Genomic DNA, 63537 nt, shown 5'->3' with positions numbered 1-63537 from the left:
CACAAACAAGATTATCGATTATTGACCCGACAATGAGTTGAAAAGGGAACACACTTGAAATTTTATTTATTTATAGTCTATTGTGGCCATTTAAATGGGTTTGAATGCTGTCCAGCAGTCTTCCTTATCGAGCCAAGTTGGCTACACCCACCTCATGTTCTTGGTCCCCATAAGAATCCAAATGGGGCACACTCTCATCTGTGAGACTTGACATCCCTTCCTTTAACACCACAGAATCACCATCTCCCTCTTCTGTAAACATCTGTTCCACTTTATCATTTATCAGAGGAATTCAAATCTCTCTGAACCCTTTGCATTTCTAACCGTCACTGCACAACATCATATCCAGCAAAAGCAGCAAACTGCCAGGTCAGACTTGTTACACAAACAAACGAACACAAAACTTTCGGCTGTTCTCTTAATTACAAAGGTTTGCCACAACGAATTCCACATATTTATCAGAGTTTTACGCCAAATGCCGTTCCTGTAGACACTCCAAAGGAATTCATGTCCAACCCCGGGGCCCATTAGTTAAAAAAAAACACGGAATAATTTATATGTTTTAATAAGTATTTTAAAAATGCATTTGAAAATATGGCTTTAATTTGTAAACATTGCACTCTAAAATTGTTGAAATAATAACATTTTTTTTTAAAGCCCCCAAACAATCTTAAATAATCAGGCCTCATATCATCTCAAAGACCTCATAGTACCATATCACCCCAGCAGAGCACTTCGCTCTCAGAGTGCTGGTTTACTCGTAATTCCTACACTATTTAAAAGTAGAATGGTAGGTAAAGTGTTCGCTTTCAGGCCCCTCTTCTGTGGAACCAGCTCCTAGTCTGGAGACAGACACCCTCTCTGCTTTCAAGATCAGTCTTGAAATTTCCTGGTGACCCTGAATCCTCCCTTAGTTACACTGCAATAGGTGTAGCCTTCTGGGGCTTCCCATGATGCATTGTTTCTTCTTCATTAACCCTTTTTCACTCATTATGTGTTTATAAACCAATTTCTCAATTTAATCGTTAGTTATTATTCATCTCTGGCTTCACAGCGTGTCCTTGTCCATTCTCCCTCCTTTCACCCCCAACCAGTCAGGCAGAGAGCTGCACCTATCTCAGCCTGGTTCTTCCAGAGGTGTCTTCCTGTTAAAAGGGAGTTTTTCCTTCCCCCTGTCAGGAGGTGCTTGCTGATAACGGCTCATCTGATTGTTGGGGTTTTCTCTGTATTATTGTAGGGTCTCTACCTTACAATGTAAAGCACCTTGAAGCAACTGATGTTGTGATTTGGGACTGTATAAATAAAGTTGAATTGAAAAAAATATCATTTGTCACTCTTGCTCAGTGGTGTGATGGTGTCTAAAAAATAAAATAAAATTTCAGAAATGTTTCTAAAATGGCTGCATTGAAACAAGCTGTATTTTATCTTCTTGATGCACGCTCAATTATCCAGGTAAGTAAATCCCCAAAAGGTTGATTCTGTTCATCTGGATGTAAAGTTTTTTGTGGGAGAAATGTTTCCTCACTCATCCAAGTGACTTCTTCAGTCTCAGCTGACTGCAGGTTTCCCCAATCTTATAAACAGTACATTTGCATAATGACTGAAACCAGCCCACTGAAGGAACAATGGGCTGACCTCCGAGCCTATTGCCCAAGGATCGGGCCCCCGACACAAACAGAGTAATATAGTATTAAGTGCCAAGAGGATTGCCATGATTTATTTATCTGGGAAACCAAACAACCTCTAGCGAAGCCAATATCACAACACAGAAGAGCTACCTTGTCAGGCCAGGACTCTGCAGTCTATTTACACCTACCAGGCCAGTGGACACTCTTTCAATGATGAGGATGCACACATCCTGGACAGGGAGGAACGCTGGTTTGAGTGGGGAATCAAGGAGAGCATTTATGTGAAAATGGAAAGCCATCTCTGAATCGATGAGGCGGGCATCTTTCACCATCTTCCAATGCTGTGATTGCAGCCATTCCCCAAATCTGTGAATGGTACTCATGGCCATTGATCAGTGGTCTTTGATCAGTAGTTGTTGATCAATGGTCATGAGAATCTGCATATTAATGATCAAGGAACTGACCTCCAAGCCCACTGTTCCTTCAGTGGTGCTAGTTTCAGTAATTGTGCAAATGCACTGTTTATAAAATTGGGGAAACCTGCAGTCAGCTGAGACTGAAGAAGTCACTTGGATGAGTGAGGAAACATTTCTCCCACTGAAAACGCTACGTCCAGATGAACAGAATCTATCTTTTGGTGAAGCCGTACTTTAGTAGAATTAGAGATTGCATTTAACAGATCTTGTCATTATTTGCAAATAAAGTACAGAGATTTTTATTTGTGTTTGTCAAAGTAAATTTGGTTAAAATCCAGTGGCTTCTCATTGTCACCAGAAATTGTGGTGGTTTTTGAGGGTTATTCAGGTTAATGCAGCATTGTAGCGCCATCCAGTGTTTGATATACCATATTGACGCACAGAGATCATTTTCTTTTTAAAAATCCCAGGTGTTTCCCTAGGTTCCCCACATGCAGAGAAGGCATAAAAATCTAAAAACATGATAAAATATGAAAAAAGAAAGCCCTCTCTAAAACGATAGGGTGAAAATGAACGTTTATTGCTTGGTATTGTCTGAAAGGATGTTTCAATTCTGAAGTAAGGGCTCAGTTTCACATTATTTATACACAATGTACGCTATATTACAATATTCACAACCCCAGAAATCACAATCTAAAACCTTTGACAATATCACCCCCGAGTTCGACCTATTTACACTATAAATACCATAGTGTTCAACATGTGCAACAGGTGGCTCCGTGGCGCAATGGATAGCGCATTGGACTTCTAGGCATAGATGCAGACATTCAAAGGTTGTGGGTTCGAGTCCCACCGGAGTCGCATTTTTGTACTTCTTCTGGAAAACTTCGGCCATGTTTATAGTCACCTGTATTACATACCACTACATGTCACGAGTGTCAAGCGATTACAAAACAGTGATTGTAATTATTAAAAAATCGCAATGTTTTATTGCCTCACGGGTAAATGTCTATTTTTTTCCTCTCAGTTGCGTTACACTAACATGTAAAGTCATTGTTGGTGGAATAAAGTATTAACCGTAGTTACCTTAACTGTGAACAGTGTAGCGACTGTTGCTTTATAAATGAATTAAATGTGTCAAGATGTGTAGTTTGGCTTAATGCTAAACGTAGTTAGCCATAGCTGCGTGTTTCCACACGGAGACCCAGCACTGCTGCACCGGGTGTAACCAGCGAGCTAACATTAGGCTAGTTAGATGTAGCTAGCTAGCTATAGATATTTGTGGGTGTACGCAGCTGTAGAATGAACCTTATACACGCAAATATTGAGGGGCAGCAATAAAACGTGTTGCTGTCACTTCGTTTTAAAGTCGCACTGTTGTTGCCGTCGACGTCTTCGGTCTGTTTGTTTGCCCCATTAGCTGCCTTGTGTTGGTTTGTTAGCCTCCTCAGCTAGCCAGTGTCGTATGGGTATCAGAGTTAGCAGTGACTTCACCCGGCTGCTGGTTGCCTGATCTTTCATTTTGGACACGTCAAGGTAAACATTTAGCCATCGGCGAGTTTGAAAGCTAGCTAGTGATGAAGCCAATGTTTAGCATTTGCTCTTCTTCGCAATGCTTTTTAAATATGCAGACACTAGCTAAATAACTTGGAACAATCGTGTCAGATTGAGTTTATTCACTTTAAGCTCCTATCAGCGATGAATTGTTGTTACCGACACTGTCATTTATCTTAACTGGGGCTAATGTAGGCTAACCTCTGTTGTCAAGTTCGTCAGTATGTTCAGATTTATCTGATTTATTTATCCAGTTACTGTTGTTAAAACCTGTTGTTGTTGTTGTTCTGTTTGCCCCTTAAATTACAGTAATTTTCCCTAAAAGAGAATTGGACTGAATTAGACTCAAATCTGACTCAAAACTGTTAATATTTGGACTATTTATCAGTAAGAAGACAAAATAACACTAAAAGTTTTTATTAATCTCTTCATCAGGCGAAAATAATAATTAATTTTGGTAAAACGTGTCACGAGTAGTCGGTATGTATTGATCTCTCGGCCGACCTTTGACCTGTCATTGCACACTCAAAGATCAGTGTTGACACTCATTAATAATCAATATTAAAGACTTTCAGCTTGGAAATAGGGTTGTAGTCAATGAAAAGAAGTGAAATTGTTTGTGTTTAAGAATGTCAGAAAATGTGAATTTGACTTCACACAGTTCAAACTAACATTAAATTTGGACCATTGGTTTAAAATCCAGAGATATTCAGGTGTTTTATATATTCAGGTTATATAACAACTGTTAAAATTTACTTTGTAAGAGCTCAGTGAATTACATTTGTGGAACTTTTTATAAAAAAAAAAAAAACGTGTTCTGTCCATTGTTGTGCTGATGAAACAAGTCACAATACTAAGACTGTATTTATATAGCACCTTTGAAAGCAGAGGTTGACAAATGACATCGAGAGCTAGGGGGGGGGGGGGGGAAGGTAATCAGAAGGTGAATGAAATGCAAACATCTTAACCAGAAGGCTTCACATGGGGGCCTAAAAAAACAGGATGAAAGCATGTGATTTAAAGCAAGATGCTGTTTTTGCAACCTTAGTCCTTAACCAGATTGTTCCAAACCCAGTGCACCCACATTGCAAAAGCAATTTCAGTTAAATTAAAGCCTCGCCTGGGGAACGCCGAGAATGGTCACACCTGAGAATTCAAGGAACTGGCTCCTAATTGATTCACCGAATCACTGTATCAGCCAGTCTTGTTATGTAAATGATACAACTTTCCATCTTCCCCCTCAAGGTCCCTCCAGTCTGTAGCTTAAGTTTAGGGGGTGTGATGTCAGAAGCCAAGACCCCCACTCCCACCCCTCCTGGAGACACATACAAAGGATGGGTGTTCAAGTGGACAAATTACATCAAAGGTTATCAGCGGAGGTGGTTTGTGCTGAGCAATGGGCTGCTGTCATACTACAGGTACACCTTTCTGTAGAACACTGGTATAGTTTAAGGATATTTCTCTTTTCTTTTTAGTTACTTTTTATTCCCAAAGTCAAATGAGGCTCTTCTGATTATTAGGACCCAGGCAGAGATGGGTCACACGTGTCGGGGCACCATCAACTTGGCTACAGCTACTATCACTGTGGATGATGCCTGCAACTTTGTCATCTCCAATGGAGGGGCACAAACATATCACCTCAAGGCCAGCTGTGAGGTGGAACGTCAGCGATGGATCACTGCCCTGGAGCTGGCCAAAGCCAAGGCTGTCCGCATGCAGGCAGAGTCAGGTAAAACAGACTTCAGGGGAATTATTTAGTGCTTCTGTACATATTTACACGCATGTCCACTTTGTTAGGTACACCTTGTGTCTACTGGGCTGGACGCCCTTTTCCTTTCAACAAGATTCAACAAGGTGCTGCAAACATTCCTCAGAAAATTTAGTCTGTATTTTCATTATAGCATCACACAGTTGCTGCAGATTTGTTGGCTGCACATTCATGATGTTTAACCACACCCTAAAGGTGCTCTATTGGCTTGAGATCTGGTGATTGGAGTTCATTTGAACACAGCGAACTCATTGTCGTGTTCAAGAAAACAGTTTGAGATGTTTTGAGCTTTGTGACATGCTGTGTTATCCTGCCGGGCAGTGTACTAGATGGGTACACTGTGGTCATAAAGAGCTGGACATAGCCAGCAGCAATACTCAAGTAGACTGTGGTGTTTGAATGATGCTCAGTTGGTACTATGGAGTGGACACACTCTGGGACCTTTAGTAAAAACACCAGCAGCGGCCTGAAACATTGAATGTTGCAGCAGAAATTAAGTCTCATCAGGTCAATGTTTGTCCCAATCTTTGATTAGCCAGTGTGAATTGGAGCCTCAGTTTCCTGCTCTTAGCTGACAGAAGTTGCACCCGGCCTGATCTTGTGCTGCTGGAGTCCATTTGTATGTGATGTTGGACGTGTTGTTCCTTCAGAAAAGCTCTTCTGCACACCTTGGCTTGTAAAGAGTAGTTATTTCAGTTACTGTTGCTTTCCTGTCAGATGAAGCAGTCTGACTGTCCTCTGTCCTCTGACCTCTGACATCAGAAAGGCATTTTTTGTCCAGAGAACAGCTGCTCACTGAATATCTTCTCAACAGCCATGACACTTTAAGAGTCTCTTAAATCACACTTCTTCCCCTTTCTGATGCACAGTTTGAACTTCAGCAGGTCGCATTGACCAATCCTAAATGCACTCAGTTGCTGCCATGTGATTGGCTGATTAGATATTTGATATTAACAAGCAGTTCAACAGTGTACCTTAGAAAGTGGCTAGCAAGTGTATTTATTTATTTATTTATTTATTTATTTAATTTTCCTTTCCTTTTGTTTGATTTCCTAACAGATGACTCGGGCGATGACTTCCCTTCATCGTCACCACGCATCACACAAGGTGGTGGGTCACAAAATTCAGAAGTCCAGTCTGCTCTCAGAACCCTGAGCAACAAAGTGGAGGATCTGAGCACCTGCAACGATCTGATCTCAAAGCATGGCTCTGCCCTCCAGAGGTCAGACTTAAACCCATTTTGCCTTGCTCTTTGCTTTAATCTTCAGGCAACAGTCTCATTTATGCCTCATGTCTCTACTAGTCTACTATGTGAGCTCTAAATTTGAAGTTATAATTCTGTAGGTTTGGTAATTCAGTGCCATATTCAGATGTTTTGTACCATTTGCAGAAGAGTCCTGTTATAAAATCATTGATGTGTAAATTGACTACATATTGTCCAAACATCCAAAGTTCATATTTTTTTCAGGTCATTAGCAGAACTGGATGGTTTACGTCTGACTGGAGAGGCTGGGGATAAGATTCGCCAAGTCACAGAAAGAGCCACTCTGTTCCGCATCACCTCTAACGCCATGATCAATGTAAGTCTGACATCCTTGTGTGTTGATCTCTGAGTTTTTAATATATAATGTATATATACCAGAGAAGACCTTGTCTATGTATTACTGCGCAGCTTTTCAATGAAACACATTGAAAAGTGTTTCAATGTTATGCTTCTCAGGCGTGCCGAGACTTCTTGACGCTGGCACAAACTCACAGCAAGCGATGGCAAAAGGCCCTGCAGGCTGAGCGGGAGCAGAGAGTGCGGCTGGAGGAGACTTTAGAGCAACTGGCCAAACAGCACAATCACCTCGAGCGAGCATTCAGAGGAGCCGCACAGGCTAATGCTAGTCCAGACAATAAAGGTAAGTTGTGATTCTGACAAGATAACAATGAAGGATGATGCACATGTCTATTGACATTCTACAAGAGTGTGAGTTAATGTTTTCAGAAAGTTTTTATTGTAATACCAGCACTTATTTTGTAAATCTTACTTCTGACCTCCATACAATAAGTAAAAAGAGTAAACTAACCCTGAAAATAATAAAAACTAAACTAAAACTAATTTTTCAAACAACAAAAACTAAACTGAAATATGAAAATCGATTCTGAAAACTAAATGAAATTAAACTGAATTCAAAACCAAAAGTCAAAGTGAAATGAAAATAAAATACTAAACTATTATAACTCTTATCAGGTACATGTGGCGTACAACTCTTTCGAAATCAAAGATGTGGGGCCACCAACTGTTTGCATTCGACTTCGATTTCTGAACAAAACTCATTAAACCTCATTTCCCACAGAGATATTTTTCAGTGGTAATCCAAGAGCCTGCGAAAAATTTCATTGGCTTTTTATCAGGGGAACCAGGGAGATGCTAACTCCTGGGTGACCAAGATTTTCTGTGGCTGACATACGAGAGTCCTTGTGATCAAGCACTTAGCAAGAAAAATAGAATCAAGATGTGAAACTAAAAGAACATTATCAGTTTCAGTCTCATCAAACTTTTTAATTACTCCGTTATTGACTAAACCCCCATTTGAAATCCCCTTGGCAATTATCAGGTAAATGTGAAGTCAAGTTTTACAAGTAGCAGTACCCGTGATTACCTGATTCTGATTCCATGTAACCAGATGTGAGGAATTGCAACTTCCTGTTTTGTTTGTTTGTTTTAAATTTTTGTTTTAACACTTTAAATGCTCTGAATCAGAGGTGTCAAACTCCAGGCCTTGAGGGCCGGCGTCCTGTAGGTTTTAGATCTCACCCTGGGTGAGATCTAAAACTTCAATCAAATGATCAGTTCATTACCAGACTTCTGGAGAACTTCAAGACATGTTGAGGAGGTAATTTAGTCATTAAAATCAGCTGTGTTGGATCAAGGACACATCTAAAACCTGCAGGACACAGACCCCCGGGGCCTGGAGTTCGACACACCTGCTCTATATTACATGTTGTTTTATTGTTTTTGTGATACCTGGAGAATCATCTTTAAGCTTCTGTATAGGGAAAACTTAGATGTTTGTTTGTGTTAAGGTGCTGCTGGGCCTGGAAAAGGTGAGGCCAGTGATGAGGATGATGACAATGAGTTCTTTGATGCCATGGAAGAAGCCCCCGAGTTTATCACTGTACCTGCGGACCCCCAGTTTCACAAGTCGGTATCTTTCCCTTTACCCGTCGGTACAGATTGACAGATGGAGTTAATTGGGGGTTTTCCCCAAGACTTTGTGTGTGGCTTGTCTTTGTTTTTATATATTTAGACCACTTCCTTGTATCACATTCCAGTATGTATTTATCTTAAGTCAATCAAATTGTGTAATGACAGATTGGTGTGTGTGTGTGTGTGTGTGTGTGTGTGTGTGTGTGTGTGTGTGTGTGTGTGTGTGTGTGTGTGTGTGTGTGTGTGTGTGTGTGTGTGTGTGTGTGTGTATCAGGTCTTTTTTTTTTAAGCCTCTCTTTTCTCATATGTGAAAATACCTGATTAACTAGTAACGTTCACGTCACTAACAGAATCTATTTGCTTTTTTTTGATCTCTTACAGAAGGTCAAGCAGTAATATCAGCGGCCTCAATAGTGAATTGTGTGCAGATGATCAGTCGGTAGGCCTCATTCTGTCCGAATCATTGAAATCTTATTATAATGCTGTATCCCATCTTTTAAAATAACACAGTCTGAATGAAAAGCTGCAGTAGGACGGGTGTTGTATGGATATTCTTTAAACATGATTTTGTTGCTATGGTAATAAATCAAAAACATTTCCGTTTTATATTGATAAACGTTTCTGCTTCTTAGCTTAACGAGGAGCCTCTTGCAATGAACCAGGAGTCCCCCTCCCAGGAGCTGGTACCCTTAAAGAAGAGGCGGACACGCATCCCAGACAAACCAAACTACTCCCTCAACCTTTGGAGCATCATGAAAAACTGCATCGGCAAAGAGCTGTCTAAGATCCCGATGCCTGTAAGGATTTCTTACTGAACGTCCAGTCAGAGTTACTGAAAGCTTGTTGTTCTTCCATGTGTGCTTCGTTGTTCACCTGTTGAAAAAGACGTCTGATCAGCTTCATTTTGGACAGTCAGACTCAAAGAGTTTGAGTGTTAAAATATTTGTGTCTTACTCATAATATTCAATTAATGAAAGATTTGGGTGCCTTTTAACACCCCTCCTACCCCAAGTTAAAACCACATTGGAAATATGGTTTGTGTGCGTTTACAGTAAAAATACAAAATCTATGATAAGCTCATCATTAAATGCCACCGCAGTGCCTTCAGAATGTGGCAGCAGTCAGTTCAGTGTGACGAAATTGGAGCGTAGATACTGATCCCTGTCCTTTTTCCGCTGTAAGGGTTGTCAGCATTCTGCGAGAGCTTTTGAAGATGTTTATCGGCAAATCTGCCCAGATTTTGTTTATTTGTGAAATCGACTGTAGGTCACTTGTAGGATGTGGGTCAGCAGAGTTGTCTAAAATGAGCTACCATCACGGCTTTTTATAGGAGTCCAGACAAACTGATTTGTCAGACTGATCACTGCTGAGATAAATGGTCACGTGTTTGATTTGGCTTTGTTCTGTCAACTTATCACTGCCATTGTGTCGCCCTGCCCCCACTCTAACAATAAAGAGTTTTGTCTCTGCCACATTACAGAGATACTTTGACATTGACACATGTCGACTTCCTGTAGCTTAGCAACACTACCCGCCAGGTCACTGCTGACCCATCTATGGTTGTGGTTTAGAAAATGGCTTGGGCTTTGCTTAAGCAAAAGGCTAAATTAGCAGATTTTCAGAAACTGGCAATACAGGTTTTCTGTTAAAAGCTTTTCTATTTGGTCTTTCCAAACAGAAGACGTTACCCAAACCATACCTGTACCTATCTAACAATCTACACATATATACTTTTACTGAAGTGACACTACATAGCAAGTGTCAGTGTGTGTGTGATGGGCCTCGCTCACATTGAGTGTAGCAGAGTGGAGACAGATGCATATGCTGACAACAACTCTTAAGGTCACCGAAAGCGTAATAAAAACTTTCCAAGAAGTGAAGAGGGAACACAAACCTGACCACAGTTTGTGGTTAAGTCACAAACTACTGCAGCAAGTGTGAAATTGCTCAAAAACTGCTGACTCTTTGCTATTAGCTTCCTCTGTGCTAACAAAGCTCTCCCAGAAGGAAGCAGTGCACTGCTGCAGATGCACACAGGACAGTATAGAACCGAATTGAACAGATCAGCCTGTGGTCACTTCTACCCAGTCTAGCTTTTTGAATCAGGTTCAGATCCACGTCTTAGCCATGTGTGAGATTTGTTGCTGGAATTAATACATAACACAAATATAAAAGTAAATTTCAAACATTTTGCTTTCTAGGTTAATTTCAATGAGCCCATCTCCATGCTGCAGCGGTTGTCTGAGGACCTCGAGTACCACGAGTTGCTGGATAAGGCCGCAAAGTGTCAGAACTCTTTGGAGCAGATGTGCTACGTGGCCGCCTTCGCAGTGTCTGCCTACTCCACCACAGTCTACCGCACGGGAAAGCCTTTCAACCCTCTGCTGGGAGAAACGTATGAGCTGGACCGCAAGAGAGAAAGTGGCTACCGCTCCCTATGTGAGCAGGTGAGGGAGGAAAAAAACCAAGAGAATGGAAGTTTTCCAACCGAGAACTGTAACCCAAGAGAGAGATTGAATGTCAGAAAGGAGGAATTAAAAAAAATCCCACTGACTTGGCATTAAGAGAGAATCTTGCTTCCTTTTTCTGCGCAGTTGGGGTTGAACATGCTGGCAGGGAACCAGAATTATTATTATTATTATTATTATTATTATTTTTTTAATATGGAGACATGAAGTGGCGACTTTTTAAAAAAAAAAAAAATCAAAAAGTGTCATATTTCTGCCCCTTCTTGTCATAAAATACACCAACCTAAAACAATCTAAAGTCACTGGTTGATCCTGAATAGATTATTTGTAGAGGAGGAAATCAAATGGAGGTTTTGTGTGTGTGTGTGTGTGTGTGTGTGTGTGTGTGTGTGTGTGTGTGTGTGTGTGTGTGTGTGTGTGTGTGTGTGTGTGTGTGTGTGTGTGTGTGTGTGTGTGTGTGTGTGTGTGTGTGTGTGTGTGTGTGTGTGTGTGTGTGTGTAAAAGCTGTCATGTCACATGTCAGATTTATGAGACTAAATGTGAGTCACATCTATTGGGGATGACTCAGACTCACGAAGAATAGGACTTGATGTTTTGTTGCATCAGAAAAACATTTTCTCTTTCCAGGTGAGTCACCACCCACCTGCTGCTGCACATCATGCTATCTCTGATCGTGGCTGGACGTTGAGACAAGAAATCACAGTTGCGAGCAAGTTCAGGGGGAAGTACCTCTCCATTATGCCTTTGGGTAAGAGGCAAGCTAGGTTAGAAAACAAAGCATACCATTCTTCCATAGTGTCAAGGACAAAAGATGTACACACAACTATCATCAGAATTTATAAGTGACTAAAGAGTGTACCAGCCCACACCTTTCTTTAGTTGAACCATAAAACGGTAATTACTAATGAACAAAGGTTTTGCTTTGCTTTTTGTTTTGTTTTTTAGTTTGTTTCATATTTCTTTTCTTCGTCACAGGCACAATTCATGCAGTCTTTGAGAAGAGCAATAATCACTACACATGGAAGAAAGTTAACACCACGGTGCACAACATCATTGTCGGAAAACTTTGGATCGATCAGGTGAGACGCTCGGACACGTCGTTGCAGGGCCACAGGGCCTGATCTGCAGAGGAGGCAGGAATGAAGAGCAAGAAAGGATCTGTTATGACGCTCCTAACAAGGAAAAATAAACATGGGTTTATCTTTTACAACCAGCTTTGCCACGATATGATTGACATGATGTCTTTTCTGGAGAGACAATAACAAGTTCTCATGCTAGTAACATTAACAAAGAAGTGACATTTGAATAGAGTTACTGATGCCTTTAATCACTTCAGTGATTCACAATGACATTAATATGCAGGGTGGATACCAAAAAGAAAACGCACAAAGAAAACTTTTGAAAGGGTGTACTTCAGCACATCCGTACACTTATCTGATCTCCTGCACGTACACGTGTACATGTTAGTCATCAGAGATCTGCATAACTCATTCTGTGCAGATTTTTACGCAGGGTGCCCTTCCCACTACTGCCCTCCCATTTATTTGGCAGTTTGTTTAACAGCTTTAACTCACTTTAACAGGTCAGGTTCTCGATTGGTTCTCATATCTAAAATTTAGAAGTTTTCAAGTTTCACTTGGTAGCATCTGGGGTTCCTCAGGGCTCTGTCCTTGGTCCATTACTCTTTAACCTTTACGTATTCCTGCTTGGTCCCATCTTAAAGAATCGAAATATCATTCTTATGCAGATTAAACATAGTTGTACTTATCATTTCCCTCTGATGTAACCTCACACACTAATGATTGATTAGACTGGATGTCTAAAAACTTTTGTAATTTAACAGAGAGGTGTTGAAGATATTTGTTGTCAGAGACTAGTTTTCTAAAACACAACAAGCAACCCAGGAATCTGTACTGCGGTCACTTAGTTCACTTACAGTTCAGTACAGAATTACCTTTTAGTCCTTCTTTTTGTTAATATAGCTTTCTGTCTTTAGGCCTCCCGGTACACCTCTGACTTAGTGTCTATAACAAGGTCAAACCTCTCAGGTCATCAGGGGCAGCTCTTCTCACTCCTCTCAGATTTAGATTCGAGTGTGCTAAGGGAGCTTTCTGTTAGTGCTCGCCTGTTCTTTGAAACAAGCTGCCTGCTGACCTAAAGGTCAGTTGCAACTATGCCTGCCTTCACAGACAGACTCGGGATTTTACTCTGTGTGTTTGTATGTGTTACAGTGTATTTTATTCCTTTGCAAAGTCTGATTTGTTTTTTTATTGGTTAATCGCAAAGAGTTCACATGTAATGAAATGTGCTATATAAATGAATTTGCCATGGCTGGTTGCCATCACATAGCATTAAAATACCCCATTTCTTTGCTTCCAGTTCTAATTTTTACTCTACAGATAAAAAGTAGAGTAAGAGCATTGCGTTGCAGCATTTTAACTTGAGTGTGAAGTAAAATTTTTATCTAGTCGATATCATCCCCACTTGTGATTTTTTTTTTTTTTTTTTTTTTTTTCCCCTCCTCACTGTGTATCCCTGTGTTTCCCTTCCAGTCTGGTGAGATAGACGTAGTAAACCACACCACCGGAGACCGCTGCCACTTAAAGTTTGCTCCTTACAGCTACTTCTCCAGAGATGTAGCCAGAAAGGTGAGAAAGATGCAGAAGACCTGAATAGATGTAGTCTGTTTTTCTCTGACTTGCTTTGAAAGAAAACTCACACACAGTAGGTGCATCAAGTTTGAACCAACAGACAAATTTTAATATACAGGCGGTATATTGTGGTATTGTGGTAACCTCCCCTCTCTTCTGTTTTTAGGTTACAGGTGTGGTAATGGATAAAGATGGAAAGGCACACTACGTGCTGTCGGGCACATGGGACGAGAAGATGGAGTTCTCCAAGGTGATGCAGAGCAGCCGAGGAGGCGAGAACGGCACTGAGGGCAAACAGAAGACAGTCTATCAGACCCTTAAAGCCAGAGAGTTGTGGAGAAGAAACCCTTTACCGTAAGTGCTGTTCTAAAAAGTAAAACCGGGCTGTGCTGCATTAGTTACGATTTAGAGGTGCGCACATAGCTTTCTGAAGCAGAAATAAACATTAGACCTAAACATGGATGGCATCAATGCCAGTATCAGGGTGTAGTTTTGTGTGACTGAAAGCGCTGCTGTGCTGTGCTCCGTCATCCTCCTCAGCGATGGAGCAGAAACCATGTACTACTTTACTTCCTTGGCCTTGACCCTGAACGAGCCTGAAGAGGGCGTGGCTCCCACAGACAGCCGACGGCGGCCTGACCAGCGCTTAATGGAGGAAGGTCGCTGGGACGAGGCCAATGCTGAGAAGCAGCGGCTGGAGGAGAAGCAGCGCACCGCCCGCCGTGAGAGAGAGAGGGAGGCCGCAAGCCAACGCACCTCGAGTCAATCAGAAGAAGGTTAGAATCGAACTTGTTTGTGCTTCACTTTTTCTTTACCGTACTCCTCTCCTCTCTGCATGGGGAAAATCATGGAACAAAGGGGTAAAACGATTCTCTGTGATCCCCTTTTGTCTTCCAAAGCTGTCGATGAGGACTCTGTTACCGATCCCTCCTTGAAAGGCAAGTATTCCTTTTTTTTTTTTTTCTTTCTTTCTTTTCTTTTCTTTTTTAGATAAAAATCGATTAAACTGTCTCCATTTCATGTTTAAATTCATGTTGCTCTAGTGAGCAGCTCATTAACTTTCTGGGGATCTTTTTTTTTTTTTTTTTTTCTTTCCCCCCCTCTGTCCTTCCCTCTCTTTCAGGTGCACCTCATGACAGCTATCTTGCACTTTGGTTCGAGCGCTGCGAGGACCCAATCACAGGTGAGGAGATTCACATCTATAAGGGAGGCTACTGGGAAGCTAAGGAGCGCGGGAGCTGGGAGAGCTGTCCCAACATCTTTTGATCTTGGCATTGACTGCAAAGTGCCGTGAAGAGACACCATCAAAGGCCTGCTGTTCCCCTTCTCTGACGGCTGCTCCCCTCCAGTTGCTCTCTGTTCTAAGAGATCTCCAGGACGGTCACTGCTGTCTGATCCACAGGGAGAGCAGGGTTTTCTCTCCCTCGTCCCATATTTGGTTTCCCCCTCGTTGCTGTCACATATCTGAGAGGACTGGAATGAAAATTTCTTTGCTGTTTGGGTGCTTTTGTGTTTTGTTTTGTTTTTTAGTTTTTTTTTTTTGTTTGTTTTTTCTTTTGTCCCGCTGAGCATGAGTGGGAGGATGTGAAACGAGCAGTGCTTCCAAATCAAGTTTGCTCAGTCTTTTCAGATCAAGAGTGTTTGATTGAGGTGATTCGGGTTTTATTTTTTGTTTCTTGTTTTTCCTGTTGTCACCCATAGCATTATCTGCTTTGGTAATAACTCTAGAAAAAAAATAAAGGGGGGGGGGGGGGGGGGGGGGGGGGATAAAACCTGATTAATATATACATTTATATACAGGTATGATTAAAAGTAATTTTCATTAAACTGTCAACTGGTGGCCTTCAAGACATTAGCAAGTTTTCTTTTGTTAATCTCTGATTTAGTGTCTTAACGTAATGAAGTGAAAGTTGTAGCGTGCTCGTATGTATGACTGCTTATCTGCTCTTCCATCACTTTACAACAGGGCCACTGTGCAGTGTGCTTTAAAAAAAGATGACCTTTCACACTATCACGTTTATAATTAGGTTATTTTTCTTTACCAAGGCCTAGTGGGAAGTATGACAGTGAAAATTGTAGTGTGGCAAGGCCTAAAAAAAAACAAAACCTTTCTTTGCCTTAGAAATGAAGAACCTGCACTTGTTGTTGCAAATTGTCTCATATAACTGTTTACCTTAATAATAAATAATAAAACTACCCCCTTTTTTTTTTTTTCACAATGCTGGAATAATATTTTGACATTTTTGTTAATCAAGTGAACGGTAACCAAATTTACTGTAAAAAAAACAAAACAAAAAACAAAACAAAAAAATGGTTTTAAATAGTGCAGGATACTTGCTGTGCTCTTGTATTGACTGTAAAACAGACAAATGAGTGAAGAAAACATTAAAAAAAAAAATACATGTTCATACATATGCAACTACATGTTGACACCAAAAACACAGGATATATGTATGTGTGTGTGCGTGCATTTCATAATTTTGATTGTAAGTGTACTTAAAAAGTGAAGAATAAAGAATTGAAAATCATTGCAAATAACTGATTTTATAAATGTATAGAAATTCATATTGTAGTAGTAAGGTAGACTTTTTTTTCCCTTGTATTTTTGGTTCCTCATAATATTGGTAGGCTTCATTTTCCAAAAAAAGGGAGTTTCAGTACTTGACTCAGATGGGCGAGGGACGTGGCATTGTTCAGTATTTTGTATTAACAAAGAGAAAAACTGAAATAAATGCTCTAATGTCAAACAGCACCTTTATACTGTTTTTCTTTAATCTGCATTTCCAGGTTTTCATTCTTAAGGTTCACTAAATTAGTTTTTAAAACACATTGATACATAGTTTAATTTTTTTTTGGTAATTTTTAAATGTACATTATCACAGTGGGTTTTAAATGAAAGGGGAAGTGACTGAAGTGCACAGTGTAAGCTTTGGCTGATCCTGAAGGTGTTTTTGTTTATTCGGGTTTTTCAGTCCAATGACGCTTCTTCCACTTGCATCTCTTTGAACTTTCTACACTGAACAAAAATATAAACGCAACACCTTTGTTACTGCTCCCATTCCCCATGGGATGGACGTAGAGACCTAAAATTCATTCCAGATACACAATATAACCATCCCTCCCAAACAGTGGTCACAAATCAGTCCAAATGTGTGGTAGTGGGCACATCTGCTATATTGAGACAATCCATCCCACCTCACAGGTGTGCCACATCAGGATGCTGATCTGACATCATGAGTAGTGCACAGGTGTACCTCAGACTGCCCACAACAAAAGGCCACCCTGGAATGTGCAGTTTTTTGCACTATTGGGGGTCTGGGGACCCAGAACCGGTCAGTATCTGGTGTGACCACCATTTGCCTCATGCAGTGCAACACATCGTCGCATGGAGTCTATCAGATTGTCAGTTGTGGCCTGTGGAATGTTGGTCCACTCCACTTCAATGGCTGTGCGAGGTTGTTGGATATTCGTGGGAACTGGTACACGCTGTCGTATACGCTGGTCAAGCACATCCCGAACATACTCAATGGGTGACATGTCCGGTGAGTATGCTGGCCATGCAAGAACTGGGACATTCTCAGCTGCCATCTGCCCTGAACAATGTGAACCATGATTCATCCGTGAAGCGCACACCTCTCCAACGTGCCAGACGCCATCGAATGTGAGCATTTGCCCACACAAGTCTGTTACGGCGACAAGCTGGAGTCAGGTCAAGACCCCGATGAGGACGACGGGCATGCAGTTGAGCGTCCCTGAGACGGTTTCTGACAGTTTGTGCAGAAATTGTTTGGTTGTGCAAACCAATTGTTCCAGCAGCTGTCTGGGTGGCTGGTCTCAGACGATCTTGGAGGTGAACCTGCTGGATGTGGAGGTCCTGGGCTGGTGTGGTTACACGAGGTCTGCGGTTGTGAGGCCGGTTGGATGTGCTGCCATATTCTCTGAAACGCCTGTGGAGACGGCTTATAGTTGAGAAATGAACATTCAATGCACGGGCGACAGATCTGGTTGACATTCCTGCTGTCAGCATGCCAATTGCACGCTCCCTCATTGCTTGTGGCATCTGTGGCATTTTGCTGTGAGACAAAACTGCACATTCCAGGGTGGCCTTTTGTTGTGGGCAGTCTGAGGTACACCTGTGCACTACTCATGATGTCAGATCAGCATCCTGATGTGGCACACCTGTGAGGTGGGATGGATTATCTCAATATAGCAGATGTGCCCACTACCACACATTTGGACTGATTTGTGACCACTGTTTGGGAGGGATGGTTATATTGTGTATCTGGAATGAATTTTAGGTCTCTACGTCCATCCCATGGGGAATGGGAGCAAAAACAAAAGTGTTGCGTTTATATTTTTGTTCAGTGTATTTAAAGTTCCAGTGAACAGCTACCCAGCACTAGTTCAATACTTGGACTTAGCTCCAAATCTTTTATGTGTTTAATTTGTAAAGAAATAATACAGGAATAGACTTCATTGGGCCATGAAATCGCTGGCCAGTCAGTTGACCAGGTTACTATATAACGTTTTGTGTTTTATATGTAAGGCTGTAATTCCTAAACAAGAAAACTTTGCTAAACCCCTTGAATTAAAGCTCAAAGTCTGGATTTCAGTCACAATGTATACTACACAATGGCAACGCAAATTACACGTAAAGGTTCAAAATTAAAGTCATAGGAGCAGATTAGTGTATTTCACAGGTCAACACTGAGTATATTATCTGATAAATATCATGTTTGAATGGAAAAATTGTGCTTTGTACAGGCATGCTGTTATATAGTTTGTCCACTAGAGGGTGCTACTCACCACAAAATGAGCCACAGGATGGCGTTTCCTGCCTCAGAATGGATGTGTGTTACTGGACTTTAAATGCCCTCTGAGAAAATAAACTAAATGAACCACTTAACAAAACTGGTATATTTTCATAGTAGCGCTGGTGAGAGGGGGTAAAAACAAGCCTCCTGTGGGGCTTTTCCTGCTTTTGGAGTTTTCATGTACACTTCTTACACTTTTCATCACCTTTCACCAACAAAAGGTCTTTTCTTTAAATTTATCCATTACATTTATAGCGTGACAATTATCTGTCCCTTCCCATTTGATTGATCGAAACACTTTGAAGCGCAGTTCTGATTGAGCTACTTTTACAATTAGTAAAAACTATTACAAAATAGAAAGAAATACAGAAAATATGTATTTGAAAAGTCACCTGACGATAATAGAAAATCTATTTGACTTCTTATATGTACTTGTCTATAAATAGTCCGCCTCCCTGTGTGTTCCCTTTAAATCTCCTGCTTGCTTCCAAAGGAGTTGCTTCTTCTATTGTACACATCACAGGCACCTCTCTTTGCTGTGTCATGCCAGCAGATTTATTTTTAGCCAGTTTTTTTTTTTTTTGAAAGGCAGACTGGAACCTACCATCCTATACACGGGGCAAAGAGAAACAGGGAATACGGGGAAAGCTGGGGAGGGGCTTTTCAGCTCATCTAACCTGACTGATGCTGTGACTACAGGAAGCGACCGACACACTCCATCACACTCGGGACACACCCTTTCCTACCACACAGTGTGGTACAGTGCAGTGCAGTGGACAGGAGGTGGTTGAGAAACGGTGAGAGTTTGTATAACAGGCAGCAACTGCCTGAACAGAGGGAGGGATGGGAATGCTGAATCAGTGAAAATGCATGAAAGCCTGGGAGAGGGTGGAAGAGGGTAAACGGCAGGGGGAGAGGGAAGAGAAAGGTAACAGCGAGGGGTAGACTGGGTAAAATGTACAGTGTTATTCCTTGTCGTTCATTCATCTATAATTTGTGAATATTGAGCTGGCAGTTCACCCTGATTTACATCAAGCTTCTCCATAAGAGTCTTGCATCTCAGTGCTGATTTACAGTACAGTGCCTTTAAGCTGGAATTGTCCCTTTACAGTGTTCAATAAGTCAGGAAAGTCTCTCAGCTCTCAGTCAGATGGAGGTAGACCAGATGGTGCCTTTGCCAAGGTTGCCCCGGGTCGCCGTGTGTGGAGGTACCCATGGCAATGAGCTGTCCGGTGTGTATTTGGTGCGAGAGCTGCTGAAACTGCAGAGAGAAGTTATGAAGAAAGAGCAAGAGGAGGACTCGAAGCCTGCGTTGGTGCTGCTGGTGCTGTCAAACCCGCGGGCAATGCAGCATTGTCGCCGATACGTAGACACTGATCTGAACCGCTGCTTTACCCACGCCACCCTCAAGTAAGGCAACAATCAGAGATAACACTCATGGTGTCAGTTGTAAAATCAAAGAGCGTGCTGCTATTTTGTATTTTTCTTTATCCCGCAGTGGTCCCTTCTCAGACATGGCCCCCTATGAGATCATCAGGTCCCGAGAGCTGAACGCCCTGCTAGGACCCAAGGGCAGTCCGGAGGCAGTGGATCTGGTCTGCGACCTCCACAACACCACTGCCAACATGGGCCTGTGCTTCATCGGATACTCTGACTGTGACTGGATCTGCCTGCACATATTTAGACACCTGCAAGTGAGTAAACCAGCTTCTTAGTTTAGTGAAATCTTTGCGCCCTGCATGTTTGTGAGCTAAAATTTGAGTTTTTTTAGAGGGAGATGCCAGATACACCAATGAGATTCCTACATTTTGATGTGTCCAACAAAGAGTCCTATTCCCTTGATTCACTGGGAAAACATGGCTTTGGTAAGTTTTTACAGCTTTTATAAATCTAGTCTAGTCAAAAGTGGCATTAGTGCGTGATAACTCTCAATTTAAATCCTTGATCTGCAGCCATGGAGATCGGCCCTCAGCCTCACGGCGTGGTGAGGTCAAACATCTATACAGCAATGAAAGTGGGTGTCCAGCACATGCTTGACTGGGTCCGCCTCTTTAACTCAGGTACATTTTTATAGACATATTACGGGCTGAGCTGAAACAATGCATCTTTGAGGCTCTCAGTTGGTTTCAACCACCTTCTCTGTTTATTACCAGGTAATGTGTTTGAGGGAGGATTTGTGGACGTGTTCACCATGGTTAAACACATCGACTACCCGAGAGACAGCGAGACCCGCAATATCACAGCAGCCATTCATCCTTGTCTCCAGGTACGGCCTGAGATACCTTCACTTAAAAGCAAAAAACTCCTCGGAACAAAACACTGAATTACTGCCAAGCAATTATGTAAGTTAGACATAACCAGGGAGGCTGTAAAGTATGAAGAGGCGCACATGACATCAGAAACAAACTTTATAACAATAAAGTACGAGACATGTACAAAACACAAACAAAGAAGAAGAAGAAAGGCCCTTTGTCCCAAGAAAAATAATCACAGTCTGAACTCAAAAGCTGTTTGTGCAAGAATGAATCAAGTTTTATATTTAGCCTGTCGCCACACCTGCTGTCCAGAAGTGATTCATTCAGTCAGTGTGCGTTTTCTTTTACTGTAAAGTATAAACAATTACAACACAAGGTGAGGCCTTTTTTATTAAAGGAGCTTTGTCCCAGAGATGATACCTGTCAAGGGTTTGTGTTAAGTTGAAATCTTTGTTTCACCTATTTGGAATCCAAACGGAAAAGGATGGCCAAAGGTGACCGGATGAAAAATTAACACCTTTAAGTTAATTCATGTGGCTAAAAGGCAGGCTGACTGGGTCAGTGCCAACCTCGATAGTAAAAAAACAACAAGTCAGTTCAATTTATTTAAGATTAACACCGCTAAATGTCAGAAGCAGCTGTACAGGCAGACGCAATAAATAAATGTCTTTATCCATTATACTTTACACTGTGGTTTTTAAGGGAAATGTGTAATGTGGACGACATAGATTAAACTGCTTTAAGCTTTAGTCAACTGAGGAAACTTTAATGAAAACTGAAATAAGAAAAAAGCTGAAGTAAAAATAAAAATGTGCTGGAAATGTCTGGGAGTTTCGTTAAATTTGTCAACACAACCAACCTGAGGAGGCTTTGGTAGAGATGTTTACTGAGAATAGGATGGTTGCATAACTATCAGTCTGGTATATTGTATTTTTAAACTGTTCTGCACTTCTTAAATTTAGCTCCTGACATATGACATATGATTTTTTATTTGCATTTAAAAATAAGCACCTAGCATCACTTAATGATATTGCACTTTAAGCCACTGGAGCTTTGTTATGGCACTTTTATGTATTTATGGTTAATCCTGTTAAATCCGACAGGTGTTGCTCAGCACCTAAACCATCTGCTTGTCCTCACAGGACCGAGACTTCTGCCTGCTCCACCCTGAAGACCCCCTGTTCCAGACGTTCTCAGGAGAAACAGTGAGGTATAAAGGCACTGAACCTCTCTATCCTTTCTTCATCAACGAATGCGCTTACTACGAGAAGGGCATCGCTCTCTCCCTGGCAAGAAAGAGGCGCATCACGATTCCTGCAATCCGGGTGCAGACGGAGCAGGAGCAACAAGCTAATGAGCAGGGATTTGCATCAGAAGAAGAGGAGTGAAGACGTTTCCAACACGAGAGTGATGGCTGAATTAAATTTTTACAAAAGCTTTCATTGAAATGATGGCATGCGTTATCTTTCACAGACATGCCACTGTGCATTCAAGAATTAAGTTTCTAGTAAGAATTGAATGTGTAAAAACAGATGGCATGAATTCATAGGCAATTTAATTATTTTAAATATTTAAATTAAAAAAATAGAAATTCACTACCGATTACTACAGCGATGATCAGGATATGTTCAAAATGAAGTGCAAAGAAGCTTGTAATAACATGACCTTTAAAGTACAGTCACTGTACTGTTTCAGGTTCCTTGAAATTAATAAGTCAACTGAGGAACATATATAGATCAAATAAACAACATAAACACCAGATTAAAAACCAATTCACAAGAAAATTACTTTTTGAATGTAAGCGGTCAGCAAAACAAATTAGTGAATGAGCACTACTGTATTTGCCTCCTTTTCTACAAAATCCGTGACAAGATGATAAATATGATCAAAAAAAGTACACTGGGTAAAATTATACCACAATCTGAACCTAAAAACTAGCATAAATTCTAAATGAGTAAATATAACTTGAGTGAAACAATTACGGAAATGTATGCAAAGTATGTTCCCCTGAAATCATGGGAACATACTGCAATGACAGTAATCAGTGTCACTGCCTTTGTTCTTTTGTTCTTCCCGAGGCCAAATTCTTTCAGTCTGTTCCAAAGAAGCTACGTAAAAAAAAAAACCCATTACGAAACAACTGGCCCAGCTGACAAAAAGCATGTGCGTTTTTGTTATACTCGGGGTGTGCCCAGTAGCTGAAAGTGGATGAACTAAATAAATAAGGATTAGTTTCAACTGTGAATCATGCCAAGATATTATTTTACAGATGGCTACTACAAGCTGAAATGTGTACAATAGGTCCACTTTCAAAATGGCTCTGCTCTGTTCCCCGTCTATCGTGACATGCTGTACAACCACAAACTGTATATAAAAGATGGACACTGTGACCATGCTATGTCATTATAGTTTTCAGACCTTTTGACATTTTGTTTTAAAAAGTAAAACAAATCAACAGACTGAACCATACTCTGTGGAGCTATGGACATTTGACTATTGATATTGTTAGCTGCCACGGTTAGCATGGCAAATCTATAATTCACTGTGACATAAAATAGGCTGGGTATTTTGTTTGCCCCCCAAAAAAGGTATAAAGCAAAAATATAATTATAATTTGCAATGTTATAATTACTTTGAAAGTATTTGTCAAACTGAAATTACATTTACATAAATAACCTAATTTTAGATCAATGTTCCCTCTAAGCTGCGCGTGCGCAATTGCGCATGCGGCATGGTCTCTGCGCACAGAAATGAAATCTAACCTGAACTGAAATTAAAATAAATACGTTAACAATTCTGTTTTGCAGTGTTAGTCAGTGACTGGCTGCTCCCGTATGGGATTAGAATGATGCCACCTTATTCCATAGTCCAGCCAATAATGCGATTCACATTCGCAGCTAATCAACGTCGCTGACAGGCTATGACAGCGTCCTTATGTGCCGACACCGGTGTTTTAGCTAGCAAAGCAGCGTGGCTGATGTGGAGTGAAGCCACATTAATGACAACATGAACAACCATGGAAGATGTGAGCAGGACAGACGGAACAATTGACGGAAAAAGTGTGGACTTAATCCCAGTTTTTAAATTGTGTTGATAGGCCACGTAAAACCAAACCAAACCAAAATCAAAAAATTACTTTGGTTGGGGGGAAGTTTAGGAGTGTTTAGAGATGTGAGAGACTTGTGACTTGCGACGTTTAGCGCAAATCTTGTGTAGTTAGTGTGCAGTGTAGTCAATAGTTTTGTTGTGTGTGTCAGAACATTGAGGTGACTGCTGAATGTTACAGGTGTTACAGGAGTGATACACCTCCTGTTGTCAGGCCTGCAGGTATCAGGCTGTTGTTCTCCTTCATCTCATAGTGGACAGAAAGTATTTTTTGGAGTGACACAGATAATTTGTGTGGCATCAGATTTGATGCAGAACAGCTGATTGTTCTGTAAATTCTAGAAAAACGCCTTGGCTGCATTTTTAGGTTAAACAGCTGCAAATAAACTTCGTTGTTTGCAAAACTCAGTTACTTTTTTGAAGAAGCAACTATATAATTAATTGCCCAACATAGGTCATTATATTCTGTATTATGCAGACAGAGAGTTACAGGACTCTCTCCCAGACCACAAACTCATAATACAAGTCACAGCTTTATAGGAAGAAAAAAAAAGAAAGTTGTGTTTTCAAAATTGGAGTTCAAGATATTTTTACTTCCAATAGTGTTAACATACTACACAGTTCATGAACAAGATTTTTTTTCATTGTAAGTGGGCTAAAGCACTTAATTAAAAGTAGTCTAACATAAATGTAAATGCTGTAATTTGATTATTTTAATAAACCATGTAACTTGGATGGATTCGATGCTGGCGTGACCACAGTGCACACGTCTGCTGTTGCTCACAGTGGTCCAAGGGATCGCTCAGGGAGTTTGTGTGTTCGCTCAGACACATGAAAAATTAGAGGGAACATTGTTTTAGATGTACTAGGTCACATTCCTGAAGCCTTAGTAAACTGTTTACTAATATAGTCTGTTGACATTTGAATATTGCGCTTACCAGAAAGCAGATGAACCACTGCTATTCTAAGTCAGAATCCAGTCAGACCTGCTCAGAAACTGGCACCTCCATAGGTCTGCGCATACAGAGAGAGGGAGATGTGAGATTATTAGTAAATGAGGCATTTAAGTACCTTCCTCTGCATGTCACAAACTTCTGCATAGACTGGGGTAATTATTCAACATCACATGTAATTAATGCACTAGTATAGCTGAAGTTACATATGTGCAGCATGTCCTCCCCGCTGTTGTGGTTCCCTGGTTCTTTGTACTTTGGAGTAAACTGTTGAAGTAGAGTGAAACTTCGACACTCCAGCACCATCTTGGCACCTACAAGAGATCAGTTATTTCAGTGTTTAAGCACATTAAACTCCATTTACTGTATGAATTACATTCATTTCAAACGTTTCTGTCGTTTTTTTTTAAATCTCGGTGTATTTTCTATTTCCTGAGGAGAAACTGGCTGTACAAGCAAAGTCAAAATATAAAAGAAAAAAGGAAGCCGTGCAAGAGGCTGGCGCCGCGTCCAGGATGTACTCAGTGACTCACTCTGCGACAGTTGGGCTACGGTGATGATTCCTGCAATCCGAGTGCAGGCAGAGCAGGAGCAACAAGCTGATGAGCAGGAATTTGCATCAAAAGATGTTAACCACATGAGACTGATGACTGAATTCAGTTTTTACAAAACTTTTTATTGAAATGGTGACATGTGTTATGCTTGTTCACACTCACACACGATATTTAAATACATAGTTATCAACTGCTGCAGCTCATAACAGGGGGATTAAGCACTCTTTCACAAACAACACATGGTAGTGTGCATTCAGGGATTGAGTTTCCAGTATTTAAAGGGTGAATGTGTAAAATACAATGTGTTTCATAATGAGACGAACAGTGCATCATTTCAGATATTCATGAAGCTCATAAATCTTTATCAGCAGTGATATTTCACAAACAGATATCATGAATTTGTGGGTAATAGTGGTATTTTTTCTCTCCAAATGTAATTATTTTAATATTTACATTTTAAAAATATAGAAATTCACTACTGATTACTACAGCAATGGTCAGAATATGTTTGAAATTAATTTAGGTGCAAAGAAATGCTGTAGCTTATCATAATATGGCCTTTAAAGTACATTCATAGTGCCAACCAGGGAAATGAGACTAAAACAGTTTGTTTGTTTTTCAGCACATTAATCCGTCAGCTGAGGGACATACATCGATCAAATAAACAACAAAAAACACCCAAATATGAACTAAGAAAATTACTTTCATGAATGTATGTGCTCAACTAAAAAAAAAAAAAGTAAATGAGCACTACTGTGGTTTTCACTTTTTTCTACAAAAATCAGTCACAACATGATGTGATCAAAAAGCAAACAAAGCAATGCAATACATACATCGTGTAGTAAACAAATTATACACACAGTCTGAACATAATAACTACCATAAACAATAAATAAATAAATAAATAAATTTAAGTAAAAAAACAACAACAACAGAGGATTTGAAACAGAATTGTAAATTAAATTCTAGTCATGGGAACATTGTGTAAATACAACAAACCTGTGGCCACATTCTTCAAGTGCAACGAACAGGAACGTCATCACATTCAGCTGCAATCACGTGTGGCAGACTAGAAAATTTCACCAGCAGAGGTCTGTAAATACACACTTTTCCCAGACTCTAGTACTTCTTTTATTACTAAGTGTGCTTACTTATCACTAAAGTGCCTTCTGTCATCGCCATTTAAATGATAAAAATCACACATATCAAGGAACAGTAGTCAGTGTGCAGCTTTTTTTTGGTTAAATTAAAAAAACCTACAAATTTGACTTCCTTTGCGAAATACGTCATCAACAAAATCAACAAAAATTGCGCAAGTTAAAATATTTTCCATTATACGTCAGTTGACTTGATTATATTTTTACAATGGAAGATTTATATTGGACTGAAGAAAACTATGACAACAACTGTGACGTTTTTAAAAGATAAAATTAAATCCTGTTCAATTTTCAACAGATCAAAGATGTTTAAAAATGTGCAGTACGCATGTGCCCTTATGACAAACAGGAAGAACAGCAATATCACAAAATCTCTGTAATCTGATAAGATGGGATGAGAAGGAAGGAAAACTGAAGTCAGTACACATGAAACCTGTGTAAACTGTCATTTAAGAACTTGCTTTTACTTTTCTTCCAAACAAGATTTTTTTTTTTAAATTTATCTGGCACTCTGATACCAGGTATGCAGTTCACGGGGTCATGCCTTCTTATCACTGCCTCCAAAGAACTAAACTATGAAAATAAATCGCAATATATCTACTTTTCCGATGTGACTGACCTGCACTTTGGAGATTTTGATAAAATTTATGTTGTATGAAAGTAGGGCACTGCTAATGCTTCTCTACTTCGTTTCAAGTTAGTCTGAAGCACACGTATACTACATATTGTTCTGGTAAATCTGATTTGCAAACCATTTCCATCCCCCAGGAGATAAAAATCAAATCTGTTAACGCAGCAAGAACGGTCATTAGTGTACAGGACATGCAAAAATTCTTAATCCTTGAGAGACAAAAACACGTAGAGGAAAAAACCCCCACAACTCATTAAGAAAACGAATCTTGGTGTCAGACTCTAAACAGGGCTTAAGATCCAGAGCTAAATCTCAGTTTATGCCACCCGGTAGGCAGTCATGCGGTAGTAGTTCTGACTATGGCTGCGCGCCGCCCACACTAGCAGGGCGGCAGCCATCATGTGGAGAGGTGAAGAAATGAGGACCAGGTACAGCGACCAGCCGAGAGAGCCGTCCACTTTGTCGGGTAGCATCGACACCCTGTGGAGCAGGTCCATCCCCGCCAGGTAGCAGCACACTGTGGCTAAGGTGCAGAGACCTGGATGGCGTACAGACACACTTAGTTAGGGTTTAATCACTTATCAGATTTCAAATTTATGTTTAGGAAGAAATTTTTGTGCTTATAGTTTGGTATTCACTTCGTAATAAGTCAAATGCTAAGCGTCCAGATAGTATATTTATCATTTTGCAGCATCACTGCTTGTTTCACATTAGATTGGTTAATGTGGAAAAAGCTCGACTATTAGGAAATAATATTAATGGAAACCTTCTTCTCGTATGGAAAAGTATTCGCTGTGAGCTAAAAGCTTGAGCTCCAGACTGCTTGAAACACTCTGCTTGTTAAATTTAATGCAAACAGTGTGTTTCAGACGGTGGTTGAACTGAAAAATAAAGATTATTTTGAATGTTTCATCAAGTTTCTTTTAGTTACCAAGAATAAAAGCTGAAAATGTGCATGATAGGTCCACTTTGCCAACAGATCTGCTTGGTTCCCAGTCATGACAATGTGAGATTGACTCAACATGCACTATAACCACAGACTGTGCATAAAAAAATGGACACTGACTAGATTATGTCATTGTGATTTTCATGCCTCACAAAAGCAATAACAAACCATGGAGAGAACTATATTTAAATAAGTTTGTAGAGTTACTTTCAGATGTAAAAGTTTACATCCCTGAACCCTTATTAAAATGTTTAATTGCACAGTCTGACAACATGTATGGATTTCAACATTGCTCCTACCAGCCAGCATGTGAAGCACTCCTATTCCAAGAGTTGGTGTGAGGCTTCGGCACAGACAGGCACAGAATCCAGTCAGACCTGCCAACACCACTAGACCCAGAGACACCAACGGCAGCAGAAACTGGCACCTCCACAGATCTGTGCACACACAGAGGGATGTGCGAGATAAGATTCTGCCCTGACTGGGATTAATGTAGTACTCAACATCAGATGTAAGTAATGCACTACTTAGACAAGAGGCTGAATCTAATATAGAATATTCTCACAGCTAAAGTGTGGTTTTTGCATATTTTAAAAAGCATAAACTTGTGGCTGAGCTTACATGTGCGCACCATGTCCTCCCCGCTGTTGTGGTTCCCTGGTTCTTTGTACTTTGGAGTAAACTGTTGAGGTAGAGTGAAGCCTCGACACTCCAGCACCATCTTGGCACCTACAAGAGATCAGGCTCCCGTTTATACTCCATTTACTGTGCATTTGAATTAAATTTTCATTTCAAACATTGAGTTTCGTACTACCTGTGGAGAAACTGGTTGTACAAATGCGCACAAAATGTAAAGGAAATGTGAAAGCCCTGAGAAAACTTTCTCACATTATGAAAAGAAATATAGCGTTAAGCACGACAGGAAATACCTACTGTACGGTTGGTTTTTCACCTACAAATGAAAGTGATCGTAAGGCCCAGGTAGAAATTGGTGATCAAAAAAACTGAGTGATCAAACTAATTGGCAACAGTGGTTAAAATTGAATGGCATGTTGGTGTGGTGGTTAGCACCAGAAAGCGAAAATCCACTCTGTTTGGAGTTTGCACGTTCTCCCCGTGCTTAGGTGTGTTCTCTCCCGATAGGCCAGCTCCCTCCCACAGTCCAAAACATGCAGTTAGTGGGGTTGGGTTAACTGGTGATTTTAAATTGGCTGTAGCTATGAATAATTTTTTTGTATGTGTCAGCCCTGCAGGGGACAGGCAGACCTGTCTGGGATGCACACAGCCTCTTGCCCTGTGACAGCTGGCACAGGGTCAAGCCCCCCCACGTGACCCTATAATGAATAATTGGAGGAACAGGGTTGGAATTGATTTCCTGTCTAAGTCTGTGTAGTGGGAAACAAAATAAAATGCTCTGCATAGAGATGTGATGAAAACAGAGGAGAGGCCTGGGAATATACCACACCTGCCTGAGACCAGATGCTCAATTAGAGAGCAGCAAAAGCCATCTCTGTATAGTTTAAACCATCTGAGACGTGAATGATCCAACTTCACGTAAAGCTACAAGGACACTGTGCTACTGACGTCAGCACATATACATACCTGGCTCTTTGTACCAGTGAGCGTTGGCAGGAACAAGCACACACCGCCACCAGAGGCCCACAGTCCCGTTAAGACGGAACAACGTGTCGCTGTAGGTTTTCTCATCGAATTCTCCGTCTATGAACTCCTCGTACAGCGAGCGCAACTCGGAAATGTTGGCCTCTCCGCGCACCGTGGGGCTGCTGTACTGGTACCAGTGCTGCGTTCCGATTGCCACCGACAGATACACGGTGGCTATGATGCTCAGCACGCAGGCGATGACCAGAGCTGTGGCGTAGCGATTGTCAACCATTGTTCACCGAGACAGAGACACGTCAGAAGGGATTAAGTTGATGCCAGCGGTCAAATCGTCGCCCGATCGTTGCGCCTCAATTTGGTCGACATACGATGCTTCCAGTCCCCCCACCCTCGCTTCTATCGCAACCACATTGGCATTGGTAACCTTGAAAAACGCACTGTGCTGTATACAGCGGCAGTGCTTTATTTTAATGATTGATACTGATCTCCAGTTCTGCACGAACGCTCAGCGTCAGCAACCCTGCAGCCCGGCTTGGATGCGCCATCTGTTCCCTTGTCCCACTTCTACAGATGGTGGGTGGCCCGACGCTGCGACGGTTCCAGAACAACAAGAGTCCACCACCACCTAAACAACAATCCAGGAAAGAAAGCAAAAAGAGAAGCTGTTATACGATAGGCTAAGCCCACCAGCTTGCAAATGCAAATTGCATGTGTCTGATGGCAGGTTGATGCACCCAGGATGCTAGGAGTTGTAAACACACTAATCCCTGCGGTTTTCTCTTCCGGTTCCGCCGGTCAGCACAAATTAAAAATAGCCTCGTTTAATAGCGCGTACCTCAGTGGTTCCAAAACTTTTTTTTTGCTAGGTCCCCCTTTGTTTTACAAGAAAAATGTTTTTTTTCCTGTGTAATAATATTCAAAATTGCTATCAATACATTTTTTAAATGCCTCTCTGTGCAAAATAGGTTCAAAAACATAAACAATTGTGGGATACTGTTTGTCCGTGATTTGGACAGCCCAGCGCTGCTCCCGATGCAGGGGAAAAGCAATTCTGCAGGGGAGACCTACTTTGGCACTTGTGCAGGTGAAGCCAAGGGGAAGATATGCTTCACCATATTTTCTAGTCTTTGGCTTGGAAGGAAGTTGGTTTGGAAACACATTTGGCGATGCTTCATCTCCTGCTTTGCGTTTGTGTGGAAGCCCCGTAAAAAACCTGTCCATTATGCTAGCGGTGTCCAAGCCTTCTTTTTTTTCTTTTCATACCGCCCCCCCTCTGGCGTACCTGGTGAGCAGCCACAGACCCTCACAGGCTGACAAAGTGCTGCCTCGGTAAACATGGACTTTTGGGACTAGCTAGTCTCAAAAGCTGCCCTGTGATCGTCCAGCTTTATTTTTTTTTTTAACTTTTCGAACACTTTGGTCAATTACGCGTTAGAAAAATGTCCTCCAAACCCACTAATGCCTTTAAAATTAGTAGTATTATTGTAGGGTCCTTACTTTACAATATAAAGCGTCTTAAGCTTACTGTTATTACCGCCGATCTAAGCCGACTGCGCTATATTTTTTTACGCATTGAATGCGTAACCCCCCCCCCCCCCCCCCCCCATCCCCCAAACTGACGCTGTTTCAGTCCTCGAATGTGCTTTGTAAAACTTTGAAACACGCTTAACTGTTTAAACAAGTGAAAGGCACTTGAAAAATAGATTTGGTTCGATTTGATTATTAATAAAATTAAGTAGGTGAGAAGTTGGCCCATAATTAAAATCACATTGTGTGGTATGCAGAAAACAAGACTTGGCCTATAGCTTTGCCAGCCTGTAATTATTATGTACAAATGTAGGCCGCACGGCCTCCAGTGCTAAAATGAATCAATGAAATATATCATTAAATGGACTGGTTCTGATATAGTGTATTTCTACTCTATCTGAGCACTCAAAGAGCTTTACACACCTTGTCTCATTCATTACAAGCTCTTTTTCTTAAGTTCTTTCTACCTAACATTCACACTCCAGATGACTGGAGACTGGAGCAGACAGGGATTTAAACCACCAACCTTCCAGTTAGTAGGTGACCTGCTCTATCACACGAGCTACAGCTACCCCAAAAATGTGCTATCAAATAAATACAATTTCAAATAAGTACACTGATGTTTTAAATGAAATGAATAGACATGTATGTATCTTAATAATGACACATTTAATGGATTATTTAATTATATATTTATTTAATTAATTTGCCACTCGTGGCCCTCCACATTGGGCAGGCTTACTGGTGAGTTGTTAGTAGTGAATGTTAAATAGAAAGCACCCCTGAGTATGTGGTTGACCTTCTGGTCGATTGAATGCGCGTTTAAAATCTCCAATGGTGATTTCAGTCTTGCAAGGTAGTTAATCAGGCACCATGGACTCCCATGATAAAAAATGGCCAACTTTACAGCTGAAATGAACATGTTAAATCCTGTTTTGTTTTTGTTTGTTTAAAAAAAAAAAGACTCAGTAGCCAATTTGTCGCTATAAGGGGGTTAGTTTTATATTTGTATTTTTTAATAAGATTAAATGTTGTTATTCTTATCATGTCTCCCTTGAGTAGTTTTAAATGCAGACTATCCAAAAATACAGAAAATGGGTATTTAAAAAGCCATCTCACAATAAAAGAAAAATATTTCAGTCAGTGCGCCCCAGGGTGGCTGTGGCTACAATGTTGCCATCACCAGTGTGTGAATGGGTGGATGACTGGATGTGCAAAGCGCTTTGGGGTCCTTAGGGACTAGTAAAAGCGCTATACAAATACAGGCCATTCACCATTTCTTTCTTTCCTTCAAACAGTCCACCTCCCTATGTGTTCCCTTTAAATCTTGTTGCCTTTATTTTCCCTGCTGAAGAAGCTGTTTCTTCCACTGTACACATCACAGGCGCCTCTCTTGCTATGTCATGCCAACAGGTTTTATTTATAGACACTCCCTTTTTTCTGTCTCCAGCCTGTCTGTCTATCTGTGCATCTATCTATCTGTAACTTGTACAAGAAAATCACTGTGCGTTACTTTGAAACACACACACATGCACTGTGATGTTTCTTTGTTTTCTGTTTAAGGAAACAAAACGTTTGCTACTATTTGTCAATAACAGTAAGTTATGATTTTTACATTTTTAAATGATGAACAAAATAAGACTAACATCGACTAACAAGAAGTCAATGAGTCAGTATGTTTCAAAATAGAACAACAGCAACAGTCACAGTGAGTGCTGGGAATCAGTTTATGTGTTTTCTTTTTGGTGTTTCCGGTTTTACTTGTCTCTCAAGTGCCGATAAACAAGACAGCTGTTGCAGTTGTTAGGATCTTGTATACAATTTCAATAGCAGTTCACTTTAATATTGTAATTTTTTAACAAAAATAAAAGCACAGCCATTTTAATAGTAACAAAAAAAGTTACTATACAAAAAAGTCAGTTAACCTTTTGGAACCGAGACTTAAAGCTGCTGTTTTTTAATAGTTCTTGCATGATGGGCATTTGCATTTGATGAGTCAATCACATTTTAGCTTGGAGCATGTTCTCACTAAAATGCTATTCTCCTGAATCTGACTAAAGTCTGCACCCTCAGTATTCATCTGTTGTCTTTTTGCTTTCTCTACTAAATTTAAATGCTGTACAAAATGTACAAAAAAAGCAAGCAAAGCCTTTTTCTTGGACATCATACAAGGAAAAACAATAACGACTGCTCTCTATTATTGTACTATAAAAAGAAACTTACCCAGAATGAAAAGCATATGAGATGTAAAGTTATTCAGTCCCCTTCTATTATCTGCATGTTTTCCAAAGTGTTACTGACTCACACCTTATGTGACAACCCCCATTTGTTAGATTTCTTAAAGTTGATGAGATGGCTCAACAGGTTTGTACTGAGGTGTTGAAACACCATACTGGTAGCCAAATAATAACAAGCATCGCTTGGAAGTCTTTCAGTTTGCTTGGTCTTGTTGAATGTCCCTATTCTTTGATCTTTGGGCTAAAGGAAAAACAACACTTGGTGTTTAATGCTCAATCAACAATCTCTTTATTCAATAGACACTTTGAGCATTACAAACTTCCGGACGGGACATGTGCACGGGAGGGTATCCGGCAAATCTCGAAGTGTCTGACCATTTCTCCAAAGTCATAAAACCTAAACATCCACATTCTTTCTCTCTCTCAGTGTTAGAGAATGTTTTATATCAGGAATGGGATATAAAACAGTGTTATATCCCATTCCTGTTTTTCTTCTCGGAATAAACAATCAATTACAATCAAACAGTCAATCTGCTGGTCCCTCTCTAGTCTAAACAACAGTGTTTTCAGTAACTTTCCACTAGAAGATGGTCCCCTGTTATCTACTTTCTCCCAGGCAAGCGTAAGCAAAAGTCTACAGCATTCTACCCCCCGAGGACATGTAGTCTAATGCCCTTATTTTTCAGGGCCGTGTCCTATTTATTTGTATCCTTGGGCTTTGTCATAGATTCAGATAAAGAAATGGTGCCAAATGAGCTGTTTTTGTAGTGCAAGTACAAGTCTTTTTTGCTAAGTTGTCTGGTATGTGTAGAAGCCGTTTTTTTAATGCACCAATGACTCAAAAGTCAGCGTCAAGTGTCTGTCAGTGTTCAACGAAAAACTCTGGAAGACATCTAGAATCCCTGGAATACTATTTCTCAAGACTATTAAATAAAAAAAAATTGCTACAAAGTCTGGCTCTATGAAGAAATAAAGGGCGGCTCCAGACTTTTGCACAAAGTTATATGGGATTCTTTCGAGTGACTGCATATTAACATGAGTAATATACGAGTGTAAAATCATTTATGTGTAGAGCTGGGATCACGTGTTGCAGTAAGCTCATCTCAACACAGTATTGTGCTTAGTGATCCATTTTCTACTTCATAGTTTCTACACAAAGCCTGCCAGTTGTATAATATCTGAATCAGTTTAAATATCCTATTTCGCTTCACAGACAGTGGAGCAGATTATACCGTAATTTTGAGATTGTGTTTGTCTGACTTATCAGCAGATCATTCTTAAGTATCTTAAAGCACTGAAACGTTTCATGATATAATTTGGCTGAATTTTACATCAGACATTAATTAACTAATAAATAATTAAGCCTCACTTGTTCTCAGTATGCACAACTTTTATTTGAAGTGTTGCGTCAATGTCTGTGTTGTTTTCTGCTTTGTACTTCCCCACATATCATCTGCCAGTCAAAAAGGATTAGTGATCCTGTCGCTTCAGGGGAGATTAGGCTTGCTGCATACTTTTAAACCTGCATAACAACAATTCTGCTAAACCAAAAGAAAAGGCACATACAAACAACTTAACGAACAAAAGTGCAGCTTACGTGCTTCTTCAAATTATACTCAAGGCGGTTTTGAGCGTTCATCTGTTAAAGGTCATCATAATACATAGCACAAATAATTTTCATTCTTCACATGTGAAGCAGTCATTACCATAGTGAAATGCTGTTTGGAATATGAGATTAAAATATGCATGGCACACATTGCACAATGCACTAGCAATGGTGGTGTTGTTTTTTTGTTTTTGTTTTTTTATTTAAAGTGCTTTATTGTTTGTTTTTTGGATCTGAGGAACAATCTGTGTAGTAGTCTAATGAAAAAAGCTGCTGCTTTGCCATTTTTTTCTTTGAAAAGAGTGGTTTTAGTTATGTTAAGACATAGATGCATATAAAAAAATCATCAGCCTATTGGTTTTGCCTTTATCAGACTAACATTACTTCTAATAGGCGTAATGTGTAGGTAAATGTAGGTGTGATGGGGTAAATCCATGTCATGAAAACAGTATCATCTTGAGGTAAGTAAGTGATAATTATATATAGTTGTGTGCAAAAGTCTTAAAGCTGTCACCAACAAAGTGTTTTGTACAAAGTAGTAAATACATTTCAGTAAGCATGTTTAATACTTTTTCTCTGGGTCAATTCTCACTATTACACAAAACTTAATATATGAACATCTACTGGTCTGATTTCTTTCCTGTTTGATGGGATGAGTTGCTGCTGACCACAGAATTTCATGCCAGTAGCACCTTTAGAAATATATTTAGGTATTCAGTACTTAGATGTACAACAAGGTTTCTCAGACTTCATAAGTGGTTTCTCAATAGTTTTTTCCCCCCCAAAGCATTTTAATTGCAAGGGGCTCTCAAAGAATGCTGTTGAGTTGCGCTTCAGAAATGAGTACCCTGTAATCTTGTGCCTGGATGTTTGTGGTGACTTGAAAGAGAGACAAAAAGCTGTCCACAGGGTTGCACAAATGTAGGCGGAATTCCCAGAGGTCTGTAGGGGAGACCGGGGATAGTTGTAACATTTTTGACATTTCTGTCTGTAAATTGGAGCTCGTTTAAGGTAGTGGATTCAAAATGTAATGCAAAGTATTTACATGTCTCTGCTATTAAATAGTGCAGCTATTTTCTCTGCAGCACAATTACCCATTGCATGGTATGGTCTCAAACACGAAGAGTGAAATGTTACAATTAACCCCATAGTCTGAGTTAGTTGTAACATATCCTGGGGTAAAATGTAACACAATGAAATAAGGGTACTGACAAAACATTAACGTGTAATCTTTGTTTATTCAACACATGAATGCACTTAGAGCCATTTATGTAATTATGTGTGTGTGTGACAGAATGCAGAAATCTAGCTTTTGAACATACCCATATGGAAAAGATATATATAAATCTTATAAAGTTTGTATCTGTCTTGTGTGAAACTTGTATGAAAAGCATATAAGAGTGAAAACAGATATAAGATCCCTTGAAAAATTATATAATGAAACTTGTATGTTTTGGATACTTACTAAAACAATGTATGAAAGTAATGCGAAAGTGGCCACTTTCATGAGTAAATCATGTAAGCCTTATATGATTTACTCATGAAAGTGGCCACTTTCATGAGTAATCACATATAAGTTTTTACTATTTCTTTTCCGTATGGGTATTCCAACCCCCCAAAAAGACAAATTATGGAATTTTCTGCAACTGAATATTTCATTAATTTTGGTTGGTCTTCCTTGAGTTTGGCCTCATTGGCTCAGTGGGCATTATAACCTACAGCTCTTGCACCAATTTTGAACATAACAATGAAGCTGAAAAAATGTAGTTGTTCACCAGCATCGCAATTCCATTACTTTTTATCATGGCTTACCTTGGTGTGGTTTGCAAAGTGCTTCAGAAAGATGAGGAAATCTGTTTCTTGCCCCCATCCTGATTTATTTCCACTACCAGTACTTCCTACTGGTCCATCTCTGACACAGTGGTCTGCATAATGTATGTGTGGGAACACAAACAGTGGAGGAATTGTGTTGCCAATGGCATTAACCGCATATACAAATGCGACCAGTGAACCTCTCTCTGCTGATGTCGTTGCCCCAACTTGTTTAATATAAGTTAAAGTAATAGTGTGGTAAGTTGCAACATCTGCATTATTGTTACAACTAACCCAGACTCCTATAGCCATGAACTAGCTAACATTACAGCCAACGGCTAAAACATTAGCACTAAAGACCTACACAGAATATATCCCCATAGACATACAAATAACATAATTTAAGTTTGATGAGTTTAACTGCAAAGCAGATAATGCTATTACAAATTGAAATAAAGTAGAAAAACTTACTTTTTGGCATACAAATCACTTTTTTTCATGTTAAATTGTCTGTGTTTGACAAAATGTGCTGATTTTTCACATGTGATAGCAGAACTGAATTGGGCATGCACAGGATGAGTCACATCATTTGAAACTTAGCCCTGATTGGAGAAATTGGAAGTGTTACAACTGACCCACGTTACAACTATCCCCGGTCTCCCCTACTATTCAAGGGAATGCAACAGAGGACAAGAGTAAGATTGTTAAGATTATCCAAAGTAAATAGCAAATACTCATGAATTATTTATTTTACAGTGCTGGAGAAGCACTTTGAGCCACCTTCATTTCTTTCTGTTTTTATTACAAGAAGCCAGACTTTGTAGTACTTTACTTTTAAATGGTAATGAGCAGTAGACTTCATGAAGATCTTTCAAAGTTTTTCTTTGAACATTGGTTGCTTTTTCACTCATTCTCAGAGGAATGATGCGGCCACATGTCCTGGACACTCGGGTAAAGAGAGGGGCTGAGCTGTCAACTGATCACCACCTGGTGGTGAGTTGGATTAGGTGGCGGGGGAGAACGCTGGACAGACCCGGCGGCTGAGTGCTTTCACTTAAGTGGCCTCAGAATCTCATCTCTGCTTTTCGCGGATGATGTGGTTCTGTTGGCTTCATCGGGTGATGGCCTACAGCTCGCACTGGAATGGGTCGCAGCTTAGTGTGAAGCGGTGGGAATAAGAATCGGCACCTCCAAATCTGAGGCCAGCTGAGGCAGAGGTTCTCAAAAATTGATTATACAGTTTCATTTTCTTTTCCTTTATTTTGTTCCAGCAAACTTTTACTTCACTAAATTTCTTCTCTGCATTTTCTTGCAAAGAACTGAAAAAATAGTGAATAAATAAATAAAACAAATTCCACTTGACAAATGAGAGAGCTATATGACAAACCCAGACCCGGCAACTCGCCAGATTTAAAAGCGACAATCGTTCATGTTTGACTTGGTTTTATGCTGGTGTGGCGTTTCAAGATTTCATTACATCTCATCAACCTTTAGAGACGTAAGAGATGTGGCTTGTCAAGTAAGGTGTGAGTCAGTAACATTTAAGAAAATATTTAGAAAATAGAGGATGACTTCCTAATTTTACATCTTACATACTTTAATTTGTGTCCTAAGGAACAGGGGGGAAAAAATCCAGCAAAAATCTGACACAGGACCTGAGAGATACATGTGCCGTGATGCGTGTGATGATTTCAAAAGGTCATTTGTACATCTTTTTTGAAAAAAATCTAATCAATATAATCACAACTGATGCAGGATTTGAAAAGACTGACATGATACGTGTGGAGAAAAGTTAGCAACACAATGCAAAAAAGCATCTGTTAGTTGATCAGGCAAGACTGATCAACTAACTGATCTGAATAAACTGCTGGTGTGCTGAGAATTAACAAGGGTTAATAAAATAACAAAACAAGAAACGAAATATGCATAAACTAAGATGAATGGTTTTGTTGTAAGAAAAAAATTAACCTTTGTTAAGATTACTTTATGCGGGGGATCATGTCTAGTAGTTCTTAAAACCTTTTTATTTGCTAAGCAGTCCCTTTGTGCGTCACTATCAAAGGAGCTATGTAAACAAAATTGGGCGTAGTTGCTTCTTGTGAAAAGGTTTCATAACAGAATTCCAATGAAGCCAAGTGACAGTACGACAGTTCTTAATCTGTAATTAAAGAACTGGCAATTGACGTGTTCAATGTAAGCTGATAACTTCAAATAATTTACAGTGAACTGTTTGAGTCACACTTTAATTTACATGTCTGCATTTTCTAAATTATTCTCATGCAATTTTGGTATATTTCCTTTGTTCAAATAATAAATTCAGCTTAACCTGGAAGATCCTCTTAGTCAAAGCATGGCAGCTAGTTAAGCCATATGAAAAAAGAAGGCAAATATAAACCTGAATGGTAGGCAGTATATTTAAATTTATCTTCTTATTAATTATAGCTTTTGGTGTTATCTTCTTGAACTCCTTTTTATATTCTTATGAGTCATTGCCTTAAAACTGCATTTGCATTAAATATTCAACATGCTAATACACCAGCAACTGCTTGAGCTGTTGATACAAGGCAGGACGGATCCACACTTTCATATTGTTTATACCAGATTCTGACTATGTGTAGCAATTTCAGATTCTGGTGTCCCTGGGAAAGACACTAAATCCCACCTTAGTCCCGATAGTAGGCAAGCACCTGCACGGCATTTCTGCTGTCACTAGTGTGAGAGGTTGAATGTGTCAGTGAGAAAACCAAGTAAAACCAAGCTAAGATTTATAAGGTGCTATGTAAGTGCAGAATAAAGTTATTTGACAATGCATCAAGCTGAACTGTTTTAGTGTTTATGCATTTTATAATGACATGGCAAAATCAAAAGGGGTTGGAAAGTGGTTGAGAATAAAAATAAAACAATAAAAAATAAAGCGCCTTTGGTCTAACTTGACGTCAGGATAGACACTTTGGTGGTGATCTGAGAAAAAAATGTCATGCTCTGAAAGCAACTCTTCCCCTCATTCCTTGAGACAGTGTGTTCATAGATATAAGCTTGAGTACAGTGCGCTCAAATCCCTGTTGATATTGCTATTGTTCTTTACACTGATTCTTCTCTTTCTATTTTGGAAGGTGTGTTGCGCCATGGGTTTGTCTGAACGCTCAGTAGTACAGTGTAAGCGGGTGTGTTCTTTTGTGTAGGTTGTGTATCGCATTCAAGGATTTTATGTAAAATCTAAACATAGCCATTCTAAACAATATCTCATATAAACTTTATACATTTTGCTTGTCAAGTTTTTAAAATCTTAAAAAAAACCTTGTAAGTAAAGCACCGCAGGACAAAGTCTTAACTTTTACTCTTCTTTTGACTGCTTCCTTTAAGGGTTTCTAAAGCAGATCATCTGCTTCCATCTCATCCTATAACTCTGTCACACCAACCCCCTGCATGTCCTCCTTCAATACATCTGCGAGACTCCTCTGTGGTCTTAACTTTCATATGTAAAAACATATCAGTGGGCATAATTTTTAATCTTAGTAATTTATGAATGACTGCCATTTTCCTTTTTTAATGTGAGTGGCCCTAATGTTCAATAGTGACTGCTTACTTTACAGGCAGCAGTTTATCCATCATCACCCATTATCAGGACAAATATTCAGTTTCAAACGTTGTTTCCCCCCCCTAAAATTCATTCACATCAACCTTAATTTTTATTTAATGCATAAGCAATCATGGTGCTTCTATATTGATTGATCAGATAACATTTTAACACTGGTTGTTCTAAATAAAATCTCACCACCTGCAAGTGTTTCTCTGGTAGAGGATACTGAAAATCCAGTCTTATCTATACAATTGCCTGCTTGGTTTGGCAGGCATTTCACAATCTTTTTATTTGATTGTGTAGTTACAACTTGTGTTTCCTTTACACATCTTGTGGCAACCACAGCCTCCTACACTGTTGAAACCACCAATCCTCCTGTGAGAAACATTTCATCTGAGGTCATAATTGTGCTAACTTTAAATGTCCTGAAGAACCTGTGTCGAGCTGTTTTTTTTTTAGCACAGTCACAAAGGCTCATTGTTAATACAGCATGTGGTTATTTTAAGTATTCAGTTAGGCCTTTGTCCATTCCACAACACAACCTGTTCTTGCACGCATGGATCCCTACACCCAAATTCTCAACCACTCCTTTAAAGTGCTGCTTTGTACTCTGGAAGATCACTCAAGAAACTGCTTGCTTGTTATTATTATTATTAGTATTGTTATTTTAATTTTAGGCTAAGCGAAGATTGGCTTCATACCTACAGGAAATAAATGTCTTATGATCCCTTTTACAAAAATCCAGTCTGGTTCAGAACACATTCAGCATGTTTGCTCTTAATTATAGTAAGGTGGTATAGGATTAGAAAACACAAAGACTCATATATTATTGTTTTATTCTAGAAAATTAATGGACAAAGCTTAAGGAATTAATTGGTTACAATTTATTACAGCAGTCATGATCAAGAAGCTCATGAATAATGAGCACTTTTAGAATGTGACCCAGAACCCAGCTCTCTGTCCTTTGTCCTGTGGAACCAGCTCCTGGTTTGGATTTGCGAGACTGATACCCTTTCTAATTTTAAGATGAGATTCAAAACTTTCTTTTTTGATAAAGCTTATAGATCAAGGTGGATCAGGTGATCCCAAACCCTCCTTTAGTTCTCAGAACAGAAGACAGAAAAGGGTATTTTTGAATTTACACTGCAAACCCCGTATGATTTTGGCTGGCTTTGTGATATAAATGTATAGTTATCCATTCATCAAACATATTGTTGCTTTGCCTTGCAAAGGGAATCTGGAGCGTTTCCCAGATAGCATTGTGGGTGATGGATCACACACTCTGTAAAAAGACGACTAACACAGAGAAACAGACTAACTCACATTCACAAGTCAATTTAGAACCAGTGTACTTCACAACATGAATGTACTCCTTCAATAATTTGTTTTGGTAAACCAAAAGGAAATCATTTGCATTTCATTCACTCAACTGAAATGACATGAAAATATAAATATAGCCTACACATGACTGAACTGTAGATGGAAAGCCTTGATCAATATGGAAAGCATTTCCCTGAACATGTACTGTATGTGGTTTCTCAAAGCATATCCTTCCTGACGGACAGGAAGCAGCATGTGAGGCTGGGAAAGAATGTCTCGGACTCCCGGACCATCAGCACCAGCTCCCCTCAGGGCTGTGTTCTTTCTCCTCTGCTCTTCTCTCTGTACACCAACTGCTGCACCTCCACCCACCAGTCTGTCAAGCTAATCAAGTTTGCAGATGACACCACCGTTATTGGACTCATCTCGGACGGGGATGAGTCTGCCTACAGGAGGGAGGTTGAACGTCTGGTGTCCTGGTGCAGCCACAACAACCTGGTGCTGAATGCCCAGTAGACAGTGGAGATTATTGTGGACTTCAGGAAGCACACAGCCCCACTCCCCCCCCATCATCCTGACTGACACCCTCATCACCTCTGTGGACTCATTCCGCTTCCTGGGTACCACCATCACCCAGGACCTGAAGTGGGAGCCCACCATCACCTCCATCATTAAGAAAGCCCAGCAGAGGATGTACTTCCTGAGGCAGCTGAAGAAATTCAACCTGCCAACACGGATGATGATGCAATTCTAAACTGCAACCATCGAGTCCATCCTCACCTCCTCCATCACCGTGTGGTACGCTGGAGCCACTATCAGGGACAAACAGAGACTGCAGCGTGTTGTGCGCTCTGCTGAGAAGGTGATTGGCTGCAGACTCCCATCTCTGCAGGACCTGTACACCTCCAGGACACTGGGGCATGCAGCTCGGATCTCAGCTGACCCTTCTCACCCTGGACACAGTCTGTTTGACCTGCTCCCCTCAGGCAGGAGGCTCCGGTCCATTCGCACCAGAACCTCTCGCCATAAGAACAGTTTCTTCCCCTCTGCTGTTGGACACATGAACAATAACCGTATGACTGTTCCCACCACTAACACATGACCCTACGCTGTGTTCACTGCATCATTCCATGTTTGGCACTGATCACCACCTGCACTCATGTAAATGGCCTGTAATTATATAGCGCTTTACTAGTCCCTAAGGACCCCAAAGCGCTTTACATATCCAGTCATCCACCCATTCACACACCGGTGATGGCAAGCTACATTGTAGCCACAGCCACCCTGGGGCGCACTGACAGAGGCGAGGCTGCCGGACACTGGCACCACCGGGCCCTCTGACCACCACCAGTAGGCAACGATCATGATAACAACGGGTGAAGTGTCTTGCCCAAGGACACAACGACCGAGACTGTCCGAGCCGGGGCTCGAACCGGCAACCTTCCGATTACAAGGCGAACGCCCAACTCTTGAGCCACGATCGCTAAGTAGATAGATATGTATATATCTATCTGTTACACCCCGGCCTAGGCAACCGGCGTGTAACTAAGGAAAAATAGAAATAAGGGAAAAAAGGGCCCCCAAGCTCACTGCTCTTAAGGAGGGCGAACTCATAAAAAAGACCAATACGGCTTGTTACGTTCCCCTGAGGGGTCTAGGCGGTGAGGGGGGAGTAACACTATCTACTTAGCACTTTTAATTCTTATTCTTATTTTTATTTTCATGTCTATTTTAGCGTAATTTATGACAGTATGTTTGCACTGCAGTGCTCTACCTGCACTGTGTATAGTGCTGGCGGAGCGCTGCTGACGTCGACTGAGAAAATTGTCAGGCGGTGGAAGGAATACTTCGAGGACCTCCTTAATCCCACTGACACGTCTTCTGAGGAGGAAGCAGAGTCTGGGGATGAGGGGAATGACCCGCCAATTTCCGGGGGCGAGGTCACTGAGGCAGTTAAACAACTCCTTGGTGGCAGAGCCCCTGGTGTTGATGAGGTCCGCCCCGAGTTCCTGAAGGCTCTGGACGTTGTAGGGCTGTACCTGTGGACTGGCAGACCGGGGTGGTGGTCCCCATCTTTAAGAAGGGGGACCGGAGGGTGTGTTCCAACTACAGGGGGATCACACTCCTCAGCCTCCCTGGGAAAGTCTATGCCAGGGTGCTGAAAAGGAGAGTTCGTCCGTTAGTCGAACCTCGGATACAGGAGGAACAATGCGGTTTTCGTCCTGGTCGCGGAACACTGGACCAGCTCTTTATCCTCTCCAGGATACTTGAGGGTGCATGGGAGTTTGCCCAACCAGTCTACATGTGTTTTGTGGACTTGGAGAAGGCATTCGACCGTGTCCCTCGGGGTGTCCTGTGGGAGGTGTTGCGGGAATATGGGGTGTCTGGCCCATTGCTATGAGCCATTCGATCCCTATACAACCGTTGCAAGAGCTTGGTTCGCATTGCCGGCAATAAGTCGGACTCGTTCCCGGTGGGTGATGGGCTCCGCCAGGGCTGCCCTTTGTCTCCGGTTCTGTTCATAATTTTTATGGACAGAATTTCTAGGCGCAGCCAAGTGGCGGAGGGCTTTCGCTTTGGTGGCCTCAGAATCTCATCTCTGATTTTTGCAGATGATGTGGTTCTGTTGGCTTCATCGGGTGAGGGCCTCCAGCTCGCACTGGAACGGTTCGCAGCCGAGTGTGAAGCAGCGGGAATGAGGATCAGCACCTCCAAATCTGAGGCCACGGTTCTCAGCCGGAAAAGGGTGGAGTGCCCACTCCGGGTCGGGGATGAGTCCCTGCCCCAAGTGGAGGAGTTCAAGTATCTCGGGGTCTTGTTCGCGAGTGATGGGAGAAGGGAGCCGGAGATCGACAGACGGATTGGGGCTGCAGCTGCTGTAATGCGGACGCTGCACCGGTCCGTCGTGGTGAAGAGGGAGCTGAGTGTAAAAGCGAAGCTCTCAATTTACCAGTCGATCTACGTCCCTACCCTCACCTATGGCCACGAGCTGTGGGTAGTGACCGAAAGAACGAGATCGCGGATACAAGCGGTGGAAATGAGCTTCCTCCGAAGGGTGGCTGGCCTCTCCCTTAGAGATAGGGTGAGAAGTTCGGCCATCCGGGAGGGGCTCAGAGTAGAGCAGCTGCTGCTCCACATCGAAAGGAGCCAGTTGAGGTGGTTCGGGCATCTGACAAGGATGCCTCCTGGGCGCCTCCTGGGTGAGGTGTTCCAGGCATGTCCCACCGGGAGGAGGCCCCGGGGCAGACCCAGGACACGCTGGAGAGATTATATCTCTCGGCTGGCCTGGGAACGCCTTGGTATTCCCCCGGATAAGCTGGAGGAGGTGGCTGGGGAGAGGGAGGTCTGGGCCTCTTTGCTTAGGCTGCTGCCCCCGCGACCCGGCCCTGGACAAAGCGGATGAAGATGGATGGATGGATGGATGGATGTTTGCACTAAGCACCGCAGCAATTTCCTAATGTTGTAAACCTGCTCAACATTTGGCAATACAACCCTTTCTGATTCTGTTTCTGATTCTGATACAAGCCTGATTTACTGCATAGTTTCACTTTGCACCTTATCTAGTTGTCAAATACAGCTGCACCCACATCAGGCAATGAGAACTGATGATCATCATGATCATGATAACAATTCTGTCTTCATAAATTCAGACCATATACATTTTTTTAAATTCCCAAAAAGAATCAATCATTTCTTCCTACATATTTGAAGTGTGCACTTTAGGGGCTAAATAGAGAAAAAGAATGGTAAATGGTAAATGGCCTGTATTTATATAGCGCTTTACTAGTCCCTAAGGACCCCAAAGCGCTTTACATATCCAGTCATCCACCCATTCACACACACATTCACACACTGGTGATGGCAAGCTACATTGTAGCCACAGCCACCCTGGGGCGCACTGACAGAGGCGAGGCTGCCGGACACTGGCGCCACCGGGCCCTCTGACCACCACCAGTAGGCAACGGGTGAAGTGTCTTGCCCAAGGACACAACGACCGAGACTGTTCAAGCCGGGGCTCGAACCGGCAACCTTCCGATTACAAGGCGAACGCCCAACTCTTAAAAAAAAAAAGAAATCAAACAAAAACTGGTTTAAATAGTTACTTTAGTTACTTTAAGTCATGTATTGGTACAATAATGAAGTTCACAGGGGAAGATCGGCTGTTTCTTGTTTGATCTTTAGATTAAACAAGAGTTTATCACCACCACCATGCCCTTGCACATTCCTTCATCCTATCTGTTTCAAGTTATTGCTCTTTAAATATAATATCTTCATTCATTAATCTCTTTTGTGACGCATTTGTTATTAAATAAGGTCACACGCATGGTCCATAAGGTAACAAGAAACTGAACTTAATTAATGACTGTCATGGATCTTTATGCTTGAGATTTTGGTTTTAGATTGTGCCACTTGGAATGAGCGTAAAACCGGTTTGGTTGCAGTATCTGGATATGTTTTTCCAACATGCTCTCACTCCCAAAGCGTAACATTTTACACTAGGTAACAAATCGTCAACATATTACGTTCCTAAATGACAAGATTGGGAAAAAAATGAGGAAATATGAAAATCGTTTGGACTCAATCCACACATGTTTGTTAATTTTCTTCAAATCGCTTGGGAAAACACTATTTAACGTCATTAAAGTGCTGGTTATGGTCAGGAATAAGGTTATGGTTAGGGATAAGGTCAGGTTTAGGGCTGGAACGTTTATTACCGCAGGATTTCATCTATAACCCGGCGCGTACCATAAGAATGCGGAAAGTCACCTCAGGAACGCTGCAGCACGTTGAGATATTACGCCTTGGGAGTGAGAACGGTCTGGTTTTTCAGGCCTGAAAATATCATGTGGTTGTCTCGTGGACATAGGAAATGAAGAGAGCTCAAATATACTGGAGAGAATAAGCACACTTAAAATGCACAAAATTTCAATTCAACTGTGTAGTTTTAGGGGGTGTTAGTTGTAAAAAGGTTCATAGTATGAAAATGATATTGATTAAATTAAATATATTATACTAATATATCTTTTTTTTTTACAAAAATATCAGCTGATTGTTAGCATGAATTTAACAATTTGTCTTTTAAAACATATATCTTACCATAATTGTGTTTCCTAGTGTCATTTCAAGGTTATTTGATCTTGTCTGCTAGTTGTCCATGCCGAGTGTAGCTTAAATGCTCTTGTTAGACTTGTTGGACAAGGTGAGGTTTGTGTATAAGAAATAGCACCCTTTTTATTTATTAAAATTGTATTTATTTATATTTGGCTGAAAGAGAACAAAAAAGCACTGCCCCGTCAAAGATGCTGGGACCTTGTTTGTTTTAGCATTGAAAAAACTATTTTGACTAAAGACTTTGCATATATTGGGGGGTTAACTATTATAGAAACACAAAAAATTATTTTGTTAGTTACCAGTCCTGTTAATGTAGGGCACATTAACAGGATGACATAAAACCTTTTACTGGGTTTTGGTCTAACACATTTTGTAGGCACTGCGTGCTGTTCTCTACAAAAAGACAATACTATAATAATAATGTATACTTTATTGATCCCTGTGGGGAAATTCCTCTCTCCATTTAACCCATTCACTCAGTGAAGCAGTAGGCAGCCATTGTGCACCCGGGGAGCAGTGTGTAGGGATGGTACCTTACTCAGGGGTACCTCAGGGTAGCTGTTCAGTGGATTCAAGCCCCCAACCTTCCGATCATGGGGCCACCACTCTACCTACTGAGCTATCCCTGCCCCAGGAATAATGCCTCATAAGAATAGAGATGTCAAATATATATAATAAGAATTTTTAAAACAATCTAACTTTTGTGAGCAATGATCACTGTGTGATAAATCAGTGACAAACAGGAAGACAAACAGGTTGGTTTAGTTTAAGATCTGTAAGATTGCCACTTCTTCAGTCTGAAGAAGTCACTTGGATGAGTGAAGAAACGTTTCGCCCACTGAAAACACATACGTCCAGATGAACAGAATCAACTTTTGGAGATTTACTTACCTGGATGATTGAGATTGTATGCTCATGACTTACATCTGCTTTTACTCTATTCTGTGCATCCCTATACACCCCCAGCTGTGGCTTCCCATGTCCTTTTATGACAGGCAGACCCCCAGTATCAATAAATTCCCCCCAATTACTCAATTACAATTACTCACACCCACACATTCACAAATCCTTACCTATTCTTCTGATCAACAGCTGCACCCTATCAAACAAACTTGAGCATATTTTATTCTAATCATTGTTTTCTTGTGTACTCACACTATTCATATTTTGTTAATATACAGTTAGGTCCATAAATATTTGGAAAGAGAAAACTTTTATAGATTTTCGTTCTTGTCATGGTCCGGAGTCTGTGACTCTGTGTTTATGTTAAGTTTATTATTATTCTGTGGTTTTGGTTATCTTGGGTTTTTGTACTCTCCTGTTTCACGTTTCATGTTCCTATGTCTGTTCCCCAGCCTGTGTTTAGTTGGTGAGTGTTGTCTTAAGTCGGTGTGTTTCCTGTTTTACTTTGACGGTCTCTGTCTGATGTCAGTGTGTTCTGTTTACGTTTCCCCTGCCTCGTCAGCTGTTATGTCTCTCAGGTGTGTTTCCTTCCTGTTTCCCATCCCCTGATTACTGGTGTGTGTACTTATAGTGTGTGTTCCCTCGTCCTCGTTGCTGGTTCGTCTGTGTTATTCCCCTCGGTCATTCTGTGTATTTTGCCCCGTCTTCCTGTGCATTCTCCCCGCGTTGTTCTCTCTGCAAGGTACCCTCGTTCATGTTCAGGTTTTGTTGTTTAAGTTTTAGTTTTCCCAGTTTAGAGTGTTTTCAGTTCTGTTTCTCGCCACCGTTTCTTTTGTGTTGTACATCACTGTCGCAATAAAGCTCGCTCACCTCAGAAGCCACCTTCATTTTGGGTCCTTAATAATTCACACGGCTTGCCCCGTGACAGTACGAACTAGCCAGCCAGTTTTCAATCCTTCTGAGGAGCTACAGGACGACATCATTTACACTGTTGAAAGTCTTCTCAACTTGTGGCTGGAACACCCCCCGGAAACACGCCTACAGCGGCTCTTCTCTGGCCTTCTGTGGCTGTTTGGCTCACTTTCCCCGACCATACAGGCCTTTCTCCAGCACACACCACACCTTCTCCCAGCCACTACTGCCTCGCTGCCCGACCCGCCGGATGTGGTTTTGCCCAGCCTGTCGGAGCTGTCTGCGGGGAGGAAACGACAGTTGCGCCGCCGGCGCGTCGCCCCACAGCTGGACGTGGGGACTTCAGAATTGCCGGGTGTTGAGTAGGGACTCTTTTTCTTTTTTGAACTGTCCATCCATCCATTCACTTCCGCTTATCCTTTTCAGGGTCGCGGGGGGCGCTGGAGCCTATCCCAGCTGTCATTGGGCGAGAGGCGGGGTACACCCTGGACAGGTTGCCAGTCTGTCGCAAGGCTAACACACAGGGACAAACAACCATTCACACTCACATTCATTTGCACATTCACACCTAGTGACAATTTGGGTTATCCAATTAACCTATCCCCACAAGCTGCATGTATTTGGACGGTGGGAGGAAGCCGGAGTACCCGGAGGGAACCCACGCAGACACGGGGAGAACATGCAAACTCCACACAGAAAGACCCCGGCCTGATGTTGGAATTGAACTCAGGACCTTCTTGCTGTGCGGCAACAGTGCTAACCACCGTGCCGTGACGGTGGCACGGTGGCACAGTTTTTGAACTGTGTGACTGTTTATTCAGGGACTGTGTTTTGTGCGGCAGACAGCAATAAGAACTGCTTATCCCCTGCCCAGCTGCCTTCAGCCCAGCTAGCTGCCCAGCAGCCACCTTCGGCTCAGCTAGCTGCCCAGCAGCCACCTTCAGCTCAGTCTCCAGTGTCTCCAGTGTCTCCCGTAGTTCAGCTTCCTGTGTCTCCAGTGTCTCCCGTAGCACAGTCTCCAGCCTCGCTACCCGTAGCTCAGTCTCCAGCCTCATCCGACCTTCATCTCCTGTCTCCACTGGAGAGTCCAAGGGATCCTCCAGCGATCCTGCAGCGCCACCGACTGCGCCTGCCACGCCGCCGCCTGCAGCGCCACTGTCTCCGGCATCCACGGCCTTGCCTGCAGCGCCACTGTCTCCGGCATCCACGGCCTTGCCTGCAGCGCCACTGTCTCCGGCATCCACGGCCTTGCCTGCAGCGACACTGTCTCCGGCATCCACGGCGTTACCTGCAGCGCCACCGTCTCCGGCTGCCACGCCGTCGCCTGCAGCGCCTACATCCTTGTCTGGTCCAGCTTCAGAGTCGTCATCCTCGTCTGGTCCAGCTTCAGAGTCGTCATCCTCGTCTGGTCCAGCTTCAGAGTCGTCATCCTCGTCTGGTCCAGCTTCAGAGTCTTCACCCTCGTCTGGTCCAGCTTCAGAGTCTTCACCCTCGTCTGGTCCAGCTTCAGCCTCATCATCCTCGTCTGGTCCAGCTTCAGCCTCATCTGCCTGGCCTGCAGCAGCCTCATCTGCCTGGCCTGCAGCAGCCTATTAAATTGGGTTCTTTTAGATTCTTTACAGCCAAAAAAGACACAGCTCAGAAGTGGTCCTTTTACTTTAAAAATGATCTTTATTTTACATGTCCTGGATATGGAGACCTGAACACAAAACACACAACCCCAGGTCTGAAGCACAAACGGAAGCCTAGGTATTTATATACTTGCTCTCTACGTCACACCACACTTTAAGTTTCAATCAAACAGCCTAGTTGGTTTCACTTTCTAGCTGCAAAAGCACGCTCTGCAAAAGCATGTAATTTCCTGTCAGCCTGCAACCTAGTTTTGTCATGGTCCTGGGTCGGTGACCCAGCGCTTTTAGTTTGTTATCATTTTCTAGATGATGATTGTTTAAGTTCTGTTATTTTCGATCTGCCTCTGAGTCTGCGTCTGTATCTGTCTGTCTATGGTGTCTCCCCATCTGTTTGTGAATCTGTCTGTTTAGTTCAATGTCTTGTCTGGTTCCATGTGTCTGAGTTTCCTGTTTTATTGTGAAGGTCCGTGTAGTATGTGAGTGTGATCAGTTTACGTTTCCCCTGTCCCGTCAGCCCAGATTCCTCCCAGCTGTGTTGCCCTCCTGTCTCTCATCCCCTGATTACTGGTGTGTGTGTATTTAAGCCCGGTGTGTTCTCCTGCCTGTTGCCGGTTCGTCTGTGTAACTCCGCGTCAGTCTGTGTTCCTCGGTGTCCTGCTCGTCTCGCTGCCTCTCTTCCCTTTTTGTTTCATCTCAGGTTTGTCATTTAGCTTTCCCAGTTCAGGTCTTTAGTTTTGTCTTCCCTCTTGCCTGTTTTGCCTTCTCACCACTGTGTAAATAAACTCACCGGCATCTCATCCACTGCCTGCATCTTGGGTCCTTCTTCTAACTCCACACGGCTCGCCTCGGCAGCCGTGACAAGTTTTACACTGAAGTCTGGGCCTCTCTTATATAAACCAATATAATCAGCATATAAGCATTTAAGATTATATATTTATTACCTAACAGACCCCCTCTTTAACTAATTCTATTAGTTAAACTAATTAACTGATTCCCTCAATAGCTACTGTTTACGAACAACAGATATAATTAGCTTTTCCTGGTCAAAGGGCCTACTTACGTTTATCACTCTTTGGAAACAGCCTCTGTAGAGTTAAGTTTTCCCACCCCCTCTACGGATAACATAAATCCGGTCTTAGCACTATTTCTTGGGCAATTTACCTAACATAGAAAACCTGGAAACTATTACTAAAGTCGCTCTCATTACTCTTCATTACTTTTATGCTCACATTTAACCTTAACAAGCTTTTAATCTCCTAAACAACAAATTTTGTTCAACTCTGGTGCTCTGTGCTTTTTATGGGTGCCCCTCTCTGGTGGTTCCGTTCGGTACGGTGCTCCCTGGAGTCTTGCCACCCCTGTGGTCGCTGTGGTCCCAAAATCTCCTGCAAACGAAACAAACACCTTTCCCTACTACACCTCCCTAACTTATTATGTTCATCAATTGTTCTCTTAATTATTCAAACTTAGTTCAACCTATCATGTTTGGGACTCTCTAATCAAAAGGATTAATCTAATTATGTGTATAAGCGTATTAGCATCTATCCACCGGCCCTCAAGGTCCTCCCTACAATATATCAATTCAGTCAGTCACGCTGAACCAGGTTTTTGACTTTTATTTATATATATTCTTCAATGTTACTCATCTCAGTAAACAACCTTTTAACACCTTTAACCCACTTAAAGCGCCGCTTTCACGTCCCCCTAGGTGCTTCCTGTTGCTCGCTCTCTTCTCTCTTATCTGATTATCACCATCCTGTACACAAAACTGTTGCTTCTGCAAGTGCGAAAGTTTCCAAGCAGAATGTGCCTTAACTCTGACCTACAAGCAGTGTTGGGGAGTAACGGAATACATGTACCGCCGTTACGTATTTAAAATACAAAATATGAGTAACTGTATTCCGTTACAGTTACCGTTTAAAAAGGTGGTATTCAGAATACAGTTACTTTGTTGAAATAAATGGATTACACTGCGGTACTTTCCTGTTTCATTTTGTCGCGGATCAGGACTGTTTGGGTTTTGTTTGACAGCTACGTTCTGTTGTTCCAGGCGGCAGCGTTACGGTTGCCATGGTTACAGGCGACGCTCTCTCTCTCTGCGACTGTGTGTTTCCTGGGTGAGAGAGCGCCTTTTCGTTGTTGTTGTTGTGCTAAGCTAACAGGCAGAATGCTACAAGCATAGCTCTAAAGAATGTAGCATCATGGGCAGTGTAGTCCGTGTTGCAGGGAGAATGGACTGCCATACACGTTATGTGTCTGTGAGCGCGAGGAGGGAGAAAAAGGGGAGTGGAAAGGTACGAGTTGTCATCGAGGAAAAACGGGAGCTGGAAGCATGTAAATATAATAATAACTACTTCAGCCAAGAAGAGTGCCTGACGAGCCCAGTTGTAAGTAAGCTATTAAGACTCGACTGTACACCGTGTTCGTGTTTCCTCCGAAAACAATAAGTTCCGTTGGAGCAGCCTTTCAATGCCTCTCTCTGTCTCTCGCAAGAAAAATTGACCCACACAACAAAGTAAAGCTATTTTTCGGCTACGAGCCGACAGGGACCCCGCCGTATTAGTCAGAGGTCCCTTTACTACAGTTCGGAGTCGCGGACCTTCAGTAATAGTAATAAATCACACAGCAATAGTACATTCACGTTGTTGTAAAAAGCATGATAATATATTAAGTAATCCAAAGTATTCAGAATACGTTACTGTCATTGAGTAACGTAACGGAATACGTTACAGAATACATTTTGGGGCATGTATTCTGTATTCTGTAATGGAATACATTTTAAAAGTAACCTTCCCAACACTACCTACAAGTCACAATACATGTTATCTGTTTCTGCAAGCATCTTCATTGACCTTTTACACCCTGACACCTTTCACAATAGATTAGAAGAAAATCATTATAACAGCTTATTCTACTAAAAGATCAAAGAGAAAACAAACATTTTAATCAATTAAGTTTAAGCATGAAAGCAATTACTTATGCGTAAGTTTTATCATAGCTAAATCAAACTCCCACCAGGTCCTACCATGATCATAAAGCCCCTTATTTCAAATTAAACCCAAAATCACCCCTTCTTGACACATCTCATGTGTCAAATACACTAAAGCTAGCTACTAAAACATTATAATATGTTCTTGATACAGCATATTTTGATTTCATTTTGCTCCTCTTAATGTAACGGTAGATTCTAACTAGAAAGCGAAAATTTCTGAAGAAATTTTAAGTGTGCCTATGCCGCCGCTAATCAGTATAGTTTGCCATTCAAACGGCTACAGAGAGCAAAACTCACCGGAGCAGCCATTCTCCACCATGAACTATGGTAAAACCAAACACCGCTCGCGCCTCACAGATGACAGCTTACAGTTTTGTGTAAAGATGAGGTAACTTCGTACATCCCCAATTTGTAGACGCTGTGCGCAGAGGTTCATAAGCAGACCCGACAATGTTTGCATGAACACACTTTGAAGCATTACGTTATGGACCACTTTTCACACATAGTTGCTGTACCCACACAGCCGGCTGTAGCTTTTCATCTCATAGCCCGGCACATACACAAAAAAAAAAAAAAAAAAAAAAAAGCAGAGAGAGCACAGACTTTACACCTGAGAGGCGTGATTGCAGATGCCGCTGAGGTGGGTCCACCTCCCCTGCAGCGGCACTGCAGACCACGCCCTGCCACACACATCAAACACGTAAAATAAATATTTATGCACTTTTCATTCACTTTTTGTTTTTTGTTATTTTTACACAGTGTTCTGAATGATTAACAATGGTCTACAGCCAATCTTGTGTATTATTATACAAACTTTGGTTGTAAGATTCAGATAACTATTTAATAAAAGCTAAATATTTTATATGAGAGTAAGAAAGAAAAGTATATCTTTGTCTCATACTCTCATCAGACAATACATGAACCTCTCAATAAACAAAATATTTGCTCGGCTTAAATGACAAACCGCTATTTTACACAGTGGAACACTTATTTTTAAACAAAACCAATGCAGTTCGCCACTGACAGTGCTTACCTTTGCACATCACAGTAAACACTGAACCAAGATGGCGCCCACGCGAACGAGAAATCTGAACTACGGTGTCCTGCAGAGGACAAATGGTCAAAATTGCTAAAATTTACAACATATATGCAGCTCAACAGCGACACCTTGTGACTTATTCCAGTCACTACCTTACATATACATAACGTCTTACCTGACATTCAGTTCACCGGACACTCATACTGAATCACCAGCCCATATAAATGAAAAATAAGTCCAGCAGCCAACCAAGAGTCATCACGAAAGACTAGGGGTGACACGACAGCGTGAGCGGGCCTGGGTGTCAGCCAGCCCGACCTGGGTGGCAGCCAAGCCGCGCTAGCCAGCTAGCCGCCATGCGGCGGTGAAACGAGAGCGTGAGCCGGCCTGGGTATCAGTCAGCCCGGCCTAGGTGTCAGCCAAGCCGCCCTAGCCAGCTAGCTGCCATGCGGCGCTAGCAGTAACATCGTGAGAGATATGGGACTTCTTGATAAAATATGGGACTTCTTGATAAAACGAGCAGATATTTGAAGTTTACACCCCTACATTCTCGCCTGAAAATAGGGGAGGCTGTCATAAAGTTCAAAATCAGTAACTTAGCGCGCACAGCTGTATAGAAACTCCGTCGTGCTAGCTAGCACGCAGTACAGTTATTGTAACTGTCAGCACAACGAAAATAAACTACACCTAAACTCGGTTTATATCTGACCCAATAGAGTGCAGTTAATAACGTCTTACCTGAAATTCAGTTCACCAGCCGCCTGCTTCTCCTGCATTGGGTTTCCCTTATCCACGATTGAGCTCCGCGTTAGCCACCACCGGTCGATCGGTGTTTCTTTCCCCGCATACGAGGGGAAGAGACATATACCGGTCGATTGTGAGGTAGTGTAAAGACGAATGAATCGGCTGGGTTATTGCACGCTGTCAACTGGTCTGTAGTGTAGGATTTGTCGATATCTGACAAGTAGGCCAACCACAGGGACACAGCGGCCGCCTCGCATTACTCCCGACATACCACTAGAGTGAGCCAGCACACCACAAATGAAGTTTTCTTGTTCTCCATTCATTTCAATGGGAAAAAACTTGCATTAAAATATTCATATTTAAAAAACTATAGAAGTAATAAACACCAAAAGTCATAGCAACTCATTCCAGCTCCAGCCGCACACAATGATATATCATATGTGAACCTTGTCTCAAAACTGTGGGGCGAGTTAAGGTCCAAAATTTCAGGCGGAAAAAGAATAATAACTAGAAAAATTTGCATTTCCTGCGAAAATGCAGTGTGGATGCTTAAAGCTGAAGCTGCATGCAAAAAGTAGCTGAAAAAGCTGAAAAGTTGCAGAAATTGTAAAAACTTTGCAGAAGCAAAAGAACTTTGCTAAAATGGAATAACTTAGCAGAACTGCAATATCTTAGAGGAAACATAATACTTGGCAGAAATACAATAGCATAGCAGAACTTTGCAGAAATATTGTAACTTACCAGAAACATGATAACTTCTCAAAAATACAAGAACTTAGGAGATATAGTATAAGATAACAGAAAGAATATATTTAGCCAAAAATACTTAAACATTACAGAAACACTATGATTTAGAAAAATAGTACAACATAGCAGAAATACTGTGATTTACCAGAGACACTGTGATGAACTATGAATATTGTAATTTTAAATTAATACTATGTTTTAGCACAAATACTATAATTTGACAGAAATACTATCATTTGGCAGAAATACTATGATACAGGAGAAGTACTGAGATGTAGTAAAAGTACTTTGATTTAACAGAAATACAATTATGGAGGAGTAATACTTTAAAATGGGAGAAATATTGATACACACACACACATACACAGAGCCTAAAGGGAAGAGTATTTGTGCCATGGAGTGTTAACAAGAATGTGAGGTCCATATTAGAAAAGCTCGTAAAATCACAAAAGTTTGCAGAATTGTAATAAATGATGAATATGAATTACTGGTCTGTGACAGTGTATTAATTTGTAGGGAAAAAAAATGTTGACCAAGGTGGAATCGAACCGGCGACCTTTTGCTTGCAGACCCGTGTCATTACCAACTGCGCCACTGGGAAAAAGAGCGGCCACTTGGAAAAACAGGGTGATGAGCAGTCAGAATTAGATCGAGGTGAGAGGCGAAAAACGCAGTTTTTTGGAGTTACAAAACGTTGTGTAACTCAAACACTAGGTGGACTAGAAGCATAATCCTTGTACTGGGTGAATCAGCGGACTTTGGTGTACTTTGACTGCGATTTTCATTGCTCTATGTACATCCGTCGCTGAGATATGACGAGAGAGGAAACAAAAGACCTCAGACATGATTGGCTGGCTGGGAAGCCGTGCAGGCCCTGATATGTGATATGAGTCTGAGTCCTCACAGAGGATTGGCTGCCTGGCAGAAATATATAGAAATAGTATGATTAAGCATAAATACTACATTTAGCAGAAATAGTATGATTAAGCACAAATCCTATAAAAAGCAGAAATAGTATATTAAGCACAAATCTTATAAAATAGCAGACATAGTATGAATTAGCAGAATAGTAATACGTTAAACAGAAAAATTGGAAAAGCAAAATGGACAGCTGAAAAAATGCTGAACATGCTGAGGGTCGCTTAAATATACTTGTTAAATGAAAAAAATCAGCAAAAAAATATATATAACAGCCACACAATCAGAAATATGTACACATAAGGAAGCACACATGCACAGAGAGACACACACACAAGATCCAATTCAGTCAACCAGTCTAAATATATTGAATTTGAATCTTAGAATGAGATCATCCCATTAAAAGCCTCTCTCTCTCTCTCTCTCTCTCTCTCACACACACACACACACACACACACACACACACACACACACACACACACACACACACACACACACACAGGGAGAGAGAAGTAAGTTTCTAGGTCAGCCTGGGAGCTGCTGAATTTGAATCCACCAATCAGAGAGGCTGTGCACTTTTCCCCACCAAAACGGGTGCTTCTGTTTACACACGCAGCACAGAGAGAGACACTGGATTATTGCAGTCTATTTCTCATAGTGACGACTCCCCTCAAACAAATGACCATAATTTCCTAACCGTAGGGGCTAGAACGGTCATTCTTACACCGTTTTGTTCAGAAGAGATGGGGGAATCTTCAAGTGTTGACAATTTATCATTAAAATATGAATTTTTAGAGATATATAACATGGATGACTTGTTGACTTAGAAGCCACGAATTCCCCAATATGCAAATTTGAATGCCTGAGGCCACATATATGATTGGCTGGCTGGGAAGCTGTGCAGGCCCTGATTTGTGGATTTGAATTCCTCAGCCCTCAGATATGATTGGCTGGCTTAGAAGCCATGAAGGCCCCAATATGCAAATTTGAATGCCTCAGGACACTTATATGATTGGCTGGGAAACCGTGCAGGCCCTGATTTGAAAATTTGAATGTCTCAGTCCTCACAGAGGATTGGCTGCCTGGGGACCTGGCAGAAATATATAGAAATAGTATGATTAAGCATAAATACTACATTTAGTAGAAATACTATGTTTTAGCACAAATACTATAAAAAGCAGAAATACTATAATTTAGCAGAAATACCATATTAAGCACAAATCATATAAAAAGCAGAAATACTATATTAAGCACAAATTCTATAAAAATCAGAAATACTATATTAAGCACAAATCCTATTAAAAGCAGAAATACTATATTAAGCACAAATCTTATGAAATAGCAGAAACAGTATGATTTAGCACAATAGTAATAAGTTAAACAGAAAAATTGGAAAAGCAAAATGGACAGCTGAAAAAATGCTGAACATGCTGAGGGTCCCTCAAATATACTTGTTAAATGAAAAAATCAGCATAAAAATGCACAGGGAGAGAGAAGTAAGTTTCTAGGTCAGCCTGGGAGCTGCTAAATTTGAATCCACCAATCAGAGAGCCTGTGTACTTTTTCCCGCCAAAACAGGTGCATCTTTTTACACACGCAGCAGAGAGAGGCACAGGATTATTGCAGCCTATTTCTCATAGTGAGGACTCCCCTCAAACAAATGACCATAATTTCCTAACCGTAGGGGCTAGAGCGGTCATTCTTACACCGTTTTGTTCAGAAGAGATGGGGGAATCTTCCAGTGTTAACAATTTATCATTAAAATATGAATTTTTAGAGATATATGACATGGATGACTTGTTGACTTAGAAGCCACGAATTCCCCCAATATGCAAATTTGAATGCCTGAGGCCACATATATGATTGGCTGCCTGGGAAGCCGTGCAGGCCCTGATTTGTGGATTTGAATTCCTCAGCCCTCAGATATGATTGGCTGGCTTAGAAGCCATGAAGGCCCCAATATGCAAATTTGAATGCCTCAGGACACATATATGATTGGCTGGGAAACCGTGCAGGCCCTGATTTGAAAATTTGAATGTCTAAGTCCTCACAGAGGATTGGCTGCCTGGGGACCTGGCAGAAATATATAGAAATACTATGATTAAGCATAAATACTACATTTAGTAGAAATACTATGTTTTAGCACAAATACTATAAAAAGCAGAAATACTATAATTTAGCAGAAATACTATATTAAGCACAAATCCTATAAAAAGCAGAAATACTATATTAAGCACAAATTCTATAAAAAGCAGAAATACTATATTAAGCACAAATCCTATAAAAAGCAGAAATACTATATTAAGCACAAATTCTATAAAAAGCAGAAATACTATATTAAGCACAAATTCTATAAAAAGCAGAAATACTATATTAAGCACAAATTCTATAAAAAGCAGAAATACTATATTAAGCACAAATCCTATTAAAAGCAGAAATACTATATTAAGCACAAATCTTATAAAATAGCAGAAACAGTATGATTTAGCACAATAGTAATAAGTTAAACAGAAAAATTGGAAAAGCAAAATGGACAGCTGAAAAAATGCTGAACATGCTGAGGGTCCCTCAAATATACTTGTTAAATGAAAAAATCAGCAAAAAAATGCACAGGGAGAGAGAAGTAAGTTTCTAGGTCAGCCTGGGAGCTGCTGAATTTGAATCCACCAATCAGAGAGCCTGTGTACTTTTTCCCGCCAAAACATGTGCCTCTTTTTACACACGCAGCACAGAGAGGCACAGGATTATTGCAGCCTATTTCTCATAGTGAGGACTCCCCTCAAACAAATGACCATAATTTCCAAACCGTAGGGGCTAGAGCGGTCATTCTTACACCGTTTTGTTCAGAAGAGATGGGGGAATCTTCCAGTGTTTACAATTTATCATTAAAATATGAATTATTAAAGATATTTGACTTCTAATGCACCATAACTGAGTAGAGCGAAGCAAAAACTGCCTTGACTTGCCCTCAAACAACGCTTTGTGACTTGAAATCTATTTGGAGTATCGATATCATTCTTTCACCGTAAGAGACAGCAGGCTTTGGTGAACAATCATGGAAATTTTCAGGTCTCTGTGGAAATCCAACAAAAAGTTATGACGAGAGAAAAAAGTGGTTCATTTCCACAGTTTGAAATCTGAAGAAATCTGAGCGAAGGACGAATTTCCTACCCTCAAACAAGTCCAACTCATTTCAGAACGGTAATAGGTGAGAAAGAAATTCTTGAATTGTGAGCGTCAGGGGTGTCTGAAGATATTCGGGGACAAGCCTCATGTCTTAACTTTGCTTCGTTAAGGAGATATGACGATTCGAATATGCCTCTCATTACAGAAATCCAGCGGTGATTTTGAACAAGCTCTCCATTCACCTTATATGGAGAGTTTTCTGACATTGTGTTGGTCTGAGGAGATTTGCGAAAATTCTATAAATCCCACAACAATGATAGTGACCTTTCCTGAAAGCCAGCAAAAATACCTACGTTTTGATGTATAATTTGTGGAAGTTGAGTGAAAATTGAGCAAGTAGCAAACAGTTGTTCGGACATGAAGAGAAGACTGCAAAACCTTCAGTGACACACTGGAAGCCAAGAGCATAGCAACCATAACAACGCATGTATTTTGTGAAAAATCACAATTTTGCAACTCAAAACTTTAAGAGGCATAAAAGTAAAACAGTAGAAGATTTGAAAAAGCTGAATCATACCTGAATAGCCCAATAATTTGTGAACATTTTAAAATTTGAATGGTTGTTCTAGGTGAAAATATGAGGAAGTAGTTAAGTTTCAAAAACAAGCAAATTTTAGCAGAATTGCAGAAGTTTCCCATTCATTTCAATGGGACAAATTAAAGGAAAAAAGCTTAATATTTTAAAAAGTATAATAGCAAAAAATACCAAAAGTCATAGCGCACATTAGCAGAAATAGCAGAATAGTTTAAAATTTGAACGGTGAAAATCGGCTGAAAATTGTGGAAGTAGTTAAGTGCCAAAAAGTGTACGGAAGCAACTAGAACTAGAAAAATTTGCATTTCCTGCGAAAATGCAGTGTGGATGCTTAAAGCTGAAGCTGTATGCAAAAAGTAGCTGAAAAAGCTGAAAAGTTGCAGAAATTGTAAAAACTTTGCAGAAGCAAAAGAAGTTTGCTAAAATGGAATAACTTAGCAGAACTGCAATATCTTAGAGGAAACATAATACTTGGCAGAAATACAATAGCATAGCAGAATTTAGCAGAAATATTGTAACTTACCAGAAACATGATAACTTCTCAAAAATACAAGAATTTAGGAGAAATAGTATAAGATAACAGAAAGAATATATTTAGCCAAAAATACTTAAACATTACAGAAACACTATGATTTAGAAAAATAGTACAACAGAGCAGAAATATTGTGATTTACCAGAGACACTGTGATGAACTATGAATATTGTCATTTTAAATTAAGACTATGTTTTAGCACAAATATTATAATTTGGCAGAAATACTATAATTTAGCAGAAATACTATATTAAGCACAAATCCCATAAAACGCAGAAATACTGTACTATGATTTAGTAGAAAAACTATAATTATTCAGAAATACTACATTTAGCAGAAATACTATATTAAGCACAAATCCTATGAAAAGCAGAAATAGTATGATTAAGCATAAATACTACATTTAGCAGAAATACTATATTAAGCACAAATACTATAAAAAGCAGAAATACTATAATTTAGCAGAAATACTATATTAAGCACAAACCCTATAAAAAGCAGAAATACTGTACTATGATTTGGTAGAAAAAACTATAATTAATCAGAAATACTATATTTGGCAGAAATACGGTATTTGGCACAAATCTTATAAAATAGCAGAAATAGTATGATTTAGCACAATAGTAATAACTTAAACAGAAAAATTGGAAAAGCAAAAATGGACAGCTGAAAAAATGATGAACATGCTGAAGGTCCCTCAACTATACTTGTTAAATGAAAAAAAAATCAGCAAAAAAATCTATAACAGCCACACAATCACAAACATGTACACATAAGAAAACACACATGCACAGAGAGACACACACACAAGATCCAATTCAGTCAACCAGTCTAAATATATTGAATTTGAATCTTAGAATGAGATCATCCCATTAAAAGCCTTTCTATCTCTCTCTCTCTCTCTCTGTCACACACACACACACACACACACACACACACACACACACACACACACACACACACACACACACAGGGAGAGAAAAGTGAGTTTCTAGGTCAGCCTGGGAGCAGCTGAATTTGAATCCACCAATCAGAGAGCCTGTGCACTCTTTCCCTCCAAAACAGGTGCATCCTTTTTACACACGCAGCACAGAGAGACACAGGATCATTGCAGTCTATTTCTCATAATGACGACTCCCCTCAAACAAATGACCATAATTTCCTAACCGTAGGAGCTAGAACGGTCATTCTTACACCGTTTTGTTCAGAAGAGATGGGGGAATCTTCAAGTGTTGACAATTTATCATTAAAATATGAATTTTTAGAGATATATGACACGGATGACTTGTTGACTTAGAAGCCACGAATTCCCCAATATGCAAATTTGAATACCTGGAGCCCACATACATGATTGGCTGGCTGGGAAGCTGTGCAGGCCCTGATTTGTGGATTTGAATTCCTCAGCCCTCAGATATGATTGGCTGGCTTAGAAGCCATGAAGTCCCCAATATGCAAATTTGAATGCCTCAGGACACATATATGATTGGCTGGGAAACCGTGCAGGACCTGATTTGAAAATTTGAATGTCTAAGTCCTCACAGAGGATTGGCTGCCTGGGGACCAGGCAGAAATATATAGAAATACTATGATTAAGCATAAATACTACATTTAGTAGAAATACTATGTTTTAGCACAAATCCTATAAAAAGCAGAAATACTATAATTTAGCAGAAATACTATATTAAGCACAAATCCTATAAAAAGCAGAAATAGTATGATTAAGCATAAATACTACATTTAGTAGAAATACTATGTTTTAGCACAAATCCTATAAAAAGCAGAAATACTATAATTTAGTAGAAATACCATATTAAGCACAAATCATATAAAAAGCAGAAATACTATATTAAGCACAAATTCTATAAAAAGCAGAAATACTATATTAAGCACAAATCCTATTAAAAGCAGAACTACTATATTAAGCACAAATCTTATGAAATAGCAGAAACAGTATGATTTAGCACAATAGTAATAAGTTAAACAGAAAAATTGGAAAAGCAAAATGGACAGCTGAAAAAATGCTGAACATGCTGAGGGTCCCTCAAATATACTTGTTAAATGAAAAAATCAGCATAAAAATGCACAGGGAGAGAGAAGTAAGTTTCTAGGTCAGCCTGGGAGCTGCTGAATTTGAATCCACCAATCAGAGAGCCTGTGTACTTTTTCCCGCCAAAACAGGTGCATCTTTTTACACACGCAGCAGAGAGAGGCACAGGATTATTGCAGCCTATTTCTCATAGTGAGGACTCCCCTCAAACAAATGACCATAATTTCCTAACCGTAGGGGCTAGAGCGGTCATTCTTACACCGTTTTGTTCAGAAGAGATGGGGGAATCTTCCAGTGTTAACAATTTATCATTAAAATGTGAATTTTTAGAGATATACGACATGGATGACTTGTTCACTTAGAAGCCACGAATTCCCCCAATATGCAAATTTGAATGCCTGAGGCCACATATATGATTGGCTGCCTGGGAAGCCGTGCAGG

The 63537-nt window shown here is 40.8% G+C and overlaps 3 protein-coding genes across 5 annotated transcripts; 2 read left to right on the top strand and 1 right to left on the bottom strand.

Moving 5' to 3' along the window:
- The first annotated feature begins 3253 nt into the window (after window positions 1-3253).
- LOC308410327 (oxysterol-binding protein 1-like) lies at window positions 3254-15434 on the top strand. The gene is made up of 17 exons (XM_080903584.1): window positions 3254-3580; window positions 4844-5016; window positions 5119-5327; window positions 6426-6588; window positions 6835-6946; window positions 7087-7270; window positions 8439-8556; window positions 8944-9001; window positions 9195-9359; window positions 10764-11009; window positions 11658-11778; window positions 12006-12109; window positions 13583-13678; window positions 13848-14035; window positions 14222-14457; window positions 14581-14619; window positions 14805-15434. The coding sequence occupies exons 2-17, from the start codon at window positions 4880-4882 to the stop codon at window positions 14945-14947; spliced, it is 2319 nt and encodes a 772-aa protein (XP_080759710.1). The 5' UTR covers window positions 3254-3580; window positions 4844-4879; the 3' UTR covers window positions 14948-15434.
- A 3770-nt stretch (window positions 15435-19204) lies between these two features.
- Window positions 19205-22306, top strand: LOC308405909 (N-acyl-aromatic-L-amino acid amidohydrolase (carboxylate-forming) B-like). The gene is made up of 7 exons (XM_080896705.1): window positions 19205-19292; window positions 19607-19905; window positions 19994-20189; window positions 20267-20360; window positions 20448-20555; window positions 20649-20761; window positions 21893-22306. The coding sequence occupies exons 2-7, from the start codon at window positions 19646-19648 to the stop codon at window positions 22136-22138; spliced, it is 1017 nt and encodes a 338-aa protein (XP_080752831.1). The 5' UTR covers window positions 19205-19292; window positions 19607-19645; the 3' UTR covers window positions 22139-22306.
- Window positions 22307-25463: 3157 nt separating this feature from the next.
- Window positions 25464-33779, bottom strand: LOC308412336 (claudin domain-containing protein 1-like). Of its 3 annotated transcripts, none has more exons than XM_080906600.1 (5): window positions 33467-33779; window positions 29699-30341; window positions 28718-28825; window positions 28396-28533; window positions 25464-27688 (listed from the first exon to the last, which is right to left on the bottom strand). In XM_080906600.1, exons 2-5 carry the CDS (start codon window positions 29988-29990, stop codon window positions 27468-27470), a joined length of 759 nt encoding a protein of 252 aa, XP_080762726.1. In that variant the 5' UTR covers window positions 29991-30341; window positions 33467-33779; the 3' UTR covers window positions 25464-27467. The 3 variants fall into 3 exon arrangements, with proteins under 3 accessions (XP_080762726.1, XP_080762727.1, XP_080762725.1); XM_080906601.1 differs by lacking the exon at window positions 33467-33779 and adding an exon at window positions 30785-31001; XM_080906599.1 differs by lacking the exon at window positions 33467-33779 and having other exon boundaries at window positions 29699-30522.
- Window positions 33780-63537: the final 29758 nt, after the last annotated feature.

This window comes from Rhamphochromis sp. 'chilingali' (genome assembly GCF_963969265.1).
Source record: "Rhamphochromis sp. 'chilingali' genome assembly, chromosome: 1".
NCBI lineage: Eukaryota > Metazoa > Chordata > Actinopteri > Cichliformes > Cichlidae > Rhamphochromis > Rhamphochromis sp. 'chilingali'.
The sequence above is the reverse complement of the archived record's forward strand: the minus strand, read 5'-3'. Positions and strand labels throughout refer to the sequence as shown.

What these genes read in the sequence shown, in the direction of transcription:
- LOC308405909 (XM_080896705.1), top strand. Translation starts at nt 19,646, where the DNA reads ATGGAGGTAGACCAGATGGTGCCTTTGCCAAGGTTGCCCCGGGTCGCC. An exon ending in TTTACCCACGCCACCCTCAA is followed by an intron (nt 19,906 to 19,993) that starts GTAAGGCAACAA and finishes TTTATCCCGCAG; the next exon opens with TGGTCCCTTCTCAGACATGG. An exon ending in ACATATTTAGACACCTGCAA is followed by an intron (nt 20,190 to 20,266) that starts GTGAGTAAACCA and finishes GAGTTTTTTTAG; the next exon opens with AGGGAGATGCCAGATACACC.
- LOC308412336 (XM_080906600.1), bottom strand. Translation starts at nt 29,990, where the DNA reads ATGGTTGACAATCGCTACGCCACAGCTCTGGTCATCGCCTGCGTGCTG. An exon ending in TCACTGGTACAAAGAGCCAG is followed by an intron (nt 28,826 to 29,698) that starts GTATGTATATGT and finishes GATCTCTTGTAG; the next exon opens with GTGCCAAGATGGTGCTGGAG. An exon ending in AGTGCTTCACATGCTGGCTG is followed by an intron (nt 27,689 to 28,395) that starts GTAGGAGCAATG and finishes TACGCCATCCAG; the next exon opens with GTCTCTGCACCTTAGCCACA.
- LOC308410327 (XM_080903584.1), top strand. Translation starts at nt 4,880, where the DNA reads ATGTCAGAAGCCAAGACCCCCACTCCCACCCCTCCTGGAGACACATAC. An exon ending in CTCGAGTCAATCAGAAGAAG is followed by an intron (nt 14,458 to 14,580) that starts GTTAGAATCGAA and finishes TGTCTTCCAAAG; the next exon opens with CTGTCGATGAGGACTCTGTT. An exon ending in TACCGATCCCTCCTTGAAAG is followed by an intron (nt 14,620 to 14,804) that starts GCAAGTATTCCT and finishes CCTCTCTTTCAG; the next exon opens with GTGCACCTCATGACAGCTAT.